The sequence below is a fragment of the Phaethon lepturus genome, unplaced genomic scaffold (assembly GCF_000687285.1).
Source record: "Phaethon lepturus isolate BGI_N335 unplaced genomic scaffold, ASM68728v1 scaffold13437, whole genome shotgun sequence".
NCBI classification, from domain to species: Eukaryota; Metazoa; Chordata; class Aves; order Phaethontiformes; family Phaethontidae; genus Phaethon; species Phaethon lepturus.
The window spans coordinates 33,478-104,765 of NW_010552595.1; the positions used below are offsets into that span (position 1 = coordinate 33,478).

The 71,288-nt window shown below is 43.0% G+C and overlaps 2 protein-coding genes across 4 annotated transcripts; one reads left to right on the forward strand and one right to left on the reverse strand.

Moving 5' to 3' along the window:
- The first annotated feature begins 12,791 nt into the window (after positions 1-12,791).
- FHL1 (four and a half LIM domains 1) lies at positions 12,792-24,357 on the forward strand. 3 transcript variants are annotated; one of them, XM_010291266.1, is made up of 6 exons: positions 12,792-12,828; positions 20,963-21,144; positions 21,826-22,003; positions 22,493-22,662; positions 23,238-23,424; positions 24,203-24,357. In XM_010291266.1, the coding sequence occupies exons 2-6, from the start codon at positions 20,989-20,991 to the stop codon at positions 24,355-24,357; spliced, it is 846 nt and encodes a 281-aa protein (XP_010289568.1). In that variant the 5' UTR covers positions 12,792-12,828; positions 20,963-20,988. The 3 variants fall into 3 exon arrangements, with proteins under 3 accessions (XP_010289568.1, XP_010289566.1, XP_010289567.1); XM_010291264.1 differs by lacking the exon at positions 12,792-12,828 and adding an exon at positions 13,001-13,108 and having other exon boundaries at positions 24,200-24,357; XM_010291265.1 differs by lacking the exon at positions 12,792-12,828 and adding an exon at positions 13,001-13,108.
- Positions 24,358-28,598: 4,241 nt separating this feature from the next.
- MAP7D3 (MAP7 domain containing 3) lies at positions 28,599-60,209 on the reverse strand. Its single transcript, XM_010291269.1, has 20 exons — positions 60,107-60,209; positions 58,827-58,928; positions 57,928-58,008; positions 56,367-56,530; positions 53,399-53,513; positions 52,403-52,435; positions 47,311-47,412; positions 44,793-44,891; positions 44,296-44,394; positions 43,084-43,209; positions 40,856-41,001; positions 40,350-40,480; positions 39,538-39,782; positions 34,645-34,780; positions 33,369-33,549; positions 32,091-32,195; positions 31,764-31,817; positions 30,872-30,965; positions 30,238-30,436; positions 28,599-29,104 (listed from the first exon to the last, which is right to left on the reverse strand). Exons 1-20 carry the CDS (start codon positions 60,207-60,209, stop codon positions 28,795-28,797), a joined length of 2,625 nt encoding a protein of 874 aa, XP_010289571.1. The 3' UTR covers positions 28,599-28,794.
- Positions 60,210-71,288: the final 11,079 nt, after the last annotated feature.

Sequence of the window (71,288 nt, forward strand, 5' to 3'; positions counted from 1 at the left end):
CTGTGGTGTGTGTGAGCGAAGGCCATGTCTCACACCTCCTTTTCTTAGTTTCATGTCGCTGGGGTCAGGCCCGAAGTCAGCTTTCCCTCTGACCTCCAGTGCTAATGCTGCTCATCTCCATAGCGATGGCTGTAAATACCATCCTCTGTGCTCTTACACCCCAGGCTGCGTTGGTGCTATAATGTGGTGAAGCTCTCTGTGTACTTCACTGAAACGAACAACCAATAAATCTATTATAAACCAATGAGTAAATTTGTTTTGGTTACCAGGGAGATTGCCAAGTGCAAATTTAACCTGAAATAGCGATGAGCTCATCCTCTGAGCAGCGTCCGTGCCTGAGCTGGAGCAGCCGGATGGAAAGGGAGCCAGCGCCAGTAACGCTGTCTGCTCCACCGACATTTGGAGGCTGCACGAGCTGTTTTGCCAGAGAGCTTTTGCCTTGTAAATGAGATCGTGCAGGGGATGGTGCGTGAGACTGGTTGCTGAGCCTGAGCTTTTACAATTCCTAGAAGTTTGGCAATGATATTTCTGATGGGACTGTGGGCTGGAGAGCCCCGGGGATGGGATAAGGTGCTGCAGAGGTGGCCTCCTCTGCCATCTCCCCTATCTTGGAAACGTCTCCCTGTGCAAGGATTGTGGAGAAAACTGGGATGCTTGGCTTGCAGAAAAGGGCTAGTTCTAAACAGTTAGATAGGTGTATCTGATGGGCAGAGTGTCTCCCTTGCTGCTGCTCCAGGGGCTGGAGCAAGGACTTGGGAAAAACCTAACCCTCTTCTGCAACATACCTAGGGCAGGAGCTTGAAAATTCGGGTTCTGCCATTATTTCACCCTGAAGTGTCCTCAGTTTAAGTAGATCAGGACTTGACTTTTGAAGGGCTGATGCTAGTGGCAGGGTTTGGCAGCTTTCTGTGTCTGCCTGTCCCTGCGGTTTCTCCCAGGAATAAGCGTGCAGGCAACACTAGGTGTCATGAGGACCTGCTCTTGGACAGCCACTGGGTCACCTCCTGCCAGGGCACAGCGGGTGCTGTGGGAGCCGCTGCTGCAAGCAGAGAGGTGGCTTTCTTGCTCTGCTGCAGGGCTGAGACCTGAGTGACGGAGGTTGGGGTTGGAGGGGGCTCTCGCAAGGCTGCTGGCTGTGCCAGTGGGAAAGGCTGTGCTGCACTTGGTCTCTTTGGCAGCCCAGCCAGGGGAGGTCCAGGCAGGGCTTTGATAGCATTCTGCACCTTTCTCTGCTAAGGCAGAGATGTTTCCAGATGTACTTGCATTCAATTAATTCACATTTTCTGAAGAAATAAAAATTTTAACTACAAAAGTCTGTCTGTAGGAGGAAGCAGTACCTGTCTCTCTGCACTAAGGTGCTGCAGGGGGGAGGCTGACAAAGGTGTGGCAGTGGTCTCCACAGTGGTTGCCCTTTCTTGGTTTTTGCTCCCTGCTGCTAAGCTACCAAATACATGAAATGATGTAGAAATACATCAGCATATCGCCTGGTAGCTGTCTTGATGAAGCAATGCATAAGCCACTTACCAGAGGCCCACTGATGGATTTCACTGAATCTTTTAAGACAGTGAAAACAGATAACAATTATAAACATCACAAACGCAGACAAAAACTGAGCCCCTAAAGTGTAATCCATGAACCTACCCATGTGATGCAAAACCACAATTTTTTTTTGGATTAACCTCATAGCTTTCTGGAGCAAGGGATGAAGGTTGCATCTACAAAAAGGGCAGTGGTTTCAGCAGGGGTATTTTTGTATTTTGGAAGTCTTTTATGATAATTTTACAAGGATGGAATGATCTGTCTCTGCCTTCTTGCAAGTTGCTTCCAGGCCTGTGGATAGATTTTTTTCCAGCTCCTTTCTGCAGCCATGTGGGAAATGCTTTGGTGACATGAACAAGTCCCTCAGCATCATGGGCAGCTCTGTCACAGCCACCAGTGAATTCAGACCCTGGCTCTAGGGAAGGACTTCATGAAACCCTAATACTTGTAGTAGGTTGGCATTTGAAAGAAGGTGATTTTAACGTGAGGAGTTATAGTTGAGTGAGGTATGGGTGAGAGGCATGAGTTCACTCACATGCATCTGCCTCTTATAGCTGGCAGAGGGTTGGTAGTGCCCTCAGCGGTGTGCCTGGGCCATCCCCATGGCTGGTTTTGAGTCTGTATTACTCTGCTGTGTAGTGCAGCCCTGTGCCCTGGCCACCGTGTCCCCCACACTGCCCATAACTGAGCTGGCAGGCAGCTAAAAAACCCTACAAATGCCACCGCGGCATTTTATCTTCTGCTTTCAGCAGCTCTTTGGAGATGGGGCACTGCTTGTCTAACACACGTGTGAATTGCTTGCATGTGGTGTTTGATATTCCTTTATGTCACCTCTTTTCCATGGGCTGGAGCAGTGGACGTTAGTGTTTGGGAGTGGGACAGGCATCCCTACAGGTCTGCAATGTCTCTTCCCCACATCCTCACCCAGCAGCATATCCCCACCCCAGTGTTTTACCTACTTGCTATCCAAGCGTGTTTGGTTTTTGGCTGTCTCTGGGCAACTAAAAACACTGCTGTACTTTGCAGATCTGGGACTTGGCCAGGACCAAGTCTAACCTTGCTCAACACTGGTACAAAGCAGGCAAGGCTTGCTACCAGGCTTGCTCTAGCACAGTTGAGAAGAGAATTTGGCTCGAGGTGTGACTTTATCAAAGGGACAGTAGAGTCCTTGCTATTGCAGGAAAAGTCCTCGATGATTTGGAAACCTCACCCTTTCCCCATTGTCCTGCAGCATTCCCAGCGGGATGCGGGTGCTTGTGGGCTCTCATGCAATGTGGCTGCACAAGCTGGTTTTGAAAGCAAGCAAGCCACTGTTTCACATCTGCTTTAGCTTTTTGACAGTTTTTTCTGGCACTTGTGTGCAATTAGCACTGCTTTTTTGTCACATGGAGCTGATCCTCTAATAGTTTGATTTGGACAGTAGTTTGACAGCTAGCAGTAATTGTATTGAGACGAGCTGTTTCTCTTTGCAGACTGTGTTGCTCGTTGTCCCTGACTTTTTCTAGCTGCTACTTGAAAAAGAAAACAAAATTGTTTTTTGGGCCTGGATCCAGCCACAGAGCAGAGAATGGCTTAATCAAACACATGAGTAGTTGTACCAATTCCAGTTGGTTTATTTCTATGTTTAAAATCAAGCACTCTTCTAAGTACCTTATTTTTCTTATTCCAAAGTTTGTGTTTAATAAATATAACAGCCCATAGACTTTGCCCGTTGCTCCAAGAATGAGCGCTGATAGAAATGCTGTAACATGCAGTGCTGCTGTGAGACCCTCAGTGGGACCATGAGAGAGGAGAGGGGACCTTCTCTTGCTGCTGAACACCCTGGCCTGTCCCTGTGGAGGTGGGGTATGAAGGTATTTGCTGTTTCAGCAAATGAGAGGCAAATTAAATTTATCAGCTTACACAACCTCCTGCTTTGGCCCAAACTATCTCTTGCCAAGTATTAGTCCATTGGTCTTAACATTTCCAAAGACAGTGAAGCAACTGAAATTTTGCTAGGTTACCCAAAAAACTAGAATGGGAGGGGGGTGGTGGTGGTGGCAATTCCCTTGCCTCCCTCTCCGAAACAGCCTTCATCCTGCAGATGATGCCACAAACCAGGGCAGGGCTCTGCCAGCCATTCTGGGCTGGGTCTCTCTGGTTTTGGCTGAAATTGAATCCTAACCCTGATGAAAGATTTAAAGATATTTGTTGCTTTTTTTACATTTGAATCAGTGTTTTCTAACCGACCCCACAGAGAATGCTTTTCATTGTAGTCTTTACCCGGCTCTGATCTGACATGATTTCCAGGGAGACCTGGGATCCTTATCACTTTATGAAAAATGAGATTTACATTCCTGTATCACACAGGCACTTTGAAAATATTATCCCTGACTCCAGAGAAATAGCTCATACATTTTAATGCCATTATTAGAAATTGAATTGACAACACTTATCCTCAGTGGAAATTGCTGTGCAGCTTGGGTGGAAAAATATGCAGAAAGCACTGGTGGAGACTTCAGAGAACTCTCGTCACCCTGAGATGTGTGTGCTTTTGGTGCAGTGTTTCTGCTGAATGAAAAGAGCAAGGTTTGATATACTCCAGAGAAAGGGGAAGGCACAAGCGCGGGGGCCAGCAGCACAGGGGTGAGATGACAGTGGGGCATCACACCACCTTCTGGACTGAAAAGGTAGAGGGTGCCCAGGCCTTGTACGGTGGTGGGGAAACGTGGGCTGCTCTGGGCTTGCGTGTCCTAGAGTGTTGTGGAGATGTTGCATACAGGTGCTTTATTTGTTGTCTTATTAAGTGTAGAGAAATTGAGCTGGATGAGTGCTGGCTTAAATTGGCATAAGAGCGAAGAGCTGTTGAAGTGCTCAGATAGGTGAAAGATGTCCTTTGGGAAGAGAAGCAGCAAGAACTACAACAAAAAATAACCCAAATCAGATTCCTTTTAATTTTTTTTTTTTTTTCATCGTAAATGAACTTGAAAGAAGCAGCCGGTTTCTTCTCTCAGGGCAGATGGCCTCTGAGGAGGACTTCACATTTGGCTGCAGTGCATTGAGGCTCTGGAATTGCTTTATCTGGGAGTCCCTTGCTCCTGAGCTTGGAGGGACTAAGAGGGACACAGCTAGCAAAGTTCTCCTTTATCAGTGCTCCAGGCTCTTTTGGAAGTCTGGCTGACTTCTCTGTTTTTGCCTGAGTCCTTAGTCTCTTGGAGGTCAGTTTGGGAAAGGGAACCCCAGGCAAGTTCAGTAGGGTCAGTGTCAGTGGTCTTCTAGTCCAGCAAGGGCTCCAACTTCCCTGCAAAAGCAGAGGGGCAAGGAGCCTGGCTGAGCAGGGTGATGTGCAGTCGTTAAATGAACAGGGCTTTAATGAGAGACCTGATGAGCTGATTTGCAAAATATTAATGTTAATGGTGCCTGAAGTCAACTCTGGCCACAAACTAAGCCTGGGCAAAGGGGGAAGTTAAATGGCATCTCTTTCAGCAGAGGAAATGTGTGATAACGCAGGACTAGAGCAAGGTCCCTTAGAAGGCTGTACTATGGCTCCATCTTAGAAGTGAGCAGGTGCTTGTGAGACTCCTCATCCCCCTCTGGTGGGTGTCTTCTTGGCTTGCCCTGGAGCATGTCCCCAGACTGTCCTGGAGCATGTCCCCTGGCATGGCCAGCAAATGCCCATGTGATGTGGTGCCAAAAAAGCAGTCGTGAATTTGAAGTCACTCCAAGGTGAAGGGTTTTCCCTTCTGCCCTTGGTGGTGGTGGTGCAATGTAGCCCAGCCTGGCTGAGCCTTTGTTGTAAGTGTCAGGGTGTGAGGAAGCTGACCTCTTCTTCCATTTTAAAATGCACTTTTCTGAAGTCGGAAGTTAAATCAAACCCTCCCAATGCAGAGGTTTCTGAGAATAACTTTTGTGACTAATCCAACCCCATAGGCCTCACTGGAGGCGACTTTGCAGCTTGGTTTTTCCTTGTAAAGAATGCCCAGCATATGTCCTGACAATTAGTCAGAGTGCCCAAAAATACCCGTCAGCCCTGCAAGCTGATCTCCGTCGGCTCTTGGAGCCGAGACAGGCACAGGGTTATGCACTATGGGGCTTTGGGAAAGGTTATTTTTAAAATGGCCACATAACAAGAGTGATTTGGTCCTTTCAGCCATCAGCACTGTCTAACAACTGAAGGTGTAGATAGCCAAATGGTAATCTTGCTCGAGGTGACTGTCCCATGCCTCGGGTAATGGGCTGGTTGTCCTGCTAAACCCATACACTAGGGTTGGCTCCTACCAGCTCTAAATCAGTGCTCAGGGCATGGCCCCGGAGCCTGTGCCAAGTTTGGGCAGTGCTTTGATGGTGTGCTGGATGCCAGGGAGTCTTCCCAACGAGCATGCCAATGCTCAGAAGGGCATGTCCTTCTCATTGAAGCGGTGGCCTGTGTTTGCCCTTAGCCAAGCAGCGTGCTTCTGCCCAGCCCTTTTCTGAGAAGCTTTTGCTTTACCTATCTCTGACCATCTGAGCTGAAGTTTTCTATCCTCAGTGTCTCCCAGGTGCGCTGTTTCTGGAGGATGTTTTGCCAGAATCAGTCCATGCACAAACAGCCCTTTCTACTCCCCTGAAAATAAAGCTCTTAAAGAGTCAACAGCAAGGCTCCTTGGTCTTTTGCAGAACACGGCTTGTGTGGGGTTTTGGCTTGGCCCACTGTGCTGTGGGGGCAGAGGAAGGAGGTCTGCAGAACTGCCCAGCAGCTTCCCTGGCACATGATGTTTTGCTAGAAAACATCATGCCAAAAGCGTTCCCAGCCTTCAGAGGAGGCAAGGAAGAGCTCAGGCATAGCCTGCAGCGCCCGTCTTGCAAGTCTTCCCTGCTGCCGGGTCCCGCTGAATGGACACAAGAGGGTGGCAGGGCTACTAGTAAATGCACGTGGGGGATGCTGGAGAGCACGTGTGGTGTAGCTGATGTCTGAGTAGCTGCTAATTTCTGACTTGTGGGTAGATTTCCAGGGGAGGTGAATGACCCAGCTTTCAAGCAGTGATGCAAACTAATAGTTGAACTTCCTTCCATGCTCTCCACAGTGAGCTGTTTAACTTCACTGGGGAAGAGCATCGCTCAGCCAGCTGCCGTGCCTATGAGAAGTAATTGAAAGTAATTAGGAGTGCAGAGAGCGTAATGGAGGTTGTGAAATATTATTTCAGTGATGGCTCACTAACAACTTGGTGAAGCTCCGACATTAGCATTTATTGTGTGAGTATGGTAGGATTATATTGCTGTGAGTGTTCATCAGACCGCATCTTTCCTGGAAAAGACTGCCATGCTGCCTGGCTGGGATCAGTGTGATATTTATTTGACAGGGACTTAGTAACTTTTCTCAGCTCTGAAGCCAGGGCTAAGCCATGGGGGGAAGGCTGTGACTTGCAAACCTTTGTCTCATGTTTGACTCCACTGGTCGTTCCCCCTCCACGTGATTGCATCTAAACCTGAACAAAGACAGACCCCTGCAGTTGACCAAGATAGCCCTGCGGAGTTCCGCTGTCCTATGCATGAAGCTTCGGGGTAATAACTTGGGGAATAACTCAGTTGTGGTGCAGCTCGTTTGGCCCCAGGGAGGGCTCCTCCAAGGACCGCATCAGCCCGAGTGGAAGTGCTGTTGGTAACTGAGGGGCCTCACGCCCCTGCCGCCGCTGAGGGCACAGCGCTGTGTAGCTGCAGCCAAAGCTCTGGGCATTGTGGTGAGCAGAAACCCCAGAGCTCCTCATGGGAGCTCAGAATGCAGGGGCCTGGCTGGCGTGGGTGAGAGCGTGGCACCGCTGGGGGCTCCGAGATGCTAACCTGGAGATCTTCCCTGCTGCTCCTGTGTCACCGGACACGCAGGCTGCTTCCCCCGTGCCTGCTGGCTCGTCTTCCCTGGTAAACACCCCATGCCTTATTCTTGCACCTTTGTCTGCTTTTGTGGTAAATGAACTTGCAAGAAACAGCTGATTTCTGCTCCTCTCAGGGCAGGTGACCTCTGAGGAGGACTTCAGATTTGGCTGTAGTGCATTGAGGCTGCTTTGCTCAAACTGGGCACTGATGGGTGCATCTGTGCACGACTCTGCCCTAAGGCTGCTGGGAAGGAAGCGGTGAATGCTGTGTTTGAGGCTTTTTAGCCCAGTTACGGGTTTGACGTGCTTACAAGGCATCTGAATCAGACCAGTCTTGGCAGTACATGTGGATCTTTCCCCCAAGAAGAGCAAAGGCAGTCTTTGTCTCCCCTTAGGGTTCGCTGATGTGCCCACATGTTCTGACCTGTTGTTTCCACCTTGCAGTTCAGGCAAGGGGGTTGTGGGCAGCCTGCTGAGCCTCCCAATCTGCTGCCTGCACACTCACAGCTCCCCTCTGCAGACTGAGTTGAGGCAGAAGGACATGGGAGACGGAGCTGGAAAGAGAAACACAGCCCAGGTTTAACCTAGTGCATTTAAGACTAACACAGTTGTCTTCCTAAGAGATTAAAAAAAAAAAATCTTCAGACTTTTGGAACTGACCCTTTTTGAGCTTGTACTGAAGGTCTAAATCTAACTGTAGGGACCACAGCAGGCACTCAGCATCCCTGCTTCTGGAAGATATAAGTCTTGGCATCTTATCTGTAATACAGCAAAGAGCCACAGGGAGGAGGGAGCAGGGATAGGAAGAAATGGACTTTCTTGTGCAGTTGATTCAAAGCCAGCCCTATGCAGCAGCTAATACTGCTGGACCCTCTTCTCACCCCCGTCCTCTCTTGAGCCTGTATGTCCTGGGGCTGCTGCCATGGGTCTGTATGGTGCCTATGCCCCACCACACTGCGGCTTCTGCTCTCCAACCCTCACATAGCCAGGAGTGGGGACAGGAGTCGAACAAAGCTTTGGGTCTACAAAGCAGCTCTTGATTTATGTGGAGATGCTTGCCCCAGGCCTTGGTGTCACTTGGCTTTCAGCAGCAGCCAGAGGTCTGCCATGTCAGCAACAGGTGATGGGAAGGAGTGCCAGTCTGGAGCGTGTGGAGGAGAGCTGCAGAGCAGATGGCAGCAGGGAAATAAATTTGGAGCTGCCACGGGAATAGTGTTGGAGACAGTCCAGCCTGTGGATGGAGGCAGATGGGAAAAACCTCATTTATATCTCTTCCAAGTTTTGCTATTTTTCAGATGCCTTTATTTCTAGCTCTGTTATCTCTTCACCATTCTTTCCTGTCTGTTACTATATCCTCATCCTTATTTTTTTTCCTCTCTTCTTATCCTTCCGCCTTTTCCCCCTTTTGTTTCTACTCACACTGTATCTGAGTTCATGAAGGGTTACCCAGCCTGTGTCTACTTCCTTATAAATCTATTCCTAGTTTCTGTAGCCCTACCTCCACAGCTGACTCTCAAAGCTTCCCTTGGCACTGAAAGGCTCAGCACACAGATCTGAGCCAGCTGTGGGCTAGAGTTCAGCACGGAAAAAAGGAAAACACCCTGTGTGCCTTTGCCATGTGCTGCCCATTTACTTCTCAACTGTCCTGGCTGGTATGTTCGTCCCCTCTATCGCTATAGTGATATTCTTGCTGGTTTTGCTCTGAATGTGGGTACATCCCGTGTGAACCAGGGTGTCTCTGTCTTGCGTTCATGTGAGTACCCGCAGGATGCTTCAAGGGTGCAGAGGCGCATCCTTGTATGCCGAACAGGGGAACTGAGCCAGGTTTGAGTCTTCTGAAGCATTTTTGTGATACTTCAAAGAGAAACTGGTTTTAAACTGGACTGGCTTTTTGAAAGGACTAGGTGGCAACTTCCCATTTTGGTTGAGGTGTGATTGTGGGTGGCACGCGGGGTCCCTGGCTGGGGGCAGAGCAGGGGCCATCTCCTGGCAGCCCTCTCTGGAGGGTCTCCAAACACTGTCCTGCAGTGCCTTTCACCAGCGTGGAGCCAGTGCTGGGAGCAGGAAGCACACAAGATACTGAGTCCTTGGGGAGTTGGATCAGCCCCAGGTGTCAGTCCTGGACCCCAGACCTGCCCGGCATTTCTGTGGCAGTGGGGCTGCTGCCTTCCCTGTCCTGCTGATGGACCAGCTGCAAGCATGAAGGTAGATTCTTTCTTGGAGAGCGCGGTATTTGTGTCTTCTCTCCTCTTAAATCCAGCTCCTTTATTGCTTGGCTTCCTGCAAACTCTCTTTAGCAAAAAAACACCTCAAATGTTTAAAAAAAATTTTTTTAATTCATTTCTGCCTCAGAAGAACCAAGGGAAGTTTAACTGGGGTCTGCAATAGGTTGGGCAGAAGGAGTGCTCTCTGCTGTGGGAGAACACACATTGCATGCAAGGCAAGAGTGAAAGAAACCCCCCCCTGAATGTGCTGTGCTGTTACTTGCAAAGAAGGAAGTGTTGGTGCAAATGGTGGGTGGGAGCAAACCTGGGTGTGGAGCACTAACCCCCGTGCTGCCTGAGGCAGCCCTGACTGATGGGACCATGCTGGTCCTGTACCACCGCAGCAGCAGCTCGAGCCAGAGTGGGAGCGTGGAGCGAGTCCAGCGCCTGCCTGCACGGCAGGAAGGGTAGGGAGCAATATGGGGCTCTTTTTTTATGGGGAGCCCAGTGAATGGCTAGCGTGCTTTTCTATGCAGGTTTACTGCGCATTGCTAAGCAGTGTGTATGGAAGCAGAAAGTACAGCGTTACACTCTAAGAGGTGGACAGGTGCTCCCCTCCTGCTCGTATTTACTGCTGCCCGCTTCTTTCTTTGATGACAGTGACTAATAGTTCATCAATGCCTGGGCTATACTGGCTCTATTTAGGACTTTCTGCCTCTTGAGTGACAGCAGGATGTGTAAGCAAGCTGAGACACACAGACATTTTCTGGCAGGATTGTTAGGGCAAGAAAATACTCTGGAAACCACAATGTGAATCATTTGTCTATCCCAGTGGATGACACTATGCCACAGCCATGCCTCCTTGCAGTCAGACCTGTGTGGTGGGGTCAGTGTGTCCAGACCAGCTCCCTGAAGTCCTGAAAACCTACAGGACAGGTTTAACATCAAAAACATGAAAACCCAAGCCTGCATGCCCTGCTGTGCACTCGCCGACATGTTTGTAGCACCCTTTTCTCTGGGACCCGTGGCCACATGGTGCCTGGCTAGCACCCTCTCCTTCCTGGGCGTTTCTGCTCCCTGCTGTATTTCACAGGGTAATGATGTCCCTCCTCAGCACTTATGCTATGCCTTGCACCACTGGTGTGTTTAATCACCTGGGTTTGTGGGGAAAAAGAGGGACTGGGGCAGGAAATGGGAATTGTCCAAGGTCATACGGCTAAAACCAGCCAAGAAACCAAGAGCAGCCCTGTCCTCTCAGCAAGGGTTGTTCCTCAGCCCATCCCTGCTGCGTTGGCGCACAGGGGCACAAATGCAAACAAAATGGCCTTTATTACAGGCTGCTCTGGGGGATCACTGGAGGCTTTGCAATGTGAGCTGTGCCATGCAATGCTGCTCCAGGGAGTTTCACAGTGAAGCTTCACGGGCATCAGCAGGGCTGGGTCTTCCTCCTGTGTTTTGGCCAAGCTTTCTTCTCACCTACTCCAGCCCCTGCCTGTTGTCATGCTGCATGTGTCATGCACACGTGCATTTGTGCACATGAAATGTTTTGATGGCCAAGTGTCCGTCCCTGCTCTCCACATGCTTCTGCCATACTGTCAAACCGCTTCTGAATTGCAGCTGCCTTTGGGGTGGGACATGGCAGCTGCTGACATTGTAGAGCAATGCTATTCTGCCTTTTGGGACAGAGAGCAAAGGTTACTGTTTCTGATTGAAATATGAGGGTATTCTGGAGGAAGTGGGAAATGATTGCTGAGCGGGAGAGTGCCAGCGCTTTGTGTAGAAAGGAGTGAGAATGGTTAACGGTGCAAACTCTACGTGCATTGCCAAAAATGAACTCACGTCTGTAAATATTACACTGCGCACAGCAAGATTAGCACAGGAAAATACCAGTTGTTAGGGTTCCTGTTACCATCTGAATTATGCAAACAATTTGCTTGAGTTTATAGATGAGCTGGGGCAGAATAACGTTGGCGTTTTCCTAGCCAAAGTATTTCACTGTGCTAGTATTTTAGCATGTTTCCCAGCCTCAATTTGCTACGCAAGTGGGTCCATGCTTTGCTCTTTTGAGACAGTATGCTGTCAAGTGAGGCTTTTTCCAGGCTGTGTTGGAAACTCAGATGTCAAGATGCTGGTTTGATGCTGACCTTGCACGTGTGCTACCTGGGAGCTCTGAGATGGATGCAAAGGCCCCGGGGGTCACTGAGCCTGGCGCCGGGGCTGGAGGCTGTGTGCGCCCTGCCGTTTGTGTGTTTGAGGAGCTCTTGGGACCTCTGCAAGTGGGAAGCAGAGGTGTTCCTGGCTGTAGCAGGGCCACCTCAGGCTGAAGATGCCAATTGCTGTTTGGAGGCCAGACACCACCATGATGGGCTCCGTGAAAGGAATGATAAACATTGGCTCTTCCCAGTGGCTGTCAGAGAGGTTAACTGACTTTCCCACGGCCATGCAGTCAGTCAGTGTCGAGGCAGGATTAGCAGCTGGGCATCCCTGGCCCCCGGCCCTGATCGTGCGCCATTGCTGCTGATTGCATAACTCTCAGTGATCGTGCGGCCGTGGAGCTGCTGCAGCCTGTGCGTCCCCACCAAAGCAAGCCCTGAACCAGAGCTCCCTCCGCTCCTTGTTGTGACTTCGGTGGAAATAAGTCAGTTGGAGCCGTGGAGCTGAGATCTTCCAGGGAGCTTTGTGGACACCTGAGTGAACAGCCAGTGCTCTCTGGATGTGGGAATGAGCCCAGCCATGCTGTTTGATGCTACAGAAGCCCCATAATCATGAAACCTGGCTTTCTAAGTGCTGTTCTTCAGGGACTTGCTCACTTTGAACAATTAATGCCTTGAGCTTCCTTAAGAGAAAAACTGGAGGAGGACCAGGTATGGTAATTTTACTGGCAGTTAAACTTCAACGTGACCTTCATGTTGAAGGCAAGTCTAAGGTCCCCCATGAAGTTATCTTCTGTTACCTCTGTGGGCTCTCAGCTGGGTCCCCAGTGGTACAACCCATGTCCTTTCTGGGCCCTACAGCCAGAGGACAGCCCCTTGCCGGTTCCTGGGACTGTAACCCCTCCGGCCCCCATGGGGCTGTGATCCACCCCTTCCCTTCAGCAATGGCAGTGCAGAATTAACGTCGGGTCTGTAATTTAGCTCAAGACTGTTATGAGACACAATCTAGCTCTAAAGCCAAGGCCAAATAGTACTAGCATGGGGTCAAGTTCCTGAGGCACACTCTGCCTTTGGGACTAATTTGGGTGCTGAGTAGCCGGGCAGGTATTTACATGTTGCCTACAGAGACCTAGAGGTCTTTGGATCCTATTCTTCTCCCTCGGATCACCTAAAATGGTAAGAATTTTCAAGGGGGATTAAGGTTGTGATCTCTGGGGAGGGGAGTGGACATCTGGTAGGAGTCCTGTCCGTATTAATAGCCTCCGTTTAAATGTATGTTATCAAACGGGGCAGCTCCTAATCAGCCAAGAGACTGTGAACTCTATTACCTAAGGGGCTGCTGCTGACTTTGTGCTGCTAATCATGGCTTTCCACAGGCACACAGGTAAAGTGGACGTGCTGCCGGGTGCTGTGGGAGAAGCCCTGTGTGTGCAATGCCTGGTAAATGGGGAGGCAGTTTTTGCTAACAGGCCCCTGCATCAGACAAATAACTCATCTGAATGCAGTCTTAACCCTCCGCAATCTGCAGCTGTAACTAATGATGGCAAATGGGCTTATAACCAGTGTGGGGGTCTGGCACTGGGAGCGCAGTGGTGGTGCCCCACATATTTTGTAAAATGCGTTGGATGGCAAGTGCTTTTGTATCTACTGCTGTGGGAAGGCTAGTGCTCAGCTGTTAATTTGAGGAAGACTGGGTGAAAATGGGGGATGATGCTCCTCCTTGCAGCAAGCTTGCTATGCCAGTTACTGCAGTCAGCATGCAGAAGCCCTGCCTGTAAACCCAGATGGTTTTCTCTGCTCTGGTGGGAAGTTTGTGGTTCCTCCCTCTTCTCTATGTTTGTCTTGTAGCTCAAACAGGCTGACCCTTGCCAGTGACAGGAAAATGTTAACGCTTTTCCTTCCCATTAACACTGGCAGGAATCTTGAGACCATGTTTTGCATGTCCCCCATGGCATGCAGATGAGTTGTGTCTTCCCATTTGTGACTAAACTCCTCTAGCCCTCCAATTACAGACAATTGAAAGCGCTTTGGGATTTTTAAAAGCTTGTCCAATTCTCTGGAGTTAATCATGTTTGTGTGTGTCCAGCATCTATTTACAAGCACAACGTACAATGGCAGTGCTATTGCACCTCTTGATGAGACAAAACCCAAGGAGTGCACGTGCCTGGGGAGAGGGTGTCAAGTTTGGGGCACAGCTCCCGTGGGCATCAAACTGAGCTGCCACACACCAGGAGCCAGGGGACAGTGTTGCTCATGGGACTTGGTTGGGAACATAGAGCCTCTTCAAAACTGGGGAGGACAGTCACAGCATGCTGTTCACCATCATGCTCAGCCTCCCAGGACAGGGCACGACCATGTAACTGCTTAGGATTTGCTTGTGTGACGCAGATATACATTACGCAAGGTACCTGTCTGAGGAAAATCTGACTTCTATGGTTTCATTTTTAAACATCTCAAAGGTGTTTAAAAAGAACAATTCATTCAATTAAAAAGTAAGAAGACATTTATTTTTTAACTTCAGTGCATGAGACTGATGCTGTAGCATCCTTTCATTATACTTCCCACTGTATCTTTCTTTTCGTTCTCATCTTCCTCAGGGAGGTGTTCTCAGGGGCAAGGACCAATGGCTTTGATGTTGTGCTGTAATATAAAATGTTGAAGTGTCTTCTGAGCAGATGCTGCAGTCGGAGTGCTGTCACACACAAGTCACAGCACAGCATCTGCTCCCACACCCTGCAGGGAGACCCACTCTCCGGGACAGATGCAGTGGGGTGCAGTGGGCTGCTGTAGTGCCTGCCCTGGTGGGTGAATTCCCTGCAGCAGGAGAAAGACTCACGTTTGGCTCTTGGGTGTATCTGGGCATGAGAAGGGCAGCCAGCTACAGAGGTGGGGGCAGATCTGTGCATAGCTGGGAACATCGTTGAGAAGTCTCAAAGGTCAAAGCTTAAGGCAGCTGCAGAGTGACTTAACTACTGGACAGGACTCTCTTGCTCTACCTGATTTGGATTGTTTTGAAAGGTTTGAACTTCACTGCTTAAACTCTGCCTAAGTGCTCACACTTACTCTAGGCAGTGATGCTTTGCACACTGGAGCCTTATTAGCCTTAGCTGAGTTCTGTATTAAGTGCAAAAGCAAACCCTGGGGGAAGTGTTTGCAGGGCTGGAGCAGTGTGTTTTTTAAAAGCACGTCCCTTCTTCCCTGGGGAACTGTGAAGATTTAATAATGATTGGGATGTGCTCAGACATGGTGGCAATAGGACCGTAGGGAATGTTTTGGCAACCGCCTGAGGAACTTGGAGCTGTTCTTGTTCTAAATAAAGACGCTTCCATTTTATCAACAGTCTAATTTTTGAATTATAGAGTATGAGACTCGCACGTGCCCCAGCCTGGCAGTGGGAGAGCACAGCTCTCCACTCCTGACTGCCAGCTCCCCCAGCAAAAATGACCGGCAAGTGATTTCTTTCTTTCCTTGTTGTCTAAGGCAGTGTGCCAGTGACCTTGAGGTGCAGTCCTGAGTGCTGCATTTCAGATTAAGGGGACCCTTCTTTTAAGAGTATTCCCTGGTATTTATAGCAAACCATGCGACATTGCATAGAGAAATGCTGAGGATAGTAACTCAGGTGACAGACCACGGACTGCCAGGTTCTGAGCTGAAATAGGAAGGTGTAGACAATACCTGCTGGTATGGGGGCTGTGTGTGCTCAGTCTGCTGAGAAAAATCAAACTGATGGAGACTCAAAAAGCAATTGCTTCTTTCTTTCTATATTGCCATAGAGTATGCATTGTGCAAAGGACAGAGGGTTAACACCTTCAGCCTCATCTTCTTTCCTAAGCAGCAGAATAGTCTCTAAGGTTTAAGTGAAGTTTCCCTGGTTGTTTTTAGAGACCACACTTCAAGTTCTTCCTTGGTGGTTTATCACATTTAAACATATTCCCCAGAGACATTAACACATATCCTGTGCTAAGTGCTTTGCTTATCAGCTATGTTTCAGCCCCCTTTGCAGAGTGCTTTGGTTGCATTTGTTTTGCAAACCACTGTGGTGCTGCATTGCAGTCGCCTGAACTGGGAATAACCAGCCCAGGAGCCATGGGGGACAGGAACAGACAGGAGAGGCATGGGGTTGTGTTAATGCAATAGCTTTTGTGGGGTGGCATTCCTTAAGTCTATACCCTCCTTTCCATCTTAAAGCTTGCCATGCTGTAGGATACAGACATAGCCCTGACTGTGACCACTAGCTGGGACAGCCCCGTGACTGCTCCACAGCATGATGTCAGCATGACTTGGGGTGTGTGGAAGCTGGCGGAGCCCAAACATTTAAGATCTTCATTTGAAAGATGGAAGGCATGGTTGTCCAAGGACTGAGGGGCTGCTCTTGAAAAGCAAGTGGCTAACTGGCACCTCTGTGGTCAGGTAAATGTTAGGGTTGAATTCCAGCGGGTCTTTGTGCCAAATACCCTGATACTTGAGAAGGGCACTGGTCTGGCCAGCCGCCCTAAAGCTGTAGCCAACTCCGTTAGGGAGCTACATTTAGACAGCACCCTGCCAGGGTTGGTGGGAGAGGGACACCTTGCTTAAAGGGGGGTTCATTTCTGGGAGTGTTGCTGTTTTTTTTCTTGAGCTCTTATTTTTATTGAGGGTCCTCTAGGCTATTTAAGGATGGGCATGTGCTGCACTTACCCCTCTCCTCATCAGCCTGAGCTCTCTCTTCTCACCTGCCTCTCTGCAGCAGAAATCTCTCTGGATGTCAGCCTGGGCGAGAGAACAGTTCCAGTCTGTTCATACTTTTCCTCTGTCTTCTAAATCCAGTGCTGTAGCCCCAGAGTCAAGCTGAAATGGGGTTTGGATCAGTGCATGTCCTCAGTGTATGTGATTCTCCCGGGGTTAAACAGGAGACACTTGACCAGGCTGTCAGCGCAGAGACGCTGCAAACGTACAGCCAAAGAAACTGTGTTCAGTTCAGAAACTTCCAAGCTAAAACACGTCTGCGTACTGCTGCTGTTTTAAGTGTACCACCGAAATGAAGCACACAGGTACAGCACTCCCTAAACTAACCACTAAAACCAGGCGTGCTTGCATTGAGCACCGGGTTTGACATTGCTGTAGCATGGCTATGCCACTGGTGTGAAACCCTACTGTGTGCTCAACAGCTGCTGCACAGCTTGCACAAGGAAGCTATGCAGTGTGCACTAAAATAAATGCCCCAAGGAAGAGTGAGGAGGATTCATGATTCCAGTGTGTCCTTAGTTTCATGATTTGCCTATTTTCCAGACAGAAAAGACAGGCCAGGGTTAATACACCTGGAAGCTCTGGGAAGTTAAGCTGTGGAGACGTGGTGCAGCTGGAGGGTGGACAGGGTATTAAGGAGATAAACATCTCCAAAACCATGATCTGCTGCCAACCAGGCTCTAGAAGGTGTATTTCTTTTTTTTCGGAGCACAACAAATATCTGTTCTGTCTACTTTCTGTGAGAGGGGACAGGACAGCTTTGGGGAGCAGCAGTAGGATACTAAATGCTTTTTCCCCTGGTTAGCAGAGCTCTTAAGTCTCCATGGACATTTGCTATACTCTGGGAAAATGATCTGGTGGTCTCAGCACAGCTTCTACCAGCTGCTTTCAGGGCTCTTGTGCACCAGCTCCTGGGTGGGCTGCTCCCGTGGGAGGGTTGTAGGAGATGGTCTGGCTGATGGTGGCCTCTCAGCATGCCATGGGTGAGCAGAAACCATGAGCAGCCAGCACGTTTGCTGGGACAACGTGGTCAGTGCATCTTCATTGCAGGCAAGGGGATAGATCAGGGATGATACCGCTGAGGGCAGAAAGCTCCTGGAAAAGCTGGAAGCAAATTAATGCCCTGGCCTATGGATGAGAGGGGCTTTTTGGTTCATGAGATGGCACAAGGTAGGCAGAAGCTGGCATGTCTGCATGTACAGCCCAGCTCCTGGGGCTGCCAGGCCCAGTGTTAATTGTCTGTGGAGCTCCAAGGCTGCTGTGATAAATTGGTGTCTCACATTAGCACATGATGCGTTATATGGGAACACAGGATTATGTTACTCCCTGAACCATATGTTCATGATTACATCTTCTGTTTGAAAGCAACCCTAAACCTGAGATCAGGAACGTTTCAATACCGTTTGCCCTGGTCTCCGTGCAATTGCATTTCTTCTAAATTAAACTCACTTGCTTGGTAAAGCTCTGTAGAGCTGGCTGTGGCTCACATAGTTTCCACATTTCCCAGCTGTTTATTTGTTTCATTTACTTGAACCGGTACAAACACAAGCCTTGGCGTAGTTGTCAGCAGGACATGGCCGTCTCCTGACCTTGGCAAGGCGATATTTCCAGACCTCAGTCCCCACAGAGTGCAATTCCTGCCAGCTCGGCCTCCAGCCTGCTTCTGTAAGTTTTAGGGGAAAGGGAAGGGTGTGAACCTGGCCCCCACCTCTGCTGCAGCCTCCCTGTGCGATGCTCCTCTCCAGGACTATCTGTCTTGCCTTCTGGAAGAGAAATGCTCCAGCTTGTTCTGGCCTGCAGTTATCGAAAGGGTGACAAAGAGGAGGCAGTGAAATGACTCTTGCATTTTAAAATCTGCAAAGTAACAGCGTGAGTCCCATCTCCTGTGTCCTGTTCCGGTTCCTTCTTGGCTTGCAGATGGTACTGGAGAAAATCAGCTCCTTTGTGACCAGTGCCCACAGCATCTTCCACTGCCACCCATCCAGCAGCTTCCTGAACCCAGAGATGAGGCAGAAGAAGAGCTCTGAAATAATGGCAAAACATACATTTGCAGGCAAGCACCTCCTTGGGCTTTGCACCTGGCTGTGTCGGGGCTGCTTGTGCTGTGCTGCCAACAGCATGTTACTCTCAAAGAAAAAGAAATTTGGTCAGCAAAAGGAGGCAGTGAAGGCAGAAGCCACCCCTCACCTCTTGCTGCGGTGCCTGGGCTTGCCGGGCAGGGCTGTGCCCGGGTCAGGACCCGCTGGGTTTGGTGTGTGCTCATCTGGCGAGGTGCGCTTGCACTGGTGCCTCTGCTGCAAAGCCCCATATTCACAAAGGCGGCAGCAACGATCCCTCGGCCCCGGTGGGCTCCTGTGCCGGCGTGGGGTTTTCTCGTTCTGGCAGGTTGGGTCATGCGGTTGATGGTAAATCTAGAATTACTGGGGTGGGCAGGTGTCCAAGGAAAAGCTGTGTAAACAGGTCCTCGTGTCCTAACAACACAGTGGTCCTATCCACACAGCATCCCACAGCCAGGGGTGAGCCTGATGAGGTCCCACCGACCCCCCCGGCTGCGAGGGCACAGCCGGGAATGACGCGCCCTCTCTACATCCCAAAAACTCCCAAGCCCTGTTGGAGTTTATAAAGGTTCTGTGCTGGAGCTTGGAGCAGGACGGCTGGACCAGGAGGCTGTTGTGCTGCTGAGCTCTGCCAGGAGCAGGCAGCAAGCACCTCCAGGGCTTGGTGGGGTGGTCCGAGGTGAGGCTACACGATGGAGGTGCTAATGGCCTCCACCACCTCACAGCAGGAAGCAGCAGCAATTTATATTGCCTGACCGCGTCCTCTTCTCTTTCTTGCTCTGTGCTGGCACTGCAGCTCTATCAGGAAAAGAATAATTAAATTTCCTCTTGGCAGCCCCCATTGCCAAACCGCTGCTGCATCCCCCGTCTGTTGCTGATGGTGCAGAAGGTTCAAGGCTGCGTCCCAGGCTGTTGGCTGTGCAGGGGAAACGGGGGTCTGCAGGGCAGGGACATGAGCAGCAGGGGCAGAGACGGAGCTGCCTTTCTGGGACTTCATGGGCATGCATAACCCTGCCAGAGCTTTTGCAGCCCCTGCAGGAGCATTGTTGGCTTCCCCTGAGGAAGGACATCGGGGAAATGGAGGGAGCCGATAGCAGGGGTGGTCTGGGAGGCTGGGACTGGGCGTGCAGGCTGCGAGGAGGTGTCTGGGGAGGAAGCATGAGCGAGCACTCTCTGGCCGAAGTGGAAAATCCTCTGGTCAAGAGCCCCCACACCCACTGATGTGCTGGCTCCCTGGCCGTGGTGGAACATCATGCTTTGGCAGAGCCCTGCTGGCGTGAACCGAAGCAGTTTCTTTACATGTAGGGAGATCTTTTCTTTTTTTTTTTTTTTTGTTTCTTTATGACTTTATATGTGAAAGCTTGGTGAAAAGACGCAGCTGGAAGCTGCACAACTACCCAGCACAAAAGGCCTCGGAGGGCTGCAGCTGGCTGAGGGCTTAGGCTGGAAACATGGAAACTATTCTGCTCCGCTCATGGTTGGCGGCGATTTCTGCGCACAAATTATGCGGCACTGCAGCCAGGACCTCGCTGAGGCCCGCAGTGGGCCTGGCCATAATGAACCAAGTGGCTCTCAGTGAGTGATTAGGTATCATTATCCGTGCTTGATGTGGAATATGTAAATAAAAGTCTAGTATCCTTCCTCTTAAGAAGGGGATGGGGAAGGAAAGGCTGGCGTGGGACTCTGCTCTCCTTGCCAGCAACTGCTCCCAGAGCAAAGCAAAGTTTGCAGCGCTGCCCTCGCAGCGGGTTGGACCCCAGCAGGCAGAGCGCTGCGTTTCTGTGCTTGGCCAGAGCCCATCCTGCCTCTCGCTAGGCAGAAATCTAACATTCGTATCTTAGATGGCTGTTAAGGGAACTGAAAATATTTGTGTTACTAATACATTGTTGATGCTAACTGCAGCGGCAAACACAGTGCTTCCAGGCGGCAGGACGGCCGCTGCCCTTGCTGAGCTCCAGAGCACAGCCAGCAGTCGGCCCACATGGGTTTATACTGTAGCCCACACTCTTCTGAGATTTCGTGTTCTTTCTTTCTCTGTATCCTAATGGCAATTCGTGACCTGGGAGGGGACGTCTAAGCTGCCGTTTTTAGCAGGTGTACGAGTCTGTGATTGCTGTGACCCACCCTAGGTTGTATACTGCACCCAGCTTCTCCGAATGTGATGGTTCCCCTAACCTACACCCTAAAGGCAAAGCTGGCGGGAGCTGGAAAATGCCAGTGCAGTTGGTAGAGAGCTGTTGTGTTTTATAAACCACTGACTGCTTGACAGAAAAATTCCCCTAACAGTGCCGGTACCAAAGCTGCTTTCTCTACCAACAAGCCCTCAAGGAGCGTGACACCACCATGTGCTCATTGCTGAGCCAGCTTCCTGGTACTTTCTATTTGCACAGACTGAAGAAGCTGGAGCAGTTATCAGGGCTTCAGGTGCTGTAACGTCACCCTCTTTCCTCTTGCAGGGCCTGGCAGTTACACTGTGGGCACCATGTCGGAGCGCTTTGACTGCCACTACTGCCGTGACCCGCTCCAAGGGAAGAAGTACGTGCAGAAAGAGGGCCGCCACTGCTGCGTCAAGTGCTTCGAGAAGTTCTGTGCCAACACCTGCATTGAGTGCAAGAAACCCATCGGAGCTGACTCCAAGGTGAGCACTGAGCAGTTAAATGGGTGACAAGAAGACAGGCAAATGGTGATTTCCCTCCCATTTGTTTTCCCGCCTCTGGTCTGTTTGTGAGCTTCCGTGTGAAAACTGGTTCTCTTGTGAGTCCTCTGGGTGAGGGCCCAAGGCTCTGGGGCACCGCCGCAGGGATGGTCACGATGGGCTGCTTTTGCACAGGAGCTGTTTTCAGGATCTAGATTCAGCCATATCAACTGCCGCAAACGCTGAATTGTGCTGAAGAGAGCCCCCCATCTTGTGGGCAAAGCACTCGGGAACCTAGGGTCTGATTTTTGTTAGTTTGTCAAATGTTTATTGCTTCATGTTTATGGCAATAATATACACCTGACCTAGAGGGAACTTGACAACCACAGAAGCCCACACTTAGAGAGCTTCAAATCTCAAAGCTGTTTGTTTAAAGCATCTTTTGCTACCCTGAAAGTCCAAAATGAATGCGATTCTGATTAAGCCCTTTCTGTCACCGAGTTTGGTTAAATGTCCTTCCCTTAACTGCCTGCAGACAAGCTGCACCTCGAACTACTGAATGCAGACATGCTTGGGAATTAACAAATCTATCCTTTACTGCCAAGGCTGAGACAGTAGCTTGGTTTTCGGGCTGCTCAGCAAGAGAGAAGGGCCTATTGCTCACTCCGCTTCTGTTCCTTTCAGGAGCTACATTTCAAGAACCGTTACTGGCATGACAACTGCTTCCGCTGCTTCAAGTGCTACACATCCTTGGTCAACGAACCCTTCATGCTGAGGGAGAACAACAAGGTTTGGTGTAGCAACTGCACTGCCACTGAGGATGCACCCAGGTGTAAGGGCTGCTTCAAGCCTATTATTGCAGGTACGGGTGCCAGTGATGTGGATACGACTGCTGAGTTCTGCTCTAGGGCAAAACCATGGCGGTTCATCAAGCTGTGGAGGCTGCAGTTAGGGGTATGGGCATCATAGTGGAAGGCTGGAGCACCGCAAAATGGTGCAAGTTTTGACTGTCACTCTCACCTGCTCATTTTATGCAAGTGTTGAAAGGCTGCTTTGCAGTTAACCCTCAAATGGACTGTTCACCATTTCTACCAAAAGCTTTGCTCTGTAAATCAAGGTCCTCTTCTCAGAAAGCTCAGGCACCTGTCTGACAAATGTTGTAAGAAAATCTAGAAGGCCCTGGCTAAAGTCAGATACAGAAATTAACAGCTCATCCCTTGTCCATGTTACAATTGAAGTGCTGGGCATAGGTATGGACAGGTCTTGCCTACAGGTATGTTACGTTGCAGAGGGTGGGGAATTTGTCCCAAGCCTGAAATCCCACATAACAAGTTGTTTCTGTCTGTTGCAGGAGACCAAAATGTTGAGTACAAGAAGATGGTCTGGCATAAGGACTGTTTCACTTGCAGCCAGTGCAAGCAAGTGATTGGATCAGGGAGCTTCTTCCCCAAGGGTGATGACTTCTACTGTGTCTCCTGCCATGAGCATAAGTTTGCCAAGACCTGTGCTAAATGCAAGAATGTAAGTCCTTCCACTTTGCACAGGCAGCTGCCAGAACTAGCCCTCACATGTCATTTGAAAGTTACAAGAGTAAACCAGTAGACAGGTCATGCTGGAGCTGTACCCGACGCTTATGTTCTTTCCTTGCGATACTGGTGCAAACAGCTGGTGGTGTAATAATGCGAGCGCGCTAACGGTCCTGGCACTTTCCAGTACCCAAGCAGGGGCTGTAGGGGTATCTGATGGCAGCTGTGCCGAAACCAAGCGGGCACCGGCCTTGCACTTGCTTCGGGGTTAGTTTAAGCACTCTAGTAGGTATTGTGTATTCAAGCAGTAAAACAATGTTTTATAAAACAGCAGTTTTACAACTTTTGCACGTTTAGTGTAGAATTGCAATTGCTGCAGGTAAAATAAACTATGAAAGCTCCAGGCATGCAGGAATTCAGGCTAGAGGAACTCAAATGCTGCACCATTTTAATGCAAACTTTCAAGAGATCCTCTCCATGACAAAGCCCTCCTACCCTACACCCCATGCCTGTATCACCTCTCTTCCTCACTACCGATTCTGAAACGCATCTATGCTCTTTGCCTTGTAGCCCATCACTTCTGGAGGACTCACTTACCAGGAACAGCCTTGGCATTCAGAGTGTTTCATTTGCTCCAACTGCAAGAAGCAACTGGGTGGGAAGCGCTTCACAGCTGTCGAGGATCAGTTTTACTGTGTTGAATGCTACAAGGAGTGTGTTGCCAAGAAGTGTGCTGGCTGCAAGAATCCTATTACAGGTATGTTGGATTAAATGCAGCTCAAGGGCAGTGGGTGCTTAAGGTGGGAACAGCAATCCTGAGAGACATGCAGCTCAGAGGGCGCCCACAGCAGAAGCAGGTCTAGCAGCCCAATCCCAGCAATTTACATGTGATCTAACTATAAGCCACATGCTCTTGCTGGACGGAGTAACGGAGTCAGTAACTGAGCTCTTCACCCTTTGCACGCCTCAAATTTACCTCCTTCAAAACTTCCACAACTAGAACTGTTCCCACCTACATCTTAATCTGGGAACCTTAAGTCTAGAAAGAGCAGTGTTGTATTGCCTCAAAGTGACATTGGCTTTGCTTCCGACGTATTTTACGTGTAACAGCCCTGAAATGTGGGCACTATCCTGCCACTCCCAGGAGACTTGCATTCCATTCTGCATTTTAGAGCATGGATCTGAGCCTGTGAAACCATGTAGGGTGTTTAGCCCAACCTGTTCTTGCTCTACATCTTGAGCTTTCCTTCGGCTTGATTGTTTACTGGAGAAGGGATCCAAGGGAAAAAGCTTATTGCAGAGACAAGCCACACAAGCCTTATGCTAAGCTGCCTCTTTCTCTAAGAGCAGTAATACTGAGCAGCAAACAATATGGCTCAGTTGCAGTTTTGGCCGGTATTTTAGACGTACAAATATGGTCTGCAAGACTACAGAAGTACAGGAGGCAGTAAGAATGGGATCTGCTGTTTGGTGGGCTAACCCAGCCAAGGGAAAAGCTACTATCGCCGTCCTATAATTGTTTTCTCTCCTAGCAGGATTTGGAAGAGGAACCAGTGTGGTTAACTACGAAGATGAATCCTGGCATGATTATTGTTTCAAATGCACAAAGTGTGCCCGTGGTCTGGCCAACAAGCGCTTTGTTTGCCATAACGGAAAAATTTACTGTGCTGAGTGTCCCAAACGACTGTAAGGAACAGACAGCCACTGCTGTAAAATGGATTTTAGAGCCCTGCTTTCCAAAACAGTCCTGGTAAAGGAGCAGGTTTTTGCATGTTAAGACTTTTAACTTCTTTCCATTTTAGTATAAAAACTTAAGTAGCCACAATATACTGGGTTTGACTTTTGAAGCTCTTGCAGTACAAAAGCATGTAGTGTTGCAAAAAATCTAACTTTGCTTCCAAGTAACTCATAGTGTAAAGGCTTGAAATGCCGTTAGATCCAGCATTAGAGCACCACGTACTATATAATCCACGTGTGGCTTAAACTAAAACAAAGCTAGTTTTAAACTTGTCTGGTATACATTTAAGCTTGGCACTTACTTAAATGAGGGAGGTTTGACAAGGCGTGCACCTCAGAAAGAGAGATGCAAAGATTGCACCTGGGATCAGAGAGTTCATTATTATGCTTTTACAAGTGCAGGTACATTACACATATCCCACCAACCATTAATAGCAGCACAATAATAAATACCTTAGCTTACCCCACACCACGAAACTGCAGCAAGTGTATGGAATGGCTTCATCTTATAACAAGGTTTCGCCAGTATGATTTAGCTTTAGTTAAGTTTCCATAAACTTGTTTTAGTCTTGATTTCCGCATGGTTTGCCCAAAAGTTTTGCTCATCAGCTCTTTCTACATCATTGTTTAAATGACGCTGTCTATGTACAATTATTAATCCATTAACAAGAATTAAATCTTTCAACGACAACAAAATGCACATGCATTTAGAAGTGAAGTGCCTTAAAAATAGCTCAGACAATGATAGCTCTCCTGTCATGTCAGTGTATGTTTTACGACCTAATAAAGATGAGACTAGTGCCTGCTTGGAGTCCTACAGTCTGGAAAATTGTTTTTTCATTTTGCCCTCTTACACAATTGACACCTTTTACAGCTGAGCTACTGCAATCGAGTCTACATTGATACTGGCAAAGCAGAATCAGCTGTTCTGCCATAGTGCCCTTAAATAGCTGAGGACCAAAGCAACAATTTCCAGAAACTAATTAATTTTTTTAATATATAACTGACACTGGACCATCTGCCAAGAACAGCCTGTGTGAAAAAGCCCTTTGGAGAACAGATGTAGAGCCGCAGTCCATACACAGATCTACTACTACCCTTCAGCAACCTGAATGCTGGTTTAAGGTTTTTTTTTCACAGCAGTGGTTGATACCATACAGAAGTATTGGATGCTGCTCCAGTCCTTCCCTTTCGTTCACAAAAGAAAGAACAAAAGGATAAGAACAAAGAACCCTCGCAAGAAAAACAAAAGGCAGCATCTTGCTGTATTCTTGATGGTCGGTCACTCACCGCTAGAACATAAAGACACTGGTGCTACAAGTAAAAGGCAGAGGCTTGCAGTGAAAAGCAAGTTAAAGAATTCAACAGTTATGAACATGTCGTCAGCATGTACAAACACGGCTGGCTCCAAAGGTGTTTGTTAGTACAAATACCTTCCCAACCACACAAACGCAACTGCCACAGAGGCTACTAGTTTTGGGAATCTGCAGCGCAGAGTAGTTAGAGCAGTACTGGAGTGCAGCTCAAGGCAGGTCAGCATGGCAAGGGCTTGGTGATTCCTAGTAAGGTAAGGTTTAGCATGAGAGAAATAAAGCATTGTTCAACTGCAAAGTTTATTTAACAGTGCACACATATTTACATAGAGCAGTAACAGATCATTCAACAAATAATATCAGCACAGAAAAAATATCGGCATCTTTTTCATTAGAATGATTGTCTCTGCCAGAGTGAAACAGCTATCAATCATACAAAAATACATTCTTCCTTTTACCTAAGGCACTGCTCTAAAGTCTAAAACAGTTCTACCGTACTCTGAATAGCAAATGGTGGGAGTAAGAAGGCTGAGGGTTTCCTATTGTAACTGCGATGTCGAGGAAAGAACGCATTTAGTTCCAGCAAAATCATTTGCATTTAACCACTGAAAACACAGCTGCCATGTGTTTTGGGTGATTCATTTGAATTGAAGTATCAGCCAACAGTTTATAGCCGGATTTGAGACAGCTATTCTTTACAGTAATCACTTACCCAGCATATCTGCTACAGGAGATGTAAGAACAAGACTGCAGAATTACTTTTAGTAGCAATTTTCCAAAGATGCTTAGTTAATCTCTTCATGCTGTAAAAAGCAGGCATGTTTAGGTTAAATAGATTACTTAATGCAGGCTTTAGGGGAAGCGAAATATATACGCAGCTTGCAGCCACTGTTAACAAAGCTAGAACAGGAACACTTAGAATAATTAACATGAACAAAACATGACTTCAGTGGTCTAATACTGTTATGTACACAATAAAATAATACTTCCATGAGTGTAGATAAATAATTCAAAAGGAAAACATTTTTAAAAGCATGACATGTTAAACTGCACTACGACAGACATACCTAGGTACTCAACATTTTTGTAATATATTAGTGCATATGCTGTAAAATGTTTTGATGTTTTCCAACAGATTAAAACATATTATCGATGGTACAAATACTGCATTTTGAACTTGCCAATGTTTTCATGTTAGAAAGTAAGAAATTTTTCTTCTCCACTCAAAATTGAAGATACTCAATTTTGCGTTTTTAAATAGCACATGAATCAACAAGTAACAGCATTTTTCTAGACCATTACAAAGGGAGTTCAGCTTTAACACACACTGGATGAGTCTTTTATTTCATCAAGTGCCATCTTAGGAATATGCAAAATCTGGCCAGCAGGTAACTGGGGAGCCTCCAGTGGCAGGCTGCTGTACATGATACTGATACAAGGGGGGGGGGGTTACTGGGGTACTGTAAAGTCTAAAAGGGAAACAAGTGATATTTAAACACGGAAATCTTATCTAACAATTAACTAAATGAATGGAAAAGAAACATCAGCACAATAGTTTCCCTGAAATGTTTCAAGGTGCAAATCTAGAAGTTTGTCATCCCTCCCCTGGTGTTTTTTGCAAACTTGAAGATGGATAAAGGTTAACAAGCAGCTTTTCAAAACAAGGCCTTCCGTACTTGATAAAACACTGGATTACTGAAGTGCAATCAGATTATTTCCAGGTCTCTAGTGTTCACAGTTCTGTCCAAAGAGCAAAGAGAAGAAAACATTTAACCATCATAACTGTGTGTATGCCACATATGTCTGTCATCATTGTTAAGAGTCTACATCCAGGGAGCGAGCACAGAACCACTTGGTTACTTACGGTCCAAAATCAGCACAGTAGCTTTTCTTTTTTTGTGTACGAATATTGGTTTTCAAAGTTACGTACATAATCCTTAAGCCGTATTATGTCTACACATTTTCAAGTTCAAAATTAAAAGGCAACACTTTCCTCACTAACAAGTTAATGATTTTGATCAGAACAAAATGCCATCAGCAGTATCACATTAAATTTCCCATGGCCCAGTTAGTCGTGGCCTCAAGGAAAGCCTCAGTAAGGCTATGTCCATGGGACTAGAATGCACAAGACGCAGAGTGACAGAGGAGACTCAGGAAACAGTTCAGTCTAGAAAAGTGCTACACTTTAATCAAAAAAAGTGCTACACATCACTTAAAGAAAAGGTGGATAGCAAGTCTTGTCTTTTCCACTACCATTCATTTCAACTGTTCACGCAGTCATTTGTCTCACGGAAGGAGATCTCCTGCTGTGAGTACGCCCATTTGGGGTTTAGCTCCAACATCAGGGAAGTTTAGTCTTCCATAAACTAGCCTGCTGAAGCCTCTCGGACATGCTATGCTGTACTGCATCAGGGTTTGGCTTCTCAAGTATATGTGGCTTCAGATGCAGCCCTGCTTCTTTCAGAAAATTCAGAATATTGTGTGTGCAGCATTATTACTCCTCCCAAAATGTAACACAACTCTCTGTGGAATTTGAGGTTGGTGTTACCCCCCCTCAGTGAAGTGAAAAACTATTCTACAGTAAGTAGAGAGGACAGCTAATACCTTGCCAGAACCTGAAGAGACCTCGTAAGACCATACAGGCCAGCATCAAAAAGTTACAGAACATGCCTAGGAGTGGAAAGGTCTTGTCTCTAGAGTTACATCAGACACCTTTTAAACTATTAGTATCTTCAAAAGTAACATGTGCCATTTAAGACATCTTAGAAGAAGCCTAAAAATATAATAGACAGGCTTGAGGTGCTGGTAGGAGATACAGGAGCTTCACAGGGGCTCAGCTGTGTCTTTGGAAGAGCCTTAGTGTCAGGCCTCAGCTGCTGCCTAGAGCAAGTGCCTAAAAAGGGATCGGCTGGTGACTCCTTTTGACAGAATGCAAGTTACAAGCACTAAAGAGCGAGCTTCCCTCCGGACTACACATTGGAAAAAGTGCCTTGAAAATAAGAAGCTGAAGTTAAGGCAAGGAGAGTAAAATGCAAGGAAGTTAATTACCTAGCCAGAGGAAGAGACAGATAGGCAAATCAGCTTGGATTACCTGATGAAGCATCTATAGGTTTGGTCAATGAATTCACTGCACCATCTTCCTCAAAAGCCAATTTGGGACTAGAAGGTATTGTAGCAGCCTCATTCAAGTTTTGCTTACAGTTACCAGCAGAGATGCTGTCCGAGCTCAGTTTGGTTGACTTGGAATGTACTCCAATGTCAATAAACTCCTCAAAAGTCCATGAACCAGATTTTCCATTAAGATTCTGAGTAAGTTCAATTGTATGATCAGCTTCATTAACACCCAACTTCACCGAGTCATCGATAACCATTTCTTTTGCAGGATGACTAGAAAAACAAAAGAATGCATACCTGTATTACAATTTCTGCATGTTTAACCTTTAGATTGATTACAGGCCAGCCAATTAGCAGTCTGCGTACTTTGCAAAGCACTGAATATCCTGCACGCCGTTCCCAGACAAGCTCCTCCAGCTGCCACGCAGGATCTCCCCTCCAAGAGCCAACAGGGAGGAACGACTCACCCACATATACTCCCTTTTTACTATACTAATAGCTCTCAGGTAAGATCTGGCTCCAGAAATTTGATATAAGAAAGCAACAAGTTTAAAGCCCTGCACCATTAAAACCCTATTTTAGCAGTGTGCATTTTTCCTTTTTTTTTTCCAGTTAAGACTTTTGAAACACAAAACTGAGCCTCACAAGACTAGCAATACTTAAAACAGATTCAAAATCTAAATCCAAATCAGAGTGATCAATTTTCATTCATTCTTAAGAAAATAATGAAAAAAATTTTTATTCCATCACTGGAAGAATAAAATGAATTTATCATCACTTTGAAAAGAAGAGTTCACAATGTCATTTCTAAATCATTAGCATTTAGATGAGTGAATGGAACAAGCATCACAGGACAGATTTTCCAGCAGTAGATGGAAATGCTTCATGTTCAAAAGGATAAAGTTTGAAATACTAGAAAAAATTCCCAGTAAGGAAGGTTTTTGTGTTGTATCTGGTATTTCAGTGCAACTGAAACTGTTCTAGAGCTTTCTGTAGGTTATTCTTCCTTCTCAGTGTTGTCTGCCTCCCTCTTCGTTTAACGTTTCATTAATGAAAAGAAATGCTAGCCATTTCCAGGCGAAAAGATTTCAAGCCAGTGTCGTTCTTTACGAGCGACGCTGCCACGTTGCTGGCTGTGTGTCTCACTTCTCAGCAAAGCCAGCACTGTTAGCGTGGTGCCATCTGAACAATTACCCTGAACTAACTCCCTCTGCGTGAAGCAGTAAACCGACAGCACGCACACGCCACATGCCTGGAGCAAGCCAGAGAAATATTGCAAAGCTAGTGCGGTGCAAAATTTGCTTCAACACTGCATACAGCACTAAATTTAATTTTAGCATAGAGAGAGATTTCTCACGTGACAGATAACTGCTCTGACAGTACAACAGCCACCTACACAGACTCACCTGGAATCTTTTAATTCAGTTGCAAGTAGAGACCCCTCATCACTTTTCAAATCACCTCCATTCATAAATACTTCACTGGCCTTCAACTCTGACACATCTTGTTCCTCAGAGTCTGTAGAGATCAAGCTCTGCGCAGTCTCTAAACAACCCTCTGCCTCTCCCTTGGCTTCCTGGGGTAAGTCAATGCCGTTTAGCTTTCCTGAAAGTGTGTGTGGGGGAAAGACAGCTTCAGTAACAGAACTGCTATTCTAAATGGATAAAATACAAGTGCCAAAATGACCTTTTTAGCCACAACTTGAGGTTCTTGGCTTCAATAGATTCATCTCTCTACAGACAAGCTGCCTGTAACAACATGAAATTTGTTTTCCATCTTTAAAAATAACACTTGTAAAATGAAAGCATGCTTCCTGCATTTCACTCTCAAATGATTTTTGCATTTAATAATTTTGACTGTCTCCAGTGGTACAGAACAGACAATGATCCCGCCTCTGTTCAAGCAGAGAGCCCCCCGGCACTTCTGGGACTTGTGTCTCAGACCATCACAATGTTATTACGTGACTGACATTTTAAACAATGCTTAAACATCACCGAGACACTGACTGCCACTTAGACCTGACTCATCAAGCTTCCTTACCTGGTTGATCAGTCTTCTCAAGACCCAACTCTTCCTCCTCTTCAATATCCTCTCCCTCGATAGCCTCAGAGGCAGACTTCCCTTCATTCTGCAACTGAATTGCCGGAGTGTTATTCGGAATAACTCGCTACCAACCAGCGTTTCACAAACGCTTCAATCACAGCTCCCGTGCAGGACTGTTCTCTGCCCAGCAGTGAGGCCGCACTAGTCCAGAGGCTGACAGACAATCAGGTCACCCAGCCACATGTGCACTGCTGAGCCAGAGCCTGTAAAGGAACCCGTGGGACCCACTTCCATCTCCTACCTATGAACTATTCCCGAGTTCCTTCCCCCCATTTCTCCAAGGCATGAGCTAAATATTCATTGATTTTCAGCTACACCAAGGCTTAGGTCTTTGAATGTTCAGGGCAGAACGACTACTCCTCAATAAAACATGCATAATTTAATACAAACCTGAGGTCACTACACTAACAAAAATACATCCGGTTTACTGTAGCCATCCAAGGGGCATCCAAGATTTGCTTTAAGCAAAGAGATGAAGCCAGGAATTTAAGTTTTCTGGGGAAAAACAGCCCTGGCAGAATGCATACAGTTTAAAATAAAAATCCATTACTAGTCAGAGTTTTTGTAGCCGATCTGCAAGCGGTAACACCAGATCACATTGCTTCTATATGCCTTGAACAAAAATGAATCAAAGACTTTGGTCAGACCCAGCAAAGCAGAAGAATGTGTGCAATGGGAAGCTACTGAAGGTTATCCTGGTGCACCAGAACTTTGCACTTCATGTGGAATTCAGTTTGTGTAAAGCTAACAGAGGAAGACAGGATACGAGGCAAAGCCTTCTCCAGGAAGGGCCTATTCTGTTGTTATACAGATCCAAACAAAAAAGTACCTTGGATTCATTTTGATCGGATTTTCGTGTTCTTTTCATTATTTCTTCGATTCTCTGTTAAAACAGGGAAAAAATTTGCAATGACATACAGAGCTTTATATTGCAGCATTCTGGTTTAAATTGTCATCATTAATAATATATTTTCACGTTTCATAAATTTACTGCTTTATTCACTGTTTTTAAAGCTCACAACCCAGAGTTGGCTTTTAAAAAAAACCAAACCACACTACTTCTATTTAAATGCATCTGAGACCATTTGCCTGTTCAGTTTAACACCTCAACCACTGTTTTAGGCTGAGAAACCACTCTTCTTTCAAAACAGTATACCTTTTTTCTTTCAAGCCTTTCCTGCATATTTTGCTGCATAATTCTCTCTCTTTCCAGCCGCTGTCTTTCAGCCTCTTCTTGAGCTTTTGCTTCAGCTTCTTCTTTCTGAAAACAAAACAAAAAGAAGAGAACACCCAGTGCACAACTCATTCCCAAGAGTCAAAAGCAGAGCTGTTACAGAGACTCTGGTTAAACACAGACAGGAACATCAGACAATCACTATTAAATATTACCATACATTGCAGCTAAATGCCAATTACCTAGTTACTGACATGAAATATGTATTACCATGACATTCAGAAGCTGATCTGAAAAGAAAAACGATGTGCATGGCTATATTGTGATTAGGCACATGTTCTGAATGTTGTTGAGCTCCTCAGGGTTCAAACTATATTTCAGGATGAAGATTTGTCTAAGAAGGACAATTTATAAAACAACAAAACAGCAATTAAATTCCATATGTGGCAAGGTTAACTTAAAAATCTTGGCAGTCAGGTATTACTACCGAGATACTGGGTGCTGAATATCTTCTGTTCCTTCTACACTGGAAAATCTTTTCCAGTATGACTGGAAAGACGATAGAAGCATAGTTAACACTCTGAATAATGGTTACAAACTTAAACAAGCTTTTAAAGAAGTGATCAGACACATGTCAATGCTATCCACAAGATACGGCTCTTTAAACACAAAGAATTTAATTGTAAAACTACTTTTCAAAATTAATCTCATTTAAAGGAAGTCCACTTTCTGCAAAACAGTTTCCTTCAGTTAGAAGGATGCCTTTGCAAAGCTAGACAGATACTAGCTGTGGAAGACTGTTTAGCAACCGGAAGAGCAGACTTGGAAACACTACCAATGTTTCTTTTAAAGGAATCAGAGCAAGCCAGATGACTTTCCAGACAGACTACCTCCTTATAATCCATAGCAGTAAGCTGGTAAAGTGGGCTAAGTACAAATATTTTACATATGCAAAATAGCATCCCAGACGGCTGAAGAAAATTCCAAAATACTTGCTTCTGCCCCACACTTGAATTTCTCAAATGTTGGGGAAAGAAGGAAAAAAAAAAAAAAGAAGAAAGAAAATCACATAAACTATGGCAAGGAAAGGACTTCAAGGCATTCTCAAATCCATCTCGGACAAAATGAACTCTGCTTTAAATCACTCCTGGCAGAGATCTGTCACAAGTGTTCTGTGAAAGAATATCAAAAGACACCCCCCTCAAAAACACGTTAGCAGCTTGTATAAGGAACATAGTTGGAGCCTACAGATAAGCAGACCTGGTGTTGAAGCTCTGCCAGTTTTTCCTGCTCTTCCTGTTCTCGGCGGATCCTCTCCTCTTCTGCCTGTCTTTGTTGCTCTTCATGAGCCAGCCTCTTTTCTTCCTCCTGCTTGCGCAGCTCCTCTTCCCGTCGTGCTTTTTCCTCAGTTGCTCTCTTGGCCATTTCTTCTTCTCTGATTCTAGTGTTTCCAAGATACATATTACCAACTGCATATTTATTTCTTTAAAAGTGCGCATGCACATGAGACAGACTAGGAAAGCAAGAAAGTTCCAAGTTACCCAATCACAAAATAACTGCGTAAAGGTACTTTCTGGTGTGGATTTACAAATGCCACCATCCAGACCTGTCAAAGGAAAAAGCAGAATAACTTGGAAGAAACTATCTAGGAGTACATAAGTGTTCTTTGCTGATTAAGTCAAAGCCAAGGGAGGTTGCTCCAAAAATGGAGTATTTGACTGAGAACTGGATTAAGTAACAACTATGTAATAAATACCACATGCATCCACACCATGAATGAAGCTTTCAATTGCCCTCAAACACATTTAGTTGGAATTTCTAAAACACTGCTTCTTCAACAGTCCAAATTCCAGAGATATACTGGAGGTGTACACTGCCAAATCATGCTGATGTACACAACAGATCTGATGACGACATATTTCTGATAAAACATCTGCATGTTTATGACAGCTTTATGCCCCTGAGTGGAAAACAGACAAAATCTAATGGACTGCAAGGTGAACCTTGATCTGGAATAAAGTTAGCACGAAGTTAATAATTTATTTTTAAGAACTTCTATGCAGTGAACCAAATGTACACTGATTTGAACCAAATGTACACTTTGAATTACTTGGTCTCAACATTTCCAATCCAGGTTTTGGATCACTAGCGTGAGATTTAAAGCACCATCAAACCCACGCATGAGTTCATCAAAGGGAAGTTTAATACAGAGCAGTTGTCTATTTCAAGACAACAAAACAAATATAAATGGTGTAAAAAGCACATTGTAGCTGTGAAATAAAAGCACCTGTGGTGACCGGAAGGAAAAAGCAGCAGTGATTTGCACAAGGACCACACATTACATAAATACTGAGACATAAGTTAGTGATATACAACAGCAACCTGCCCCATCTCGAGTGGTGCTAGTGCCTGTGTCCACTCCAGGAACTGCATTAAGATTTAAGGAATTTAAATTAAAGCTTAGGAAACATATGCAGCTGTAGTGTCCATTCCAACCACACGCCAGCACTGAAAGCATCCCCCCCTTCTGAATTACCTCTCCTCTTCCTGCCTCTGAATTCTTTCTTGGTCTTCACGCTCTCTTTGCTCCCGTGCTAGACGTCGTTTCTCTGCCAAGATTTTAGCAGCTTCTTCAGCTGTGGTGGTCCCTGCTACTGTTTTGCTACCTGATTCTGCAAAGGTTAAAAGAAACTGCTGTTAAAAGCCCCAGTAACTTAAAATTAAGAAAGACATTATCACTGTGAGGTGAGATTTCTTTTGGCCAACTGGCCCACTATCTTTTCGATCAGTGCTCATCACTCAGCAAGTATACCCTGTATCTAAAGGCCCACAAGAGCCAAAAGGGAGTCCTAAAGAGGTGCAGAGCCACAGTATATAACAACTCATTCGAATTACACTGATCCAGCCATATTCCAGATGATACAGTTAAAGATATTCTCCAAATACCATAGTACTTTGTATTTCTAAAAAGACACATTTATTCTGCAACACTTACAAACACTTAAAAGAAAAGTGAAAAAAATACTGCAGTAGGAAATACACTTAACTTCTTTCTAATAAAACTGAATTCACATGACCATACTCTTGTTTCATAACATTAACATTCATGCCTTTATATTTATAGAGGATCTTAGGGTGCAAATAATCACCATTTTATCTGGCCCTGAAGGCACAGACTAATGACTTCAGTAATACCGTATTTCTACACATTTTAGCAACAAATCAATTTCCAGTTTACATGGAGATCAAAACAGCTCCAGCCACCAGGTTTTTGAACAGTCTTTCAGTTTATGTTTCTTCATGTCGCCTGGTGTTATGGTGTCTGAACATCAGGGGTACTATTAAAAATTAACATTAGGAAAAAACCAAAAGACACTTGCCATCTAGTTGCTCTCAAGATATACTGAAAGAACTCTTGGTTTTTATCGGTTATTCCCACTCTAGATATATTACTGTTTGAATGTGACTTAGAACTGATCACCTAAATATTTAGAGAATTAGCTCCTGGTGTCAGTACAGCAATAGCATCCTAACGTTGTTGAGGACCTGCCTTTCTTCTTTTTCATATTTCACTAATCAGCACGTATTTCTTTGCCTAACATTTATAAAGCCTTCAAACCAAGGTAATTTTAATGCAAGGTTTGATCAGTTATTTTGATTCTGACCTAAAGACAAACCATTCAAAACACAATGCCATCATTAGGAACTTCAATACCCAAAAAGCTGCTTAAGCCCCATGGACACGTAATTACTACCTGCAGCTGTAGGGCATAATTACACAGACTACAGCCTCAGCAGCTGAATCATGGCAGGGTTTTGTGCATAAAAATTGCTCTTGCAGTCCTAGGAAAAGCATTCCAGCACTGATGGACTGCAGTCACAGACAAGTTCTCTTTAGATTTATCCAATGCTGAAAAAGAAGCAACTCCCCAGGACGCGTACTGCTTCTGATTTAGGCAAAAATGCAGTCATGTTAGTACAAACAAGAATCAGCCACGACACTTCAAATTTGAACTCAGTCAAAAGGGGTTCTTCTCCTCCTCATCCCTAAGCAGGAAAGATCAGTCCCTTTGCAGTTCTAATAACCTTTAGCAGAAACTGTCTGCTTGAGGCTTGCACGTAGCAAGTGCTTTTCTTCCTATGTTCTGCAACTTTTTGTTTTAATTTAGAAAAAAGGCAGGTGGTTTCATTTACTGTTGCCAGCATACAACCATGACAAAATCAAAATGCCTCTCTCCTCCTCTACCATTTGAGCGTGTTGCCAGTTTAGGCTAGTTAGTTTTTACAGCAGAGGCCATCTTCTATTATGCACCTGCACAGCAACCAGTGCAGCAGTCCTATTTTAACACTGGAACTTCAGTCGTATCAAAATTGGTTGACATTTAATGTCAGGTTTAACCTATTTCCCACCCCTCAAAACTGAACCAAAATAAGATAACTTAGTCCTCAGCAAGAAGCCTAAAGGTTTTAGGCTTTTAGGTTATAGGTTTTAGGGTTATAGCATGATAATGATAGCTTGAAATATGATGAATATCAGGTATCAAAAACGATAGAAGAAAATCAGTTATAACAATTCAGAACAGCACAGATATGGAAACAGCAGAGGGCATAAAAACAAAAGTGAGGGTAGAAGACCTCAAGTCTATGGAGGATCTTCCCACTGCATTTTCACTTTTGAAGATTTACTGATGTTTTCTGTATGGTTACTTCCATAGTGCTTTCATCTCCATGCACCCCTTGTGCAGTCTATTTCCATACGGCAGGACACGGGACTCCCCAACATGATTGCTAACATGCCTTCAGAACATTCTCCAGTGTTTTACACTCAGCTCCATTTTCCTTGTACTCCCACTGTCATTCCTGATAAGAACTGTCGTCTTCTCAAAGGACCTTTTTCGTGATGGACGGGCAAAGATAGAAACAGGCAAGAGAAGTGTCTCAGCACAATTGTAAAATGCATCTACAGGACTGACAGCTGATCTGTCGGTCTTTCTTAATTCTAGCCTGTGGTTTAAGAGCAAAGAGGTACTATTAAGATACTTGCAGCCATTAGAAATGCAGACTGTCTTTAGGCAGTTCCTCTTCAGCAATATTTGGTTGCCAACTGAGTAGGAAGGATGCAGAAGATAACGCAACTTGTGAAGAGGTGGAACTTGAACCTCCTCCTTTACTCCCATTAATCTATAATTATTTTTTTTAGAAGACAGAGAAGAATATTACACAGATCTGCTACATAAGGAGAAGCTGGTGTCAGTTTCTTACTGGACTGTTATTTTCCAGTTTGACAGCAAGAATACAAATGTGCCTGTGTTGCACTGCTAGTTGGATTGAGGGAAGATTCTGACACATTTCAAGGCAAGTCATTTATTCACAATTAATCTAGGAATCATATTCCAAAGCCTTCACTACCCAGATACAAAAAAGTGAGGCTCCATGACAGTTTATTACCTATCATCACGCATAAGGTGAGAGCTCATGAAGGAGCACTTCTTATGCTTTAAGTTGAAACAAGGCTTTTAACTCTCAGAGAAGCTGCGAAAGGCTGCTGCCAGAAATGACAACTGCTCCAAGTCACTGAAAAATAAAAAGTGTTTTACTGCACAACAGTGTATTTTAGTAAGAAGACACAAAAAACAAGACAAAAACTTGATTGCTGTCCGTCAGCAACAGGCAATCAAATTTAGTTTGAAGGAGAAGAGATGGTATGAAGATACAAGTACACAAAACTGAAATTAGGTTGAACCCACAAGACCCAGAGACTGATTTGCCACATGCCATTCACTGGTGTGCTCTGACTTCAGAAGCTGTCTGGAATATGGTATTGCACCAACCCACAGAATGAACAGACGCGTAAAATGAAAATTGCCTTGAAAATTGAAAGCAACTTTTTCTTTTTAAGAACAAAGATTTTGCCTCACTTAGCAATATTGCAGTGTACCAAAACACTCAGAGAGATAAATGAAATAATCTCTAGGTCGAAGAACATGGCCACTACGTCCTTATCTTGTATGTTGCAAAGAAAGAGAGCTTTATCTAGCCCCATTATGAACCACTAAAAAGATTACTAGCTTGGAGACTAGCAATAAAATAAAATGGAAACAGATAAATTGGGTTAATACAGTTCCAGAAGTCATTGTGGAAAGGAGACAGGTGGGGCATCCAAGGAACAAGGACAGGTGTTCTTGTTCAAGAACAACTGGAAGATACAGAAATAGGACATATTGTTATGGAGGTTGCAACACACTGATGACATTGATTATGCCCCCCTCTGAGGCATGCAAGACATTTATCACAGTAATGTAGCGCATCGAGGGATAGACATTCTGACTGCAAAGATGAATGATGTGACACTGAAGACGGATGTTCAACTTCATACAAACATCCACATTTGACTACGACATCGAGGCTTCCTTCTACAGAACATCTGCCCAGAGAACTGTACCATAAATGAGTTCTTCAGCCGACTAATACTGTTTCACATCCAACATTGAGTAGTGTCAGGAAGTCTCAGAAACCACAGACAACTGCAGCAGCTAAGGAATGCACAACAGGAACTGTACATGCAGTAACGTGCAGCAAGCGTATGTTCCCACTTACCTTGTGTCTGAAGGATTTTCACCCCCAGCACTGCCCACTGGCTGTAGTTTAGATTCCAGAGATTCCTCCTTTTCCTGTTAAGTCTCCCCTAAGTCCCTCTCCACAGAGAAGTGCCTGCCAGACCTCATCAGAAGGCTCTCCCAGATTCTGTTCTGGAGATGGCAGATGGTGTTCTTCCAGTAAGAGGGACAGAGGCTGTGCTTACTGGGCACAATGAAGAAGACTAGGAGACTAATTGCTTATCCAGTATGTGGCTCTCCTTAATCTACCAAGATCATTCCTCAGCGTGACCCGTGCACCGACCACCTCTTCCTGAGGCAGCAACGATTATATGTTCCCTGGAATCGAGCCTGAGGCAGCCTTCTCGCTTTGTAAAAGCTGGCGCTCAGACTGTGATGCACCAATAGCTGATTGCTTCCTCCAAGCAGGTCTCTACACAAGCAATTTTAAGAACTACCAACTGGACTGAAAGACCTTTGCATAGTTTAACTATTGACTTTGCCAACCTAAGCTAGTAGATCCCTCAGCTAGTGTAGCTGAAGTCCAAAAAGCAAACAGGATTTATCCTTTTCTTAAAATTATAGTACAAGCAGTAATATTGAAAGCTCTTGACTTAAATCTCCGAGTCAAATAAACTGACTACTGCACTAAAATCCACACACAAATGTCATACCACATGAAATTACTGTAGAAATTATCAGCAATGAACAGCTTCTGCCTCAAAGCATCCTACCCCACAGCAGTCTGCCTCACAAACAAATTATTTCACCAGTCCTAGCACACACTGGAGATGTTTTGAGTAACAGTGCATCAGTCACTGAGAAACACTCACCTTCTTTGGTCTTTGTGCCAGCTGCTACTGCATCCCTGTCCAAGGCTGGTGAAGCACCTTGCTCTTGTCCTGTTCCTTCTGTGCTCTTATCCTTTGGTTTGCTCTCTGCTTCAGTTTTCTTTTTGGTAATGTTGACAACACCTGGTGTGAGAGGTGGACGTTGGATGGGTGCTGGTTTAGAGACTGGAGTAGGAGACGGTGGCCTCTGTTTTGACACGCTAGGTGAAGGTGGGCGAGCCTTCTGTCTGTTGAAATAAAGAATATTCTTCAGGACTAACACTGAAAACCTCAAACACCCAACTCAGGACAGTCTACTTCGGTTAGGCTGCATTACGTCCCTTGCTTTTAAAAATAAATCCACCCACAAACTACTGGTGCTGTCCTCATAAAACTCAAATACAGGATTCCAAAATACCCTGGGCACCTGGACTCGCTACTTATGGGCTAACATCAAAACAGGTCCGCTAGCCCAGACCATTCACTCCACATCAAGGATGAACCCTGTGATTCTAACCCGAGAAACTTCCTACACTAATACAGGCAGATCAGCTTATTCAGAAGCTTCCTGTCGGTTTTGTGTGCAGACTGTACAGAAAAGTACAGAAAACCAGGGTGTATTTTGCCTGCACAAAAGGGACAAAGGTTCAAGTAAGAACTGCATCCCTACTGTGGAAAAGAGAGATCGGACCAAAAATGTGTGTAAACATGGCATAGCATAGGTCATCCAAATGCTAACAGTGCAGCTGTCTTGAGACAGGAAGCATCCTTCACTTTGTTCTGAATAAAAGAAGGTATTTAACCTGGACGCATACCTAGCTGTAGAAGGTGATGGAGGCCGCTTCACCAAATTAGCAGGGGAAGGGGATCTTCTACGGGCAGACACAGATGGCGAGGGAGGGCGTCTTAACCCAGAACCTGGGGATGGTTTTTCTGTCTCTGATTTCTAAGAAGATATATAAAACAAAGTAATGCACGCTCTCTAGAAGACGTTACAGGCAGAGAAGCTGCTACCACAACAAACATACAACTTCTCAACAAGATGTACTTCACATTTTCTTCATGTTCCAAAACATAGACTCAGTCAATATGGTACCTAAATTAAACTTTGGGAACCACAAGCAGCAAACAATATGCGTTTAAGATATCAGAGAGATCAAGGACCATAAAATCCCAATTTGATTTTGATACTGTTTTTTTTTCAAGCAAATGATATTAAACATTTCAATAAGCAAGCAAACTGTTGGAACAGGATCCCATCCTGAGCTGTTCCAAACCCCCGGATTAATACAAACCTAATTCCTGTGGATTTTCAACAAACCTGGGTTGAATCTGGTGAACTTGCATCTGATGAAGATACGGAGGACTTCAATCTGTCGATGCTACGACTGCGCACCGGCACTTTAGGAGTTGGGACTGGGGAATTGATGGAACTGGCTGAAGCTGAACGAGGACAGAGGTGAGATTCTATAAAAGTTAGGAATTTGACAAGACAAAACAAGAACCAAGTGCACAGCATAAGAACAGGAGAAAAGGAAGAGGGAGAAAGAGAGAAAGAAAGATTGTGTGTGTTAGAAACCGTACAGAGGAACGCCACAGGCAGTGCACATTGCAATGGGTCACGGACACAGACACCACCACCACACGATTAGTACTTTGGAAGCAACAGCACCAAGAATAAAACCATTCTGAAAGCAGAAGTCTGGAGTAGATAAAAATAAAATGCTTTTCCAAACAAAGTCTAAATTTGCAATACACCAGTGTTACTTCAATTTTAGTCAAGGTGCATCTAATCACAAATACTTCCATTTTAATGGCTTAGCATCTTTCTTTAAAAGTGCTTCATGACAGGTTCAAATTTTAAGCATGTTTTCCCCATAGGAGGAAATCTTCCTTCTTTTCAAAGAGCAGTTATAAAGCAGCACTACATTAGGAGCCTGAGCATTACTTTATAAAGTTTTCTTGTGAAATAAGCTTTTATGCAACATTATTTTATTCTACCTTCCCTCTGTGACCTCTTTATTACACGTGTGCCCTTTATCTACATTAACAAATCAAAATAGGTGGTGTAAAAGAAACCTATCAAGTGAAAAAGGTCAACTGTTAAACTAAAATACCTTTCCTATCTGAAATGTCAATCTCTTCACACATAAGATATTGAAAGGAATTCTATCTTCTAATTACTTTTTTCACTAACAATCATAGATGGATAAGCATACATAGATGTAAAAAACCTACTTCTGAAACTAGACACTGGATTTCTCTGTAGTCTGAATAAACTGTGACAGATGCCAGCACTTGATTTCGTAACTTTACGGAAAATACATTTTATTTTTATATTTACAGCATTTGTGCAAGGAGAACTGCATTATGTTTGTGCATGGTTTGTGCTAAAGCACAGGTATGTTTCTATGGAAATGAAGGAAGTACCTCTAAGTAAACTGATAAAAATGTAGAAGTCATCTTTAATTCAGCAATAGTGAATAAGTCACATGCTGTCAGTAACAGTGAAAAAGATGGTATTTCCCCACGTGACATGAACTGAAATATTCACGGTAAAATAAAAGTGGCACATAGCGTGCAAAAATATGACTACAAACCAAGAAAGTAAAAACTGATTATTACACAAGGGGAGCAGTGTAGAAATGTCACCATTACCAGCAAGGACCAAGTTAAGTGGCGTAAGATAAAAAAAATAAAGACGGAAGAACATACTTAAGAGGAAACAAGCAAAACTGGGAACGCAAGTTGTAAGGTAAGAGAGGAGAAAGGACTCCACATTGGTTCCAGATATGCATTTACTGGGGCATTCTTAAAACCAGTAACAATTATAAGACATGTGGGATGCAGCTAGGGTTTGCCCACAATGTAGAGATTCCTGCGCTAGTACTAAGTTAAGCCACAGTGTGGGCTTACCAGCTCAAGTCTGGACCAGTAAAAACTGCTTGAGCCAGCCAGGGTTCCTCTAGAGTATCTTCTCCTTCTAGTATGCCTCTACTTCTACAATCAGCCTGAGTGAAGCCAGCTCAGGGCTCCCTGCACTTATGCTAAGGCAACCCCTTTGTCATGTTCCTACAAGAGTTTCTCCCTCCTCAAGAAATGTAGGCTTTGCACTTACTCCTTTCGGCCTCCTTTGAAATTATGTTTGTTGGGTTTTTTCCCTCCCCTTTCATTTCCTAGCACTGTTCTCTGAGCAATATGTCTCAGATTCATTTGAGGGTACACCCAAACGCAGATCTGTCAGTTAAAAAAAACCAACACAAACAAAACCCAAAATGAACACCAGCATCTGGTTCTCTGCAGAGCAAGTAAACTGGCACCAGAGTTTAAAAGCCAGTATTATTCTATGGTTTTGTAAAGTAAACATGCAACATAACATGAGAATTGTTTATTACTGACCAAATAAAATACTGGATAAGTAACATTATACATAACCATATATTAACTGTCTGATTCATACTCAAGTGTAGCACAGTTAGCCACTATCATGAAGTTCTTGCTTCAAGAGCAACTGCATAAAACTTTCAGGCTTTGCTGCCCTCCTGTTACCTGAGGGATCTTGTCCATCAGCCGATAATGTAGCAGCACTTTTACTCCTAGCTAAGGAGGCCTGTGTGGGGGCGAGGAGGCGACTGATTACGCTACTGTCCAGAGGACTGAGCTGGGAGCGACGAGCTAAATGATGGGAACAAATCAAAAAGGATCCAACATGAAATCATATCATGAAAAAGACAAGCAGTACAAAGCAAAGGAAGGCTGTGAGCATTGTTGGAAATCATAACAGTTTTGGAAGAAAAATACTGAAGTCATGGAGAGGGAAATCCAAACTAAAAGCACAGAAGAGTTAAACATTGCAAGCTCTTACGTTGCACATCTTGTCCTCGGCTTGCTTAATACTCATCATTTTAATGTGCAAAGACTGGCATGCAAACAACAGAGATGAATGCTGAAGTCAGTCAAAATATGATTAGTTTTTGACCCAGCTCTATTCTCTAGATTGCAGGAAAGGTTGTTCTGACATAATAAACAGAAGACTTTCAAGTCAAAGCAAACAGTTATCGTCAGGCATCATTTGCACATACAAATTCACATGGACAGCACCCATCACCCTCCCATACAGGAAAGATTCTGAAGCAGAATATCGTTTCCACTGTTGGCAATAGCTGCTAAAAGAAAGTTTCAGAACTGTTAACTCAAAGGGAAAAACACGTTAGAGAAGTTGCTAGTCTTCAGGTTTAGGAAGAGTTCCTAGAAAAGAGGTTATGTGTAACCTAGTGGGGAATACGCAGACCAAAAGAGACTGCAGTGAGAACAGGTTTCCTCCTCCATTTGCATGCACAAAGTTTAGGCCAGCAGCAGGAACAGAGAAGTTGCTTTTAAATTGAGTAATGAAAGAGAGCTTAAAAAGCAAAGGTAGGATTTAACTAAGAATTGAACATATTAGTGACATTTTTACTGTATCTTACATTTAAACCTACCAGCTTTCAAATAAGTCTCTCTCTTTTTTAAGCAGAGAGACATTTTGCTATCTACTTAACAGTGCCGTTTAACAAAGTCAAAGTCTTTCTTACAGGACCTTTTTGTCCAAAGGGAGAAATGCTATTTTTACCATTTACAATTTTATCTTTACCACTGTGTAACTAAAAAGTCATTAAAAAGTCCTAAAAATTTAAGAACCAAGGAAACTAGTGAAAGTAAGCCTATCCAAACTTTGCTATGAATGGCTTTAAAAAGAAATATTCAGCTTTATGAAACAACCACCTGGTTTTTCTTCCTTTTTCACTTTTTCTAGTTCTGGAGAGGACTGGGGTTTACTACTCATTCTATTCAAAGATGTGCTCCTCTTCTTTTCTGTTCCTCCTAGAGACCAAGCGTAAGGAAGATTATTTTAAACAAGATATATATGATTTTTCTAAACTGCCATTCCCGTGCTTTGCTTTTGCCAAGAATCAGCTAAAACGACCGATCTATCATTATGAAGTGCTGTTTTCTCATGAGCTAAATGATTTGGCTACCATTTGTCTACTCTCCCCCCACCCTTCCACTTTCCAGGGGAATTAGGCTGGTTTATAGAAACAGATCCCCAATATCTGGCACTGCAGTGCACGGAAGGATGTTTCTGCCACAGTGCACAGGCCACATGCACAGCGGTGAAAGCCTGAGTAAAATTCATAATAAAACCAGGACATGGTTTAAAGTCAATATCAAATAGCCCATTTACTGCCTCCCACTTCACAAAACAAACTGGTTTCTAGCACCTTTCTGTTCCACCTGTGAACCTTTGAATGCTGACTGCTGAGAATGTGGAGGAACTTTGTTATTCAGTCTGTTTAATGAGGCGCTTCTCTTTGTGGTACCTGGAAGTAAAAGCGGATGGATTAATTATGTTGAAAAGCCTAGAAGTCCCCTCCAACACCAGTCCCACTTCCCTCAGATACAGAAGAGTAAGTCAGTCACTTTACAGTACATGTCCTTCAGAAGCAGGAAAACTGGATCAGGGAAGAATTACTCTATACAAAGCATCTTATATTCCTATATCTTACTGAACATAGCGACAGGACACCAGTCTCAAGAGACTTCTTGTTTGACATACCGAGGCCATCCTTGTATGCTTTTTAAAATAAATAAAAAATTTTAAAAGGCCATTGCTCACGTTCTGTATGAGCAAGAGCAAGCTCAGAATTAACACTGAACACAGCTGATTAAATACTCCACTGATCCAGGTACAAGCATCTTCCTCTGATCTCTGCATTCTGCTTCTCCACCTTCCCAGGCACACACGCAAGGCAGAAGCAATCTAGTTAATTCTGCAACTGTATTTTCTGTCATCTGAATTTAGCCATCGTTTACCAAACAGCCATTTGTTCTTGTGTGCCAGATCAAGAGCACAGAATCGCTCTAACTTGCCGTGGTGATCTAAACCAGCCAGTTAGTCAACTTCTACATCCTGACCACGTGGATCAGTTGGAGTCCTGTCCAAATTTCTTATATTTCAGGCCACCTGAGAATCCTTCATCCAAAGTGAACAAGGATTCACAAAGGCTTTCAAGGTATGACAGTAAATTTGAAAGCAATCCCAATTAGTTGATAATTAGTGACTTCCTTTGTTAGTGTCTTAATTTGTGCTTTACAGCCCTGTTTGACTCATACTCAGAGCTGAACCCTGCAGACACATTATATCATTTTAAATCACAAGCAGCCTCCAGTGACTCAGAGCCCCTGCAGCTATGCCAGTACAGATATATTCACTGACTCCCCTACCAGGCATACAGCGCACGACTACAAGTTCTTCTGCTGCATCATCTTCCAACATGAACCAGCAAAACCACTGTTAGCTGTGTCCATGTTAGGGATACTTCTAGCACAGCTCATTTGATCAAAGGTTGCAGGATTGACAGAACACTGCAGCACAGACGCTAGTTGAACTTGGTTTGATGTTAAACAGCTTTTAGCTTATTAATGCTTTTCATCATTTTGGAAAAAAAAAAAAAAACCACAAACATTTGGGATACAGGCAGGCTCCTATGAAACACTGGGAAGATTCCCCACAAGGAAGTATCAGGCTAAAACAGGCTAATATGTGCTCATGCAAATAATTTTTATTTTTCTTCACAGGTAGATTAGCACAATTCCTTGTGTTTCTTTTTTTTTTTTTTTTTTTTTTTGAGAAGGCAGATTGCCATGACTTACAGAATGTATCAGGATGGGGCAGAGGGGAGGAGACAGAGAGGAGACTCACATCTACAGGTTTACCAGAGTGGGAAAACCAGAGATCTATCTCATTCTCTACATCCCTGTTAAGACTAATTGCATGGTGCACATTTTAAACGTGACTCACTGCATTATGTGTGCAGTCAGGAGCTTCATCTACCCCAAAGCTGCAATTCAGAATGAGATTGGAAGCCACAGTAATTGGTAGATGATCTCTAGAGGGCAAACACTACAAGAAACCCTTAAAAAAAATAAAATCGAATCAATAGTTGGCTTCCATTCCATTTCTGTTCCTTGGTAGTCACTGGCACAGTAAGTAATCCAGAATGCTTGCAAGCAGTGGTGTGCACTACCAGTTTAAGAAATGCATAATTTGAGTATCCGTATTAATATTACACTAATTTCTTGGGCTAGGAAACAGTGTCAGAGCTGCCTGCTATGGCTATAACCGTGCTAGAACTCCGGGTCAAAACAGAACAATCTCCTCCCACCCAAAAATCTCCCACAGGTGTCAGGGTTTTTCATGCATTCGTCTCTATTTGGTTAAAGCAGAATTCTAATATTAAAAAGAAAGTGTCTGTCTATATATACAGGACTGGCACAACAGAAAGATGTCCAAACTAAGTTGATTTTTCCCTTCCCACAGGCAATCAAATGACTGAAGCCATCTAAGAGAACAAGGCAAACTTTATTTTTGTACTATTTCTATTTTGCTGAAATCTTAGGGTATAATTTGAAGCATGCAAACCCGTAAAGATGATGTGAAATGATTTGTGAATCAATCATTCACCAAGATTTGACTTTAGTAAAACAATTACAGAAATTAAAAATATAAAACCAGCAATTTTTACCGTTACTCTTCTCTTCTAATAGAGATCACATCAACTGGGTCAAAGCCCTGAACAGTCAAGCTGGATTAACAAATTGCATGAAATGCATTTGAGATCAAAATATGAAGTGAGTTACACAGCCAGGGAGGAAGAGGAGTATCATTCCACCTCCTCTCTCCTCCCCAAATAACAGTTAAGCAGTACACCTGCTTCCAGCAGACACACAAACACTTACTTCGATCAGAAGCATTTAAAAGTGCTGCAGATGATGACAACCGTTTATTCATGACAGATTCTGTCTGTTTGAGGTTTGCTGTGGAGGTGGACCGCTTGCTGGCTGTGTAAAGAAGTGCTTACTTTAGAATTCATCTTCATACCTGAGGAAGAACCTTGCATACATTGCTGTGAGCTAACTTTGGAAGTATTACATCCTGAAAGCTATTTCTAGTTTTGCTTAATGAGAAACGGAATTTTTTTTTTTTCCTTTGAACAGACTTGATACAATTAGCACCAGTTGTAATGTGCACAGAAAAGGCATTTAGTTTAGTGGAGTCATGCCAAGATTTTATGCATATGTATGCAAACAAGTGATTTTTAAACCCCGTGCTCCTAACATGTAAAGACAAAAGCTGGTGAGGTTGTGTGTTGTTACCAGACTGGTAAGGCAGAGAAAGTAACAACAGAACCTGAAAAACAGTAATTTCCTTCTTCATTCCTGCCACATAGGTATGTCAAAACAGTTTTTCAATCACTAGTTAACAAAAACAAAACAAAACCTTTTGGAGGGATAAAAGAAAGTCCTGAGGAGAGGCAAGAAAGCATTCCTATTTCTGATTGCTTCCCAAGGGTTGCTGTAACTATTTTAGAAATTTCCAATTTTTCTCTAAAAGCTAGTCCTTAAGTTCATGTCTCCTATCAATTTTGTAAGTTTACTACAAGCCAGATAAATACCTGCTTTTCAATTTCAAATAAGGTACTTTCAGGATGAATACTACTCCAGAGTGTGAAAGCCTTGGAAAAGTATGTACTTAGTGCTATGGAAACTCACTAAGCAGGAAACAGTAATGTACAATAAAGTAGTGTGCACTGGCACAATAAACACAGGAAATTCTATACATCAAACACAAGTAACCGATTTTGCTGGCATATTGGACAGCAAAGATAATTAATGTGAGCTCATTAGTGCATAAGTACCAAAGGAAAAAAGCAGCACTACTCACCACAGTGGCAGCATCTTTTCCCTTTGGCCAGCATGCTACAGCAGCTCCTTATAGCAAGAGCCAGGACATAAAGATTCCTATGGACAGCCCTGCCTCTGCATCGTGCTTTTGATACACGTACCCCGCCCAGCCTTCCTGAGCTAGGGGCCTCCTGCAAAACCACGTCAAGTGAAAACCAGATTTTGGAGCTGAAGCTATGAAAGTGGCAAGCTCCTGTCACAGCGAACAAGTGCAAACTCCCCACGGGATAAGAGGGAGAAAGGGGGATCTACTGAATCCATTTAAGAAATGGAAGATTTGAGCTTAGCAAATACTTTCACAATGTTACAAAAAAATAAAAAAAAGGGATTTTGTAAGTGAAGCCAGAGTACCAGGATAACTAAAACGGCCTTGAGAGGTTTTATATATGAAAATCAGGAAACTCACAATTCATGTAATTGGGTGTTTTCAAAGGTAAAGACTACCCTCTAGTGTTTGCTGTTAAAAAGAAAGTCTGGCTTCTGCCTGAACTCAAGTGTGTGAGTCTAAGGCCTCCAAACATCGTGGAGATGCTTCATACAAATTTCTCTTGGTTCAGATTAGGACTTCAGCACTTGCGTGAAATCTGAGATTTGCTCTATCACCCACTGAGACCCAGAGGGCAAAAAATCAAATCTTGCCTTGAGAAAAATTACACTGAGCAATGCAATTCTTTTCCAGCAAGTTTACAAATTCTGGAGGTGGGCTGTGCTGTTTAGTAAAGAGTTAAGTGATGAAACTTCCACTAGGAGACTCAAAAGAAAAAAGTCCAAACTAAACATGACTGGTCAAACAAAACAAACCAAAACAAAAGAATCTTTATTTTTCAGGGGAACAGAAAGCAGTGGTGAGGGCATCAGCTAGTATCTCAACTGATGCCTTGACAGAAAAAAGATCTAACTGGTAAAGGGTATTCATAAAGATATTTGAGTTTTCTTTTTCCAGAAAATTTTAGTTTGCATTAATTGGCTAAGATCTTAAGCAGTCAATGCTTTTTTGATCAAAACATTTGCAAATATGTGATCAGTAGCCTCAACTTTCTCCCTACCTCACCAACAGGACAGCTTCTGCAAACTTGAAAACTTTGGACAATTCACTAGGAAAAAAAGCTCTAGAAGACAGGCAGGATATTCTCCAGTAAGTTAGTCTGGTTACGTAGGTATTCACAAAATACCTTTTGAAAAATACCTCAAGTATCTTTTTCATTTTGGGGGGAAAGTTAGAATACTTACATCAAGGGATTTGAACTGGAAGAAGCATACAGCACAAGTCCCATGTGCCAGCAAACACCTCGGTTTTTTAATGGCAGGAGGAAAGCAAACTGTAGCAGCAAAGCCAAAGCAAGCATTTGACTGCCATGCAGCAAGGCTTGCAACTGGGTAAAGAGCTGGGAAACATGGTATCTTAAGAAAATCATTATGAGCAAGAGCAGCTCTCAATCCTAGCTTCTCACCAAGTTTCACTGAGAGAGGGTGCTGCAGCACTGCCTAGCCGAGGTTGGATAAAATTAGGCTAAATAAAGTAAGATTATCTGTCTCTCACTTGCTTCCAAATTTCTACTAGGACAAGGAAGCTCTTTATTTAGAAAGGAGAGACTCTGGCAGCCCAATTTCTATTCTAATAGCACTTGTCTCCACTACAGGTGTACCTGAACGTTTAGTTTTGCTTAGCAGTCATCACTAAACCTCCCTCATTTACAATGACTCTGTCATCAAGGATGCTTTATTACACAGCCTTGCCATTTCTCTTGGCAGACCCACACCCTGCATGTTCCATCTGGGCACTGACTGCAATAGCATTAATGTAACATTTGACTCCGGGGCTTTCATAAATTTTCAAATTTCAGGCCATCAGCGGGTATTTGGTGCAGTTTCTACGAATCTCATTCTGAACAGAAGACAGAATGGCTGATAGTTGGTGAAATGTTCAGTTACATGGGGTTTACTTTCCAGAACACACTACCTCTATCACCCACAAAAGCTGCTTTACCAGTCCATGTTCCTAAATATTACTGTTGACGCAGCCAGTTCATGGAAGAACATGTCTGATTTTGTATTTTTTTGCACAGCAATACAATAGACAAGAAAGACTTTCGTCTTAAAAGAACAATACTAAAGAACATTTGAAACCTGCCCCCCTGCAATGGTTTTCATTTTTAAGAAATGGAGCTTTTAATCCCAAATCTGCCACAGAAACTGATGGTGGGAAAATAGTATCATATTGAAACTAGACGTGCTGTTAGAGAAGGTGCATTACTCAGCCACAATGATGTAATGTAGCAGAGCTCATACTGTGTCATTTTTCAGAAGCCCAAAAGTAATTATTTTCTTTGCAACAATTACACAAATAACAGGTGAAAGGGACTGAATAAGGATTTTTTTAGAAAGTCAGCTGAACTCATACATCCCACATGGTTTGGGTAGATTTTAAGTAACAACTAAGTGAGGAGCTCCCAGAAAGTTAAAAAACTAAGAATGGTCCTGAAATGGGAATAAATATCAGTAGTGTGAATCCGATCATGATTTCACGTTACCCACCCCAGGTAAGACAGTTGTATGTTTGAAACCTCAATGTAAAGATGAGCACAAATTTAAACCAGTGTGGATGCGCTCAGTCAAATAATTCATTATCTGTTTTATCTCCACAGTCATTTTTTTCAAAATTGGTGCCAAGTTATTCAAATTGACCTACTGTAGCTGAACTTATCTGCTCCTCCTGTTGTACTTTATGATGCATAAGGTACAGCCTATTTTTATATCAGGAGCATGTTTGTTGGAAGACACTTTATTCTTAATGTGCTTCAGCAGCACTGTGGTTCAAATCTTCCTCCACGATCAAAAGGACAGACAAGACTCAATTCCTTGCATAAATTCAGAGAGAGTGAAGGATGTTATTTTATGTTATGAAGTTTAGCTTTAAAATTAGATAAGGTAGAAAAGAATGGAAGAGAAAAAAAAATAATGCTTTCCTAAATATGTAAGGCAAGTAAGATTTCCTAGTTTCCAAGTTAAATGACATTTGGTAATGTTGAATACAGTAATTGGATTTATATATGTATCCAAGGAACACATGTTAAACAGGTAAACCAATCCAGTCAAACTGGCTAATTTTTGAGAAAATTAGGGATTCATGCTGTGCAGAGAAAGGGTAGAGAGAAGTTAAATAAAATGCACATGCTTACGCTGTATTGCCAGAATAAGCCACAGTAGTTAAATCATACGCAGTCAGACTTTCATTGCATTTTCAAGTCTCATATTGTCAGCATTACGAGACAGCTGTATTGAATTAGTAATGCTGTGAGCATGCAGAGATTCTCAGAATTCAGATTTAGCTGGGTCTCAGCTGAGAGCTATCATCTTAAACTAGCTACAAGAAATAATTTTGCTTATTAAACATATAGCCTTGACAAACATCAGTGATCCAAAGCATTTCTACGAATGGCCCAGTCTGTGCACTGGGAAGTGCCAGAAATCCAATGAAAACACATTTACTATATAGAATTATGTTTAGATAATTGGACACATCTGATTTTGCAAAACCCTTCATGGAAAAAGTATCAAACTGCACAAAAGACCCATTCCCTTTCACAAAGTTTCAGTAAACCATCATTTGATTTTGCAAATGTTATTTCAGTTGCTGGTAAAACAAAGGAAAAAAAACCCAAACCAAGCCCTACCATGTACTTTTTGCAAATTAGGAAACAATGAAAGGGTTAGAAATTGCCCTTAAAAAAACCCCTTAGACTACTGAACTAATTTATATTCAAATACATACCACTAAGAATTTATCTTCTCCTCCCCCATGCTGTATCCAGTCATCTTTAAAAACCCAAATGCACATATCCTTTCCCTGAAGATTCCCTCAGGATGCCATGACCTAAGCTGTAGTTTAATTAGCTGGGAGGGATAGCTAAAAACATAGGGGAGTGCTTTCTACTTAGGGATCACATTTGTTGCACAGCTGGCCAAGATGCAGGAAAAGATCTATAAGAAGATGGTTTTCCCTAGTTTCAGAGAAACAAGAACTGAAGTTTAAAACGTTAGTAGTGAGTGTAAAACAATAGAAAAAGAACATTTTAGAAATCAATACCACCAGCTCCACCTTCATCTGCGGTCTGTTGTTCTGTAGAAGAAGAAGGTTTATAAGCTAAGTCACAAGGTCGAATAGCAAACAATGCACGTTAACCAAAAAATGGGGAAGCTGGGTATCATAATGATAATTTATATCCAAGCACTTTCAAACATGTTCTAAATAAACACTTAAAAGTCAACACTCAAGCTGACAGAAGATGACACTACTAAAACATACTCAGTATAATTCCACCAATTCAGAAGATAGGCTAAATTGAAGCATTTTTTGTTTTATTTTATTCCTGGACAATAACTTACATTAAGTTACTTATTGTCAGGGTCCTCCAGTTAGGTAGTGCATGAAAATATCCATTCCACTGCAATCCTGATTTACTGTTCTGCTTTCAAAATGTTTACAAGCAGAAACAGTTAATTGTGTGAAATAGGAGGCAATGTGCACTCAAGTTAAAGAGCATTAAAATGCATTACCTAACATATAATAGAACCTATTCTCCGAGAAGCTTGGGCACTGCCCACTGCATCTCCTTAGCCATTCCTGGTCGCTCAAAAAATCAGTTAGCATTCTGTAACTCTAAGGGAGTCTTTAAAACATTTTAGATGGAATATTATATTACAACTAGGTTTTCTGTTCTGTTTATCATCAGTCTTAGCACACCATTACATGTACTACATTCAAAGGACTCAATTATTTTAACATTGTATGTTACAATTCCCCTTATCTGATGGCTGGGGGCTGGCAATGCAATGCTGCCAGGTGTTGTATTTCCCATGTGGTTTCTCTCTAGGTCTTCCCAAAGTCAAAAGTAGCTTTAAGTCTGAGCAGTATTTCAGGGCAAGGACAGATACGAATCTTTCCCAAAGAGCTACCCATAGATCTGGTTTTAAGACCCAAGACAGGAAAGGATGCCCAGATCCCTATGAATAGTGCTGCACCTGCCAGCATTCACATATAATATTCTGTGATTTTAGCCATGCTAGAAAAGCTGCTACTTACCTGTTTTGCTCTCTGAATCTGGAGTTACAGATCCTCCCCATGACCATCGCTTCTGTCGTGTTTCCAGTCGCTGATTCCGTTCCAAGGTACGATGCATAACTGCTTCGTATCGCTCCTGTCATCAAACAACACCTCTATGAAGCTTTTGAACTACAAAGCACAGCTACGCCAGAAGACAAAATATAGATATTCCCTCCCCCCCCCCGGTATGATTTAAAAATCTGTTTTACCCATACTGTCTGATAACAAGCTTTTGTTATAAAAACTGCCATGCGAAGAATGTTAAGGGCAATTAATGGTTCCAAAACACTGCAAACATGATTAGGTTGAGCTAAAGCACAGATAATCTATTCTACTCTTTACTTAAAATAGCCATGAAACAGATTTCCTATTCAGTAAACAGCACTACTTATTTTCTAAATAGGGATGAATCCCAAACTGAGCAAAAATAATTGCTTAACCTTTAACTATTTATATTATGAAGTTATTTCTAAAAGGTGCTAAAAATTCTCCATTATAAAATACCAAGTATAAGGTTATTTGTATTTTCCGGGAACTATACAAACACTGATCCATGTCTTAACAGATAGTGGCATTAATAAAGATATGAAGAAACCAGAAATAGCAAGACATTAAGGCAAAAAGGACCAATCTACTCCAGACCTCAGCTGCTGACAGGATGAAGAGGACTGAAAGAAGTTTTTCTTTGGTCTCCAGGACTAGTAACTGCTAACGGGGGAACTTTAGCTCTTGTGCATAAAGATGAACTGTAACCATGCTAGACTGTTTTTTCTCCATAATCAGCTAGGTTTCCACACATGTGTCAACAACAGATTTCTCTTCTGGATTAGTCACATCCCAAGTGATCTTTTGAAGCAGTATTTACTGCTGATTTATTGCAGTAAGATAGCAAGGGGACTCATTATCCGAACATTTCTCCCTCTTGAGGACACAAGACTTTCACCTTCTTTCAACTCCATTTCACAACAGAAACTAGAAAAGTTGCAGTGTATAACAAAGTAAACTTGGAAGGAAAGGAGGAAGGATTCCATTCACTGACAAAAGACAAAATTAAAAGTTTTGGTTTGAAATAGAAAGCTTAGCTTCCCCTCTATTAAAGAAACCTGAACTAGAGTTTATCTAAGGTGCCAAAGTACCCAGACATTATGTAATCTGCAGATGGTATTTCCATGGAGGTATCTGCAGTGCAGTAATTCTTCAAAGTCATAGTTAAAGACACAGGCTTCACTTTACAAAAAACAGAAACTCAGTTATCAGCTCAAGACATCAATGCAGTAAGTGGCACAGCTATACAGAATAATTGAGTAACTGTGAGAAGACAGGTATCTCAACCCTAGCCACGGCTCGCTGTCTTCAAGACTCTCTTAGGCACAGAACCACTTATTTTTCCACGGTTATTTGCTATTGGGCTGCTGTTTCTACTTCATCTAAGGAAAGTGATTAACTAAATGAGACTTGTCTGAAGTACCAAACAAGAATGTCGGAGACTATGTATTTTTTGATGCACTTCTGCCTACTAAATTTATAAGTATAGATGGTATCTTGCTGTCAAGTATTGCCGTAAGATAGCTTAGCTTCTTTAAAAGTGAGTATTTTCTAATGTCAGAGTATGAAAGTCAAGATCTGTTTTCACTTTCTGGTTGAAACCAAGGTGTACAGGTCAAGTGCACAATATTTTCCCACCTGTCAGATTCTTCATGTATAACTCTCTATGTACAAGGTCATCTTACTCCAGGGACCAAGTAAAAGACAAGGTTAACACCAATCAAATACTCATTGGCTAGTCCTTGTCTTTCTTGATTATTCACCCCCCGTGGCCACTTACAATATATCCACCCATCCTCAAAATTACATGACTAAATGTACTATAGGCTTAGGGGCAACATCCCTTGAAGCATAAGGGATGCTTTTTGCTTAAAGCAGTTGCTTTATAGATGATGGTGCACTGGACTGCAGTCAAGGCCCACCCAAACATTTCTGCTTGTTCTTCAGCAATGTAAACTATTCCATGAAGTTCAAATGGAATAACAATCTGAACACACCCAGAAGCTTACAGATAACCAAACACCAGTGGAGAATACTGCCAGTCAAAAAGGGTAAAAAAGATGTATTGCTAGAACAACGTAATGATGGCTGGACTCTAAGGAACAGCCAGCCAGGCTTACATGCTCTTCATCAATGACCCACAGCAAGTTCTCACAACTAGCTTATGAAAGCACACATGCATATCATTCTTTTACTGCTGATACCCTGGAAATTAATCTTTTCAGAACTTGCATCACATTTAATCAGCACTAGAAGATCTACTCTTCAAAGGGGATGGCCTAACTTCATGTATTTATTTCCACCTTCAGCTTCTATTAATCTTGTAACAAACTCTGCAACTCAAATACTGCTCTGCTAGTCTATGTGCAGTCAAAGCAAAAGAGTCAAGTAAGAACAGTCAATACACAGCTCAAAGCAGCAAATGGTAACTACACAGATAACACTATCATCTGCACAACGTATAGTAACAAATTGTAATTTAGAAGAACTGAAAGAATGTGAGCCCCTGTGGGGCTCCCAGGAAGCAAGACAAAGAATTAAGAAAAGTCTAAGACCTGTCACCCACACTGATTTACAAACAGAATCTACAAAGTGCACTGAAAGGAATCCAGAAATCTAGGGACATGGGGTGGGGCTTTTGCTCATGTGAAAAACAACCAGTGGTCAAACAACAGCCACAGCTCCTGAAGTTCTGCGTGCCTCAGGTACAGCTAAAGCTAGGCCTCGGATGGGGAAGGAGGACATGCGTCTACATAGCCCGCTGTACAGAAGTAGAAATATTTTTATGTTCTAATACATTCAACCTTTCCATAACTTTCTATTTCACACCACTTCAGAGCATGTAATATAAGAAAATAATATAGGAGTTTCTTTAAAACTACAGAACTTAGACGCGTAGTACCTTTTCCTCCTCTATTTTTTGTTTTCTCTTTTCTTCTACTGCTGCCCTCCGTTGTTCCTCTTTCTGCTTCTGTTCTTTTAGCTTTCTCTGCCTTTCTTCTAATTGTTTTTCATACTGGAGTTTTGCTTTTCTCTCCTTTTCAAGGATTTGTGTCTCTTTGGCAGCTGTGAATTTTTAAGCAAAAATTAAAATAAAATGTAACTATTTATTGATACTAAAACACAAATTACAAGCAAGAGACTACCAAGCAAAATTATCACCACTTAAATCTAAAACATACAGCAAGATTAACTTGCAGTGCTGGATGACACTGCACATGACAACAGAGATACCTTTAATTCTGTCCCCAGGTTAGGCTGGAATTAAAACCTTTCCTGCCATTAGACTTTACTGCCTAGACAGGAATGTCAGGATATGTATATATCCTCTGTTAAGCATATACTTTTCTTGCCATCATAATAGTGAAGCCTTTGTAAGTAAGTAGTCAGTATCAAAGGGCAGAATTTTCTATGTTGTGATTTTCATTTTTTTAGAACAAAATATAATGAAAATATTTAAAGCTCTGTGTGACAAGATGGGAAAACCCCCCCAGTTACTGCATCCAAGTTGAAAATAGTTATGTCACTATTCTCCGCAGCCTCCATCTAGGAACAGCCTTGCACAGTTTAACAGGAAGCTTCAAGTCCTGTGACAAAAAGCTAGTGGTTAAATACAGTAGCAATATTTTCTGTGGCTAGACAGATGAAACGAACCGAGAGATCAGATAATTATACCAACAATGTACAGGCAGTATCTACATAAAACCCCCAAAATACTTGTGAATTTATATGCTTCCTAGTCCTATCCTCTCTCCATGTTAGGATAACACAATCATTCCCATTCCTATGTGTTTTTGCTTTTTTGTTACGAAACAAACACACTGGCCAGAGAGACACCACTCCTCACAAGCTGGGAGATCAAGAACCAGGACTGCAGGGCATACTGTGACCCTTTCATCTATTGCTGCACATACACGCACTGATTGGGCAAGAGTTTTATGCTGTTCTCTAGGTCTTAGATTCTTTGCTAAGAAAAAGCGTATGCTGCTGACACTTCAATCCAGGAGTCATTTCAGTGTGCCAGGAAACAAGGGAAGCAGTGTTCAAGGCAATCAAGCCATTCAACTAACTAAATTTTGTTTTTCTCTGAATCAGCGTTCCCCAAACCTCAGCCTGCAGGGCTACGGGAAGCAGTTCTAAGCTAAAAGTTACCATTTCAGAAGTGTTTTTCTTAAGGCTTTCGATAAGCAGTTGGCTAAATTTGCTTGGTGGTCGCTAAGAAATGGAAGGTCAGAAGGGACATACAGCTTCAAGAAGCTTATAATCTCTGGAATGATTTCCTCTCAAATCTAATACTTCTCCATTCAGGTTCACAGATGCTCATTGATGCAAGACCAAGAGCAGACCTTGTCACTTGTCCCCAACAAGCTGAAAAGAGTGGCTGAATGAGGAGTAAGAGAGTAATTTATTCCTGTATCACAAATATTTTAGGAACTCATATTTTAAATGGAACATGAAAATACCATGTTGCTTTTCCCGCTCCTCTCTACGCTCCCTGGCTAGTCTTTGTCTTTCTTCTGTTCTTAGAGTGGAACCATCTATCACTGTCAAAAGAAAAATTGAAAACACATAATTGTCAGTTATTTTGAAAAGGCAAATCCAAATAAAAAAGTTGTAGGTCTTTACTATCAAAAGGATTATGGAACATCCCGAGAGATACACATACCACCAAATCACTGCACTCTTTATGTAGACATTAAGGAGGTCATCTGAAAAATTCCTCTTCCCCCTTTCTGTTCCCGCACAACAACAAATGCGCTATTTTTAATAGGTGAAGCAGAAAGCAGACACAACATTAAAAGGTCCAAGGTGTACAGTCAAAAGAAAGCCTAAGCAGAAGTCAGACATGTGTGAGAACATACCCTTATTCCAAATTCAGCTCTGATCCCTAATCCTCATTCTTGTACATATTAATTCTTATGATCAAGAATTACAGGAATCTAGGAAAATTCTAAGAAAACTCTCAAATCTGAGAACAGATAGTTCACCTGTTACAACAAATTCAAGGTACTGTAGGATAGCTACTTTGCAGGCTAGGCAAAACCAAAAGTGCTTGCATCTTTGTAGGTATAAAAACTTGAGTTTCAGCCAGAAGTGAACTGGTAACCTGACCAGAGCAAAAAACCCCAATTTATCTTTGTTGTTATGCACTGGTAAAAACATAGGTAACTTCACCAACTGAACTCTATCATCAAAACCAGACCTTCAATAAATCTACAAACCATCTACCAGGTGCTTTATGCTCTGATGTCTCCTGAAGAATGAGTATCAAACTTCTTTTTAAAAGATGTTTTATTAATTCCCTACTAACTCTCCCTTGTGAAACTAGTACTTCATTAAGAACAATGACCAATAATTATACCTGGTTTAGTTGCCGTCTTTATATTTATTGAGGTCTGGACTGCAACAGGGCTAATGCCACTTTGGCTTCTTCTTTCTTCTGCTATGGCTTGGGCTGCAGCAACTGTGAGAAAGAATCATTCCATATTAAGAAAAGCTCTACTACCAAAACTCATGAAATAAATATCTAAAATAAACACATAAAATTCTACTTGAGGTTGCAGATCTTTTTATTAAATAACTAATTTGGGACTGCTCAATTTGTAAGAAGAAAAAACTTGTGAAAATGAGACTTCAGACCTAGCACAGCTTTTCTTTGTAAAAAAACAATAGTTACTAAACTTTATGTTTTAAAATGTGTAGCAGAGGACTATAGAGTTTCAAAAAAATCAAACATTTAAGTTTTCTAAGAAGAAAAACAACACTCAGCAGAGTTATGAGTCTGACTTTACGCTTACTAAAAACTCTGCTACCACACGTGTATTTGCAGGCTAAGCACATATATGCAAGAGTCGATTAGCACTGGAACAATCATACTCCAACAAGACTCAAGCAGGGAAAGGTTTATGAAGTCCTTTCATTATTTCATGATATGAAACAAAGGGGATTAGCTGCAATAGTAAATCATTACGGAATGCTTACAATGTACTTCTAAAATTGGATCTTCAAAAATAAGTTTTAATTATAAATTAGACTCCAAAACAGTAATTTGAGCATTTGTGCAGAGACCCATTCACCTTATTCGAGTTTCACCAAGGTGAGTACAGTGAACCGCAGGGCTACGACTCCAGGTTAATCATACAGAAATGAAATGCTAGCAATATTAATTTCACTACATAATGAAATCCATTAAGAAGTCAGGGAGACTAATTTACTCTATCACCTTCCACAGATTTTCTTTACTTTGGTATCAGCTTTCACTTTAATCACCTCGTAGAGTGTGAAGGTGAAGCGTTACAGGGAAGGCAGGCAGGGCAACCTGTTAGACAGCATTACCCCATTTTCCTGCACAGCGTTGAACAGGAGCCTCCTTACAGCAGTGACACCTTGTTCTCACCTCGGCTGACAGACAAGGGGAGAACAACTTGGTTCTTACAGAAAAGCCCAACTTTGGGGGAAGCAAGAGAACACACCACGCAACCAACCAAACAGGATAAAGCAGAAGTCGATGCCTGTTTTAAACAGAAAAGGCAATCCACCAAAGTAACACATCACGCGCCCGCCGTGTGATTTCAACCATAATGTGAAGGACAAATAGTAGAATTTGGTGGTACATTTAAAAAAAGAAGACGACAGCTTTGCCAGTGATCTCAGGCTTCCCTTTAATAGAGTAGCGCAGAATGCAAAGGCGGAAGGAAGAGCCTCCCTCTTCTCCATGCATTGCCATGACAACTAGTTGTGTCATGGTAATAACCCTCTCTAAGGCTGCGCCCAAGAACAATCTCCTCAAAGTGTTTAATCCCATGTGATGTCAGTGATAAATGCTGATTACAATACTTATTCAGCAACTCTAAATTGTCACCCGCAGCTGTTGCCATGTCTTGAATTAATTTTTCATTGCGGCACCAAAGAAGTCTTCCTCAGTCCCATCCCATCCATCTCTGAGACTCTCTTCGAACAAGTCAGAGACCAGATACACCACGACACGGTAAGATTACCAACTGGCAAAGAGAACAGTTAAAAAGGGTCTCGCTGTAACTTCACTATGTAGACCAAAAGTCAGTCAAAATGCTGATTTTGTACACTGTTTCACATCACGTGGAAGGCAATCTAGCCCTAAAATTCATGAACCGGAGAACAACAAAATTATATATTCTCAATACAATTAGATGTGAAAATAGTCTAAGGAAAAAAAGCCTACTGCGGGTTTTCCTGACAGCAAAAGCATACAGCTAGGGCACTTGTATCCAATGACACCTTTGTAGGTCACAAAGGCTGAAAGACCATAAGCTTCTTCAAATACCATTTAAAGTTAAGACGAATACAGAAATCCAGCTGCATCCTTTCTTCCACCTCCATCAGCGAGGGAGGCAAGGCAGGAGGTGTACAGGCAGAGCGAGCCAATTCAGCCCAGCCCTGCTGGGAATGAGCCCGACAGAACAAATTCACCCTACACCTGCACCAGCTTTAGTTAAGACCAACACTGGAATTTTGCCTCAAGTCTCAAAGTTTAAACATCCAAGTTTCTGTAACAAAGTTACAGTAAGAAACAAGCTGCAATTTAAACAGGTACAATATTCATCTTATTTTACTTGCAGAAGTATTTTATTATTAGAAATCTTGCTGAACAAACCAGTCATAATGGATGTACGGGATTATGTATTTATTCATTTAAAAAAAGAAACAAACACTTGAATAATGTTCATGATTAAAAGGTACCCATTTAAAAAAATGTGTCATATCTGCAAAGCAATTAGTTCATCTTAATTAATTAAGGTTGCAAAAAATTACTTGAGGTTCTATAGCAAAGTGGGTTACAGAAACAGTACAGCTTGCAAAGGACACAGAGGTGAAAAATGGCTAGAAATACTTAGCCAAAGGATTTTGTATGTCAGGGGTTTTTTTCCTATGTCAGTTAAAATACTTATGTTCACTGCTTCAATGCTTCATTATTTGCATAGAAGCAACCTGCTTTCAAATTTGAAAGCAGCAGATTTAAAGGCACTAGGAGTGCACCTTTGTGTTACACAGAAGCAATCCATTTAACTCACAGAAAGTTAGAATTAAAAGCAAACTGGGGACTTAAACAAAAGTTTATTAAAAGGGGAACAGCCATGACATTAGATGCATCCCCAAGATGTGTGAGCTCAACTTCACCAAGTCTCAGGTCAACAGACAGGTTTTATAGCCCTTGTCAATTTTGTGGTAAATTCATGATAAATTATTTATGGTAAATTTATGACCAAAAATCTGTAACTTTCAAAATCAATGTTCTACTACAGTAAGAGAAAATGAATTGCATTCTGTTGTACTCTGCAACCTTTAAAAAAATACAGATTTTGTTTTGCTTTAATATGATTTTAAAAAAATCTTAATTTTTAATACATTTAAATATTCTTTGACACAGATGCCTATAATTTTTAGCCTAGTTTTCCACAATGAATGTAGCAGTCTGCTATGAAGCAAAGCTTCACTGAAAATAATCTTCCACAAAAATCAAAATATCTCTTTAAAATAAGCCCAATAATACTTGTGTAATCAACCAGGATAGCCCAGAACAGGAAACCAGTTAACAACCATTTCACTACAACTTGTGTCATGTGCTGTATTACTGGAGGATGCCTTCGTGGACATATTCAGCAAACTTCCTGGAGAAGAAAAATTCTCTCGGAGGCAAATTAAATCTCATTTCTATTCTGAGCATCCCCTCCCACAGCACTAAAGGCTTTCACAACTATAATTTGTGATCAGCATATGTGTGCTTATTTTACAGTACTCTACCTTTAAATACTTTAGCTAAAATTATTAAACATACAAGCCACACAAGCGGCCAATAGTAATATTTGCATTCATGCATAATAAAATAAGGGTATTTGGAACATAAAACAGTTAGGCAATCTGGGAAGCAGTTTTCCTTCTGCACCCTCATCACTGTTTGGCACTATGTGTCTGGCCAAGCGTATCTGGGATAAACCAAACCAACGGAAGCACCAGGAAGAGGTGCTACAGGAGGTGACATGCCGGAGACAGCCGACTCCTTCTCCACCTTCCAGGTCCCAATCACGCTGACCGCGCAGGTACGGCGGTGCCTCCCTTGCGCTCAGCATGACGGTACTTCCCTTCGCCGATCGGGTTTCCAATATGCCCTGAAGAGACCGGTGCTAAAAATAAAACTTCATTTCTATTTCAATCCTTGCGCTGAGTTAATACCCTTGGCCCTTGCCAAGACTGTCAAAGGACCCGCACAGTTGCTGTTCTTAGTAAACCTCATTAGGCACTGAACTGGCTCCATCCCTGTGCCTAGCGAGCTTCAGGGCTTCCATCCCATCACCTCTTCCGCCGTCTGTGACCTGGCTGGACGCTGCCCCGCTTGCTCTTCCCTTCCCGTGCCAAACCAGAAAGGAGAGCAGAACATGCTGACTTGCAGAGCAATCCTTCTGGTTCTTATGATTTAATGACTCATTATGCAAAGCAAACAAACAAAAAAAATCCCAGACTAAGCCTTTGAAACAAAAGTTACCAGGTCTGCTGAATGTTAAGCATTGTTACCAATCTAAGTGTTTTCACAGAAGTTTAAAGCAGGTAACAAGAAGCCAATAAGCAATCCATAAACCAAAAGTGAACTTCCCAGCAAACCAGCTCTGATTTTGTAGCAAACTGTGTCAAATCTGAAAGATGCCATTTTTGTCTTGCTCCACTACAGGCAGCTTCTGTCAGTCTAGTGGAGAGCAAGCAATCCTTTCCAGTAACACTGCTCAGATCCTTTTTCTTTTAATAATTTTTGTACATGTTTTCAGGAAAGATGAGGGAAGTCAGCATTCAAGTTCGAGATTTCTGCGCAGTCTTTTAAGCTGATTTCCACTCATTAATTAACACAGGTTAGGACAAATGGATGCAAGATCATGTTAGATGCTTTAAAACTGGGTATTGATTTTACACCATTACTCCCTGTTTAAAGGACACCAGAAGAAGGATGCACCCTCACACAAACAGGTGGACAACACAAAGTTTCTAACAATGAACAGAAAAGCCGTCTCTGTGCATTCCTCTTTTCCCTGCTTTCCCCTTTCTTTCTGTTCCGGTTGATCCTCACGTCCCATCTTTGGGCTGCAAGGTCTGACAGGCTCCACAACCGAACACATGAGCCCCCCAGTAGGCACCTTCTGACGGACCAGCTGGAAGGCAGATGGTTCTCCTGTTTTGTCTGGGTAGTCACCAGATGGGAAGCACACAGATCTCCAGAAAGCAGTGCATGCTGTCTCTCAGCTTCAGCAGGCCAGAAGAGCTTCCTGTTGTCTTATCCTTATTCCAGACTATTTGCACACTTTCATTCCATATTTATCCCCTGCATGGGATACCTGTTGGGGTTTTTTTTTCCACCTTTATGTGCTTTCCTTCCCTTAAGCCCATTTCTGCAGCTAATTCTGTACAACAATCTGGTTTTCTTCCCAACGTTCAAGGCAGTTTAGGGTGATTTCTTCAGTTCATCACAAGTATTGATCCCAATGGAAAACTCTTGACATAAGCATTCCTTTGTAGTATATGAATTAGCATCTCCACAACTAAGTATTTGAGACATATTTGCAAGAATGTAAGTTTTTACTTATCCTTAAACATTCACAGTCAGATTTGGAAACAACAACAACAACAAAAATCGCATCACTAGCAAAACACTACTTATTTCTTATAAGGAAACCTACAAAGATACTGCTGAAGCAATCTCAAAGACATGCTACCGTATTCATTCAGCCTAGGGCATGTTCAGAGAGGCACCAGGAAGGTTGCTAGTTAATTTGTGGGTTGATCTCTGTACACTTTTCCCTAAGGGAAGCACATAATCTAAACCAAACTTGAATGTAATACAAGCACAGACCAAGGAATCAAAATTTGTCCTTAAAAGAATTGGCAGCCATCTCCAAAAACTTCCTACAGTCTGAGATGCTATACCATTGTTCAACAGCCACATAAGGTGAGTACCATCCTTACTTCAAACCCTAGTGATACGTAGTGTGAATGTATCTCCTATGGAGGTCTTACTGATTCCCGCTGTCACTCGTATTCTCCTATTTTAACCTTGCTCACACTGCTCAGCCAAGAATTATGCTTCTCTCTACTTAATGGAAAAAGCAACTGCCAACACAATGCTTAAAGAGGACAAAGAGATGTCACCAGCTCTTGCAGAAGCCATCATAAGGTTGGTAAGAAGCACTGCCTGTACTGCGTACACAGAGCTGGCAAGCTAAATTCACCCCCTTCTCTGGAAAAGACGCCCGGCTTCACAATTTGGGGTTCTTTATTTACCCTTCATTTTGGGGTAAGGTATGTTATTACACACTCGTGACTTGAAAGAAATTAAACTGAACCATGGCAGATACTCTACTCTCACTCACTGGCTTTTTGCTGCCTTCACCTTCCCCTTTGCCACTCTCTTATTCCCCACAGTTCTCCCTCACCTTCCCAAAGAAAGGGGAAAAGGCTTTGCATTCTGCACGATCCACTTGTCACTTTTTTTTTTTTTAAAGAGCACAATCTTTGACAAATCTCTTTTGATACAATACCATGATTTGTACAAAAAGGCCTTCCAAAGGGGACACTTTTCCAATTCACTCATTCCCAACTCTCTGTAAGCTTTAATGCAACTCAAATAATTTCCCTGCTCTGCAGGGAATTAGTTATTAATCTGTTTATTGCATTGTGCTTACCAAGCTTATCTGCACAATGACCTCTCTTTAGAGCTGGATGCTTCCTACACAAAGGATACACAAGCCTTACAGTCCCAATTGTATTCCTTAGCAAAGGGCCATGCATTGCTGCTGTTTCTTTGCTGTCTAGAAGCACAGTCTTAGTAAGACACAGCCACAGGGAAGCCAGAACTTTGGAAAGGTTGGAACGCTCATTATGTTTCTCAATGAAAAAGCAAGGCACTAAAGTATTTGGACTCTCTGTAAAATTCTCCACCAGAATACATTAAGGTTGCATTTTACATGTAAAGAGGATAGTTCTGCACAAAGTTTCTGTGGGTTGGCAACTACAAACTCTTCTCACCAACTGCAAAGCAAACAGAAATTGCTTTCATCCACCTTGAGTGATTTCTTTTAAAGATATATTAGACACTGTAATGCTGATGCAATAAACTATGACTAAAAGTCCCTTGTGAACCTTCCCAAGTGTAACAAATTCATATTTACCTGTTTCTGCACAGTGGAAATTCCAAAATATCTTAATACACTGGACTAAAATGAAAGCAGTTTATAAAATAAATATGCCCCTACATCATTTCAAGTGGATTCACTGTGAAATGTAGTAGTCACGTGACATAACTTAAATAGGAGTATACAGATGAAACGCTCCAAACCTGACAGAATTAGACACAGGTTTTACAGCTACAGGACAAAAAAAAAAGTAAAATGGTGGAGTTTTAAACCCAGAGTGGAAGATAATTAGTAGCCATTCTGCTGTACAGGTAGATGATTTTCTTTCTTTACTAACACTGTCCAGTGTTTCAGGCTCCTGGAGTATATTGGGAAAAAAAATCCCTTAAAGTTTTTTGTCACTTACAATGGACTGGCTTAACAGATGTCAGAGCAGTCCCACTTTTAACCTGCACTGGATGGTTTAGTTCCCACCATAGTTCTAGCTCAAGTGTCAGCAAAACCTAGACAGTCACAAATCAACTAGCTCTGCTTTACTCCTCCAGCTCTTGGAGGCTGCCTTAAATTGACTTCTGTTCACACTCTTGCATAGTCACTGAAAAAAGTAACTTTGAGACAAACTTCTGCTCTCCTCTTTCACATCTGTTTTCCCCATTGTGTTTTTTCTTTCTTTTGTATTGCACTATCCTTAACACTGGAAATCAGCTAACTTCTATCTGCTACTTCCCCCTTTCCTGAGCAGTCTGCTTTCTTTTTCTTGCTCGAAGCATGTTCTTGTAAATGCTTTTGTCATTCTGTTTGCAGGCTGGCTATTGTTTAATACACCCAGCCCAAACAATGCCAGCAAAGAACACAGCCTAGCACTACAAGTCACAACTAACTTGAGACAAACCCTGTGAAAACACCATTTGGAATTTTCTTTAGATGGAAGGATAATAGCTCCTTTACATGGCAGCAGTGAAAACTACTGCTTTTGCCTTTTACACATGATACATTTCTTATGGGAACTTCAGAGCTCATTCAAACACTGTCTTTGCTTCAGAAGAAGAGGGACTGTATTGGCATTTACCCCCAAGAGACCAGCCTCCAGACTCAAATCAAATCACTCAATGCATCTGTGCACCAGAACAGTGCTGTGAGACTCCAGAGTGTGTTTAATTCAGCAAACCCACTGACTAAAGCAGAACACAGTGGTACAAAATGTAAAAGGAATTAAACTGTAAGTTTTCTTAAAACTATATGCTTAACCTAATTAAAACAAATGAAAGCTCTGAGGCATTCCACTACAAGTAATGTAAGGCCCCAGCAAAGTTGTCATGAATCAGTCCTTCCCCCAAAGAGCTTAAAGAATGGGTAACTGAAAAATGACAAACGGGTGTAAAGAAACCCAAGCAGGATACAAGCACAGAAGATACCAATAACAAGACTGTATTTTTGCTTAATTCATTATCTAGTGGCACAAAGTCTTTCAGAGAAATCTGAAAGTAAGGTGATACTCGCTGATCTGGTCTGGAGACAACCATCCTCAGTTTTGAATGGCCAGAACACAACTTACGTATCATTGATCAACACTGTGCCACAAAATTATGTTCCTTTAAGAAATTCTCTTGGCAAAACTAAGCAGAGGATAAACTTTCAAATGAATAAATGTGTTCTGTTAAATTATGTTCTTTAAATATATAAAGATTTCTACAGGATTTCTGTATTCTTGAAGCCAATCCCTCTCAGACTTGCAAAAGGAATTTTAACACTTGGAAGCTTTAAAACTTGCCCAGAGAAAGCAATTCACAAGCCACTACAGTATTTTTGCTCCCTCCCTAGGTTCAGGTCAGTGCATTTAAAGAGCAGAGGGTTTCTGTAAATTAAGAGACAGTTAAGTGCTCATAAAACAGTATTTTAAAAGTTCTCTGTGAACTGTGAATGCAAAAAACACTGCAAGGAAAAGGAAAGACAGAGGTATTCTGAGCACTGCTAGTGGTAACTGTTTTCTTCAAAGACAATTTCAGCTGTGGATCCTTCACCCAGAAAGCAGAAGTTCAAAACTGACTGGAAAATGAAAACAATTTAGAAGAAAACAAATGTCGAGCAACCTGACCATCCTTTCTTAAAAGCAAACACTTGTGTCCACTTAAGTAGCCTGTGACCATGACAGGCATATAGGGTGGATAGCTGAGGCATTATGCAGGGCAGCTGAGGCTTCTCTTTCAAACAAAAACACATCAAGCAACATTTGATTTTTCTTCCATCAATCCCACACTCCAAACAAGTTAATCACCAGCATCTAGAACGGTTTTAATTATTGGACAAGCATATGCGAGCACATTGAAAGCATATCATCAATTACGAATTACCTGGTTGTAAGCTGCGTAATTGGAAGCTAAATGGTGCTAATTTATTTGTGGTAGACCAGGAATTGGAAATCCCTGGTTTTGTTTTTAAAATATTGCAAGTCATCTGATAAGTCATATTCAGAGAAGTCACTAAAATTGCATGCTCAGCGTTTTATTTGTCAGGGTATCCTCTCACAACAGGACCGCAAGCATCTCAATTATTTAATCAAGTTTAGACACAGGCAGCAGCATTTTATACCCCTACGATTATGCCTAACCCAGAGTATTTCTTCCATTTATCTCATAGTAACCTAGTGCTTTTCTTCTTAACTCTCTTATCACTTTTAAGAGCTGAGAATTAATAACAGCATATCAGACTTTAAACGTTCCTCTCTGTTTTGGTTTTGAAAAACACAAGTTTATAAAGAAGCAGCAGTTACATTTTAAGGCTGTGCCCAGTTAGGGACAGTACAAGCCACAGCATCTCTGGGCTCTCACCATTAGAGCTGTGATCCTTGCAAGTCATTATTTGTTTAATAGTTCCATCTGAATTGAAGCATGGAATCCAAATTTATCTTTTATAATTTTAACACATGAAGAAATATGTAGAGAACGGAACATTCTGTGTAAGAAACTTCCGAAAATATGCTGTATATGCATATGGTTTCAATCTATTTATTTATTTATTTATTTTTGCTTTACAGCAAGGAGGGTATCTTTCTTGGATACATTTGGAGAAATCTCAAGAATTTAAAGTTTTAAATTAGAATAAAACCTTTTTTATAAACCACTTACAACTGGAAGTAATCTTCAAAATGTTAAGCATCTAATACATAGCATACATCTTCATGAATGAGCATTAAATTATCCCTAGTCCATACTACTGCATTTCCATGAACAAGAAGAAAATGAAATTAAGGCTCACAGCCTTTACAATTACATTAAGTTCTCTGCCTGACTTGGGAATGTTCTCTCTCACCACTGGGATCTATGTGAAATCCAATTTCTGTGGAGTTCCTTACATTTATCACCTTGGCACCCTGTAAAGCAGTGTAACTACTAGTTCCATGCAGGGAAAAAAGATGAAGCACAAAAAAACCTTAGACCTTCCCCAAAGTTATTAGGAGTTTGACAAAACAAGAAATTAAAGGCAGACCTAGTGAACTCCAGTTGAATGCCCCAGTCCTTGGGCCACCTTTGCTCTGCAGATGGAACATGTGAGTCATTTCTACAAACACCACCAAGTAAACCAACAACTGAACGCTGAAGATGCTTCTACTGTAGCACCCCCATGCTATCAGAAATCTGGCAAAGGAATACTTTCCCTGTCTTCCAGCTTCCCAGAGAAGTTTTAAAGCCCACTTCTGCTCATAACCACTCTGTAAAACCCAAAGGCTTTCAAGGATCCAAATTCAAAAGTAAATTCTTTCTCTCTTCCAGCAAGCAGCTCTGATGCAGAGGTCAATTATCGATTGTGCGACTGACAGATGCTTCTGGATCCCAAAGTATTTTCTCTAGACAGCACTCACCAGCTTCTGTTGTGGGACTTAGCCACCAAGCCTCTGCCAAGGAGTTCTCTAGTACTTCCACAGGTGTTGGTATGAAGTTGTGTTCTTAAGTTACATTTTAGAATTATTAGCTAGAGACCAGACAAAGCTGTGCATGTTCCTGACTACTTGCTTGAGCAATGAAGTTTCACTATTAGTTATCCATCCATCCAGCCTTCTTTTCATGCCAATTCTGTATGTATGCATTTGGTAAAGAAGTTACCAGGAACTGTGCTCCAGGCAACAGGCACAGTGTCACTTTTACAGGGAGAAACAACTGATGAGACGGAATGAAGCTGTTATTTTATTAGACAACTTCCGACAAACTGGGCTTGGCCATGCAGGTCATAGGAATTACGCCTGCAGCTCAATTTGTTGAAAAAGGCATTTCATTTTTGTTCCATGTCTTGAGACAGGTTTCCCAAAAGATCATCTAGTTCTTGGAAAGGAAAATGACACATGTAGTACTTTAATATACTGTTTTTAACAACCTTCTCAGCAGTGATTCAACACACTAGGGGAAATCCTAGCAACAGTGAAACCAGGCTCTGGCAAAAAGCAAATACACATTCTCTACCACTGATATTACAAAAGACAGGATAGGAGATTTTAGCATTTCAGTGAAAATTAAGATAAAACAATAGATGTAGGCTACAAGAGCTTAAATTATATGTATTTTTATTCTGATTACCCATACCATTCAAGAAAAACCTCCCTTACTGGGTAAACCACAAGGAACTGACTATTCCCCTCTTCTCAAATCTTAACAAGCTCAGGAGTGCTTAGGGTATTAGAATATGAGAAAAAATTCCTCTTCATCCTTGAAGGATGACAGCAGCAAGAATGGACTAAGAAACTGCCGTTTATGCACCACTATTTCACAGTATACAATCACAATTAATTTCTAATGTTAAGTGATGTTCATGCATCAATTACAGAAATGTTAACTGGCTTCTAGTTGTAGTAGCAAATTCTGCTTTTTGTCCACCTAAAGGAAGTAAAATTGGACAAGTGTAAGGGCAGAAAATGATTGCAAAGGAACTGCAGAACTGACACAGCAGGCATGATTTGTCCTGCAAAATCTTAATTACAGTTGATATTCAAAGAAAGAGAAACACCTTTTCCTTACCTCAATACTAGCTTGAATTGGCAAGAAAAAGATTTTTCTTTAAACTTACCACATTGGTACAGAATTTAGTAACAAGTGGCATCATGGGATTCTACACTTTCAAGGCCTAAAATAATTAACAAGCAGAAATCAGCCACAGATCATACCAGTATCAAGAGGCTGGTAACAGAGAATAGAAGCAGGGAACAAGAAGCTAGCAGTGTTGTAATAAGAACTCACAAAAGGCACCTACGCAAAAGGTAACAAAAGGTATATGTACACCACCTAGTCACACTACCAGAGCGAGCCATGGTTTCTCAGCAAGATGCTGCAAATTTACATTTATTGTCTTTAAATGTGACATTCCCAACCAGAAGCTCACTGGCAAATGACTGAAGGTGCACAGCACTGTATTTGTTTTGCATAGATGTTTGTTCTGCACATTGATTAAGATGCCAAAGTACATAATTGCCTACGGACCAGCAGAAACTGGGTGCAGACATTCTAGTTAGCTGGTATTTGGAACTGAGAAGCTCCCCACAGAGCCAACTGAGCTTAGAAAGGCAGAAAGCTATGTAACTCTCTGACCTGCTGGACGGTAGCGTGGGACCGAACGAGGTTCCTCCTGCGGTCTTTTTTTTCCTACATCTTCTCCAATCAGCTGTGGTGTCAGACTTGGTTGCCGCT

Bases quoted from the DNA above. Each gene is read 5' to 3' on its own strand.
- FHL1 (XM_010291264.1), top strand. From the start codon at position 13,087: ATGGCTTTCCACAGGCACACAG. The intron at 21,145-21,825 runs GTGAGCACTGAG...TGTTCCTTTCAG, and splicing joins CCATCGGAGCTGACTCCAAG to GAGCTACATTTCAAGAACCG. The intron at 22,663-23,237 runs GTAAGTCCTTCC...TTTGCCTTGTAG, and splicing joins CCTGTGCTAAATGCAAGAAT to CCCATCACTTCTGGAGGACT.
- MAP7D3 (XM_010291269.1), bottom strand. From the start codon at position 60,209: ATGACACAACTAGTTGTCATGGCAATGCATGGAGAAGAGGGAGGCTCT. The intron at 47,413-52,402 runs GTATTGATTTCT...TTCTTTACACAG, and splicing joins AGATGAAGGTGGAGCTGGTG to CCAGCAAGCGGTCCACCTCC. The intron at 32,196-33,368 runs GTCTGCTTATCT...TTTTGTTTTCAG, and splicing joins TGGCAGAGCTTCAACACCAG to AAAGAAGAAGCTGAAGCAAA.